This window comes from Varroa jacobsoni, unplaced genomic scaffold (genome assembly GCF_002532875.2).
Source record: "Varroa jacobsoni isolate VJ856 unplaced genomic scaffold, vjacob_1.0 scaffold_1351, whole genome shotgun sequence".
NCBI lineage: Eukaryota > Metazoa > Arthropoda > Arachnida > Mesostigmata > Varroidae > Varroa > Varroa jacobsoni.
Genome location: NW_019214253.1, coordinates 1 through 72,089, shown reverse-complemented (window position 1 = coordinate 72,089; position 72,089 = coordinate 1). Strand labels below are relative to the sequence as shown.

The window sequence follows — 72,089 nt, the reverse complement described above, 5'->3', positions numbered from 1 at the left end:
TACCCACTTTCTTTTTTCTCTCTGCCAGCTAAGAGTTGAATCTGAATGGAACGTCAATAATAATTATAAGTTACGCAGATGCCCTAAGTGTCTCTTGACATCCTGTGGACGCGGGTCCGTTCTGCCATCTATAGGAACCAATACCTCGAGTATGACCAAAGCGGATATCGAAGATCCTGCCCGGATGACACAGAATGCTATTAACTATGTTTGTCATATAGAGAGAACGATGTGGAGAAGTAACACTTTTATGTGCAAAGGTTTGCACATAAAAATGTAACGCGAATTATTTAGGTCGGGATTAACCCCTCAAAGGAATTTGCTAAACACAAAGAAACTTACTTTAAGGAAATTTATATCGCAAAAAAATAGGCTGAAGAAAATTTGTACAGAAGTACAAATGCCAATAAAGAGAAAATACTTTGTGACGATTTGGTCCTCACATGGTACTGTTTGACATCGCTGTCATTCTTGGCAACTGTTTCGTGATACATGCGCGCGTTACGATAAGGAACTTAGCCGATCGTCTTAAGAAAACTCATTGCGATTGTGAAGTTAGTAAATTAAAATTACCACATATACGATGTCTGACCAGAAAAGACCAGTCGAAAACTCAACTTTCTTATCACATCGTCGTCATACCGCTGTTGGAGGCGGATACATAATGAACAGAGAATCATTTGTATCTATCGAAGGGATATCAATGGTTCACATGTAATACGAATAGCAGGTCCTCACAAAATTTCATTGTTTAAAAGTCTCTTGTTTGCCGTTTGTGATTTTATAGTGATGCGGTCATAACAGGTGTACACGTCTGTACTTAATTTAGATTAGCTATGATGATAGCTAATCTACATTAAGTCTAGAGAAAAAAAACTAGATGAAAGTTCTTTTCTTCTTCCCCACATACAACTTCTAATTCGATATTTAACTGTGTAACCTCGAATATGGTCATAGTTTTACGTGGAACTTCGTTATTTACTTTATATTCAGAAACCGTTGGATAGCCTTATACCTATTTTCCAAATAACCATAAAAGTTGAAAAACCAACCCATAAAAAAGCCAAAGTTACACTGGTGATTTGAAGACACGTTTTATGTAAGTAGCATGGTTATCTTATAGCGGATCCTACAAACCACTCAACATGAGTTCAACTGAAGGCTAGGAAGTTTTAGAACGCTATCAATAGGGTAAAACACAGCAAGCGTTCTTTAATGTATAAAGTTTTATTGTCAATGTCGATCGTTACTTGGGGTTCTATGGGACGCTTGACAAGTAGAAGCATAGTCTGTCGCATACCATTGTGGCTATGGCTAGAAGGGACCTTACTATGCCCATATCAAGCGGAGAGAGGTATGAAAGCGATGCCCACGGTATAAAAACAACAATCGGATCATGGGACAGAGAAGCGCAGATGTTGCGGGAACACGCAGTTTATCCAAGCACTACACCCGCACTGAACCTGTGTTGTTTTGATGATACCTTGCCAAGAATGCTAGCCAGAGAGCTAAAAACTTCTATGGCAACATGATTTTCAAATAAAGACATTTAGATGTACGAAAATGGCATTATTTTTCGGTCTATTTGTTTAACTTTATTATGCAATTAAGTTATTCGGGAAAGTGGGCACTCAGGAAGGGAGGCGTATGTTCCTATGTAACTGAACCCAGAAAGTACATTGGGTTGCTTTTTCTGGGCGATCGTTGACTTTTTTATAGATAAGCGTTTAATAGAAGAAGTTGTTTCCCCTTGTAAAGCGAAGCAATGTTACAGTATTCAAAAACTATTTCTCAAGACTAAAGGATTTCTTTACTGCCTGAAACGCGTCCTATGCTTTAGTAACAACATAAGAAACATTTTTTATGTGTACATGGATACTTTAGCAGAGCGCTAAATTAGCTATCCAGTGCTTAATAACAATCAACGAAGGTTTTGCATATACATCATGGCTGGTGGGATCCATTCTTGTCGATTATTCTAGTTCGACTAAACTGCGACATTTCCACACCTATTTAACTAACTTGAGAATAAACCCGTTGGCGCATTGGCCAATAACTTACTCGCTATACAGTGTTTCAGACTTATAACCATGCACTGAGATTTTTGAAAAGCCTCGGCGACCATGTGCGCGTAAAAACGTTCAAAGAAAAATTGATCAAAAAAGTTAGTTATTTTTATAATTCTCTAAGGTCAGAGGAACTTTCGGCTCTATCGCTTGCTTGAGCCTATCTAGCATGAACTCTTTATTACATACGCTTCCGGGGTTCAGGCAACGCCGGAAGTCATCAAGTGGCTTCGACCAAACGCGCGGGGAATTTTATTACTTGCGTCACTGCCAGGACGGAAGTATCGACCAGCATTGAACGCCAACCATTGGTTAGTTGTTTAATTTTTTTCTACATATCATAACTCCGGCGTCATTATTGTGAAGGTTTGGAGGTCTACCAGCGAATGTTCAAAAGAATAGAGAGTTATATATAAGTAAAGTTCTGCCATAACAGGGCCGCGGATCATTGATAACTCGGATTTGCCAGTAGATATGGCATTGCCCTTTTTCTCTAAGTATATTCATTGTAATTTATTTTCGTGCTTATCACACAGACGTATAACAAAGCCGTAGAGTTTCACATGTTATAAATTCATAGCTGATCACTATGTCGAACGGTAAGTTGTATGGAAGTTCAGCCATTTCATTGTGCGCCTACAATTAAGGCACTGCTCTACAGAGCTATTCAATAATGTTCATGTTCACATTAATATACACTCTTTATTAATCTACCTAGGTGCTGATAAACAAATCTACCGCTCTTTAGGGTACGAATCCTTCTAACCGATATAGACGACAATATGGTTTACGAGGAGGCACTGTGATGGAGGTGACCATCACAGCGGTTGCTTCTGTTTGATCGTTCCGTCTGTTAGCATTCACTTGAACTCGAAAAATGATGACTTGTGGAACATTATGACACCTATTTTAGGAGTTCGTTAGAGGCCAATACTTGCCGCTTTTGTTAATCCCGAAACGTCTTTGCTCTTTCATTTCCTTACCTTTTAACACATTATTATCGGTGCATCGTTCCACAAATAGATGTAGCAACATCACTCATAGCAATGGTAACTACCTATGCCAGGCACAGTATCGCTGTCCTCTGTTTCTTTATTATTTATGCTCTTTCATACCCCGCTTCACGTTGCGCAACGAACATCGAGGAAATTGCAAACAAAATCCTCAGCCTTACCACCACTCTCACAGAAAGTAGTCAATAAACACACTAGCAACATACTGATAACTCAAATACAATGGACAAGACCGGTGGCGATCTGCTAAAAACGAGCCTATGAATTCGTCGGGCCGCGTGCCTGCCGTTAGCAATGTACTTCTTATCAATCAATATTCTTTTGTTGCGACCTCATTGTATGTTTTTATTCCTTCAATTCTCTTACCTTCCCTTGATACGTTGATTGCAGAGACTCAATGCTGGCGCCTAGCGCCAGGGGCCGCCACCATCGCGGATGCCGCGAATTGTGCAGACGGAGGGCGCTGTTAGCGGTAGCAGCACGATTCTGGGCAACGCTTGCAGGGGCAGTATGTATCTCACAGAGAGGCCGCGCCCTGCGCTCGTTGTCAGGTGAAACAGATTTTTGTTCTGACTATTCGAGGACATACTTGAACCGCGCGACGGTGAATGTACAAATAGAAAGACGCCATTTCCCCCTTTCTCTGTTTCTTTCTCCTTTCTGTCTTTGTCTTAATACTGGCTGGGCACTAGATGAGGTTTGTCGCAGCCTTAGTTAGCATGCGGGAGGTTGATAGCGGCATTTCCATAATCTCTACCACCATGGGCCACCGCTAGCTATTGTAGTCATGCTCTATCAGCGTCACAGCCTTTTCCAGCCTTTTCGTTCAACTCCTTAAACTTAACCTCCATTCTGACGGTGGGGTACTGCGAGATCTGGTTGTCTCTCTACCGGCCCTGGAATTCGGGGCTGCAATGGAAGTGGCAGCAATGTCTATGCAAATAGGCATCACGCCGACAGACAAACGAAGAATCTAAGACAGCGTAATTGCCTTACCTCTCCCAAAAGTTATCCTGCAGTTGAAGGCAGACGCGAGTCGGCCGCGAGTGTCGGCTGGAACAGCAAAAGATGTTGGACTGTGGGACAACGAGAAAAAGAATTGACTCAAGGGTTTACAAGGCGCATGGAGAACGTGCCCCAAGTCACTCTCGGAATGTTTTTCCGCTGCATACGGAATGTGCATACTGGCGAAGTCACGTAGGGCCGCGGACAGTAGCACGAACAGCGCCGACAGCGGAGATCCGAGTAGCTTCGCTTATTGTCCGCCCAATAGAAAAATGTGTAGCCGTATTTGAATGCGCAGTTGATTTCTGGTGATAGTTGAACGTTATTAGAGTGACAGTGGTAGGAGGCTACATATGAAAAGAACTGCACGCAGGACATAGCGATCGCTGCCAGCGCTTCGCGAGCAGACAGGACCGAAGTTGATGACAGAAAACTAAGCACAGTCACCAAGGCAGAGTTGCCCATCGAAAGCCCTGCTTTCGGAGATAGCCGTAACATATTTTTCGTCATTTCGTGCCACCGTCGACCAACCACCGCTCCTCTGAAACTAATTAGAATTCAATCTAGAATCAAGCTTTCTTGATTGTAGTCGTGTGAAGAAAGAAGGAACATCCCTAAGGAAAGACAAAAAAATGTCCGGGGTTATTCACTGATCGATAAGTCGATGAATTGCCCGTTCTTGTCTGAGGAACAGCGCGACACCAAAGCAGTTGTCCTCTATAACGGCTCTTAACTAAAAGATATTATTACGCTATATTTGCGGCTTTTAAAAAGTGTTTGTTGTTGCAATTGATTTGTTCCCAAAATAACAAAACGAATGCGAAAATGCAGACACGCATATTCTACGTTACATACGGTAGGGCAGACAACCTATCGTAAGTACAAAAGATTAGTTTTTAAGATATTGGAATTTAAACATACCCAAGCTTCTTCGTAAGAATGATCATCGTCATTTTGGAAGGGGCGTCTCAAAACACGAAAATACATGATTTCATTATTGCATTATGTCACATTTTATTGATTTACATGATTGAACACAGAGTATTGATCTCTTACTCGCAAAATTCGAGGATCATGGCAATATCCCCAGAAGTTATTCTTCAGAAGAGGACTGATACATGTCTTCAAAATGTAGAGGGTATTTAATCTAGGCACTCCAAATCGTCATATCTAGGACGCTAATTTTCGAACGATTTATTATTTTACCGATTTTATTTGCACGTAAAAGAAGATTATATAGCTAATTATTCAGTTTCAGATAAGTTACTATCAGTTGTTTTGAGTAGGAAAGAGATAAAAGCTCCATAGCGAAGACGGTATACGAATTTAAGAAGATAACCAAGTCATGTCGCTAGTTGTACCAACTAACGGATCATCCGATATTCGCATCAGTTTCAAATAGAGCCGCTGCTCAGATCTCTTTTTGCCGCTTTCTCCGAGGATCCAGCAAAGTGAACCCCTTCAAATCATATCGGACTATCGTTCCAGAATGAATGCAGTATAACGCCATTTTGTTCATCGGCACATATTGAAGTTTCAATCGTTTTGGATGAACTCGATCGTGGAAATGAGGCAAGAAAGTGCTATTTTCGTATGTTCATTTGTATAGGAGAAGCATTAGCATCCTTCGGGTAGTTTGCACTCAAGTCAAGTTTTTTCATATCCTTCAACTTTAACGATCAGTTTCCAGTTAATTACTACTCATATGTTACGAGCTTGACCGACGGTGTGTTACACATCATTGCTTATACTTCTCTCTCTAATTGTAACATCTGATGCAAAGATATCGGACTGCCTTTCACTTTGCAAATCTCACGAACTGGCTTCTCTTTTTCGCTCCCGCGGGCGTTTTTAAAAATCTGAAGCAAACGTGTTTACGTCACTTGCATTCTGATCAAGGCGAAAGCTTCAAATAGAAAGTCACTTGCATAGATATGGGCTCGCCAGCGAATGGAAGCTAGAGATTTTTGCTGGCGTACCTATAGCAGGAGCTAGCTCTCTTTAAGTTCTAAGAGGGCCAGTGCTTGATCGCGCTTACTTAGACGACCCCCAAAAGTTTTATGACGAGGTCTGCATAGCAAACAAGGCCGCAGAATCCTCTAGAGTCCTTTGCGAACGGTGGCATTTGTCAAGAAGTCAGCCGCTGGGTAATTGGCATGCCGACGCTCCGGAACTAGGAGAAATTCTAATAGGACACCTTGAAGCCCGTCGGTCTTCGAAGTGACCCGTATCTAAACCGGTGCAAATTCGCATTCCTCTACTCCCAGTAGTGGCACCAATTCTGCCGGATATCGCCCCACACCTTTAACGGAAGAAAGGAACGGCAAAGGCCACTCTGTGCCCATCTGTCGAACGGACAGCCAAGGGCGTGGCCAGGGGACAATCAAGGCCTAATCAGTGGTCAACGGTAGCAAACATTATATCTTTCGGCAGGGTAGGACTATAGATAGGAAAATCGACAAAAAGCCGTGACAGACTACTATGGAATATATGACGACACTTATGGTACGTTCTACCCCATCTAGGTGTGCATTTAAGATTTTTTCTTTTAACCGTGCACAGAACCTACTCTGTCTGTTGACAACGTTTATCGATAAGCAATTATATGGGGCATATAATAATATAAATGATAGTATAAAGGTAGAATAAAAAATGGCCTAAAGGAAGCGAGTTGCTTGAGGTAATAGGCGGCGTCGACCTGAGAATTCAGTCGTCGGTGAAAGAAGCCTATCCAGTCAATTAGGGGTAGTTGCAGAATGTGGTGCTATTTAGAGGATGAGAAAGGACCTGGTTTAGCTAAAAGATTGCGAATAATTAACATATTACGCGAGCGAAAAAATAACTGTGGAGTGATTGGTGATCTTAGCTTTCAGCGTGAATGTGTTTGTTATGATACGATGCACTGCTCACATGAGTTGACAATGCTGACAACTTCTACTACGCTTAGCGGCTACATCTATGTACCGGCTGCACACAGTCTCGTATACAACTAACTCAATCATATTATACCAACATAGCTAGATGAAGAACATGTATGTAATGAAAATCATGTGGCTTTGCTAATACTACTGCCTGTTTGATACGCGCAAGTAGTTCCGTTTAGCCGAGAACCGGCATCATTCACTGGCCAGTCTCGTAGAAAATTGTTTATTTTCCGCCGACTCGGAGCCAAAATATACCAGTTGCAGGAACTAACTAACAAGGACAATAAACAATAGAGCTATAATCATGACGTGCCACTATTTACTAATCTAATGATTAAGAATAGTTTATAAAACCATGTTATGTCAATTTCATCACAAATATATACTACTTTTAGCCGTAGCCCTAGGGAGGAACACTGGTAAACAGTAGCTAGACTACCCCATAGCTATTATTTGTGAGGCAAGACGATGCTACCGGCATCGCACCGTCATCTAACACTGTTACAGTAGACAAGAAGAATTAAATTAAGCAAAGGGAAACCAGCGCTGTTGTTTAACATCATTGGAACCTAGGCAACGCAGGCCCTCCACAGATTTCAACGACATCCTAGACGTGTAAGATAAAAATAATATACACTTTGCTTTATCACATCCAGATTCATTTTATCAGGATTTACAACGCCACGCACTACGATATTCTAGGCACACGTATAGACACTGACGATTTTATAGATCACTGAAGAGATGAAAGCTAATGCAAAGCCGGCGCGATGATTTCAGACAAGATCGTCACAGCACGAACATAAGCATAATCTGATTTATAATAGTCCATAATGCAACCGATGCTACAGTCATTCTCTCTGAGGACTTGACCCTATTACGAGAAATGCCATCTAAATTCGTTTTGTTTTTATAAATGTATACCTGAACATGCATCATCGACTTTCCCTGTCACCACCCCTCCCTACCACTGGCAGACCACATTCGCCACTCATGTTCTGTCTAATACTAAGGTCAGGAAAAATAGATAGGCACTAGGTGGTAAGCAGAGGTACATTACTTGGTCAGGCCCCACTGGCTGGGCTAAGTTATTGTACTTTACCCCTTTTAGGCCGCAAGCAGCCGACCTCTATGTCGGCGTACTTTCGGCGCCCAATCACTCTCACTTTGACTTCGGTGCAACGTAATCTGGTAGCGTAACGAGGCACCCTCACGCCATACATTTACCAGACCCATAACTGAGCCAAGGTAAGGTTTTTGACCGACATCAAAGATCACTGCTGCTGAGTTTCCGCTGACATTAAAGAACTGCTAAAAATCGTCGTATCAGGACGGCCTGCTGATTTGTTAACGGTATTGTAACAAGATGTATAACATGATTGTATACACCCCTAATAGTGCAATGTAAAAGTTTTTCTCAAGTAGCTTTATTCGTTTAAAGTATGCACCACAAGATGGGTTCTCAAACGCCAAGATCCGCGTTTCAGGAAACAAAATGGCAACATATACAGGGCCTCTATCTAATTCGAAACTAGAAGGGAAGCGGTAGACACTATGTTTACTCTATTTATTAAGCACGTTTAGTTTACAAAAAATTAACGACGAAAATACATTTCAAGCGTCTACAATGTACAAACACTTTAAGCTGTTGCCGGAGCCTACATAAGGCTAACAGGTATATATACACGAAGAAAATGTGAAATAATGTTCTTGAACCTAACGATGTTCTTTCCTCTGTTACATACGTGTGTATAATAATAATAATAATAATAATAAAAGACCAAATTGTAATGTGGAAGCGAAATTATAAATGCGCTCATCATTTTTTCTATCGAATTACCATTATCTTACTTCTGTTTCTTAGAAGCTTAATTATACCAGTTTCAGCTGTGTGCATCCTTCGTGAGCTTATGGAAGTTTATAAATTTGAAATAGGAATCGATGTTTTTTTCCTACAGATCATCAGGCCGCTAACTAAAATGGCTCCGCTACAACGATTTTCTCTACTATGTCGAACGGTGTTTTTCCTTTCTCGAAATCTTTAGGTAGTTATAATTTCATAGAGCTTATAAGCTATAAACACAATTTAAGAGAAAACGATAGTTGATTCTTACCAGCTGTTTCCTTCGAATGGCCAGCCGATTTGGAAAAACGTACATGCTTCCAGAAAGCGATACGTTGATTACTGGCTCATATTCTTTTCTATTATAAGGTCCCATGATTAAGTTAACCCTCCTCCAGATGACTGTGTTGAAGCAAGAATCTCAACATGGTTCAAACACCAGCGAGAAAAACTAGTTAGGAGCCAAATTGAGTAGTCCAGCTGTTTCCTAAGCACCTTTTTTCTTTTAAAGAGAATGAGGCTTTCCAGCCTCGCATCGGCGGCAATGTTCACCCCTTCTTCCTAGCCGATGAATGAATCGAAGACTTGAGTGCACCATAAAAGCTTCGGACAACAGTGAAGATACCGCTCCTGCCTCTTGCTAGCACAGTCGACTTTCGCTGTTCAATTGAGTCTGAGCCGATCCACTCTAGGCGCCGATATTCGGGAGGTAGGCAGCCGATAACGCCATTTCGGCGGAAGCCACCTTGGCCACCTGAGGCCACGCTGGGCGCCGTTGGATGCTGTAAACCGCTTGAGGTCACAGAGTCGCTAGCAAAGTCGACGGCCATCTAATAGGTACTCGATTGAAGTGGTAAAGTGGAAGCGCCGATGCTTGGCCTAAAGGCTGGGCATTGCTCCTTGTCACTGAATTGTCCTCACGACTATTACTGGTGTTAGCATGATGTGATGATGCTATGGTTAATGCCTGGCTGCGCTCCCCGTTTGCGCCTAGACTTAATTATACAGAAGGAGCCCAGCAATTTTCAGACCATTTTTATGGTTGAACATTGCTTGCAGTGATGAAAGAAAATGAGCTGGAAAATGACATCTTCACCAGGAAATATCCGGTCGCAGAATAACAATGGCATACTAAGTCCGTGTATTAATAAAATATATCGCGTCGTGAACTCTTGTAGATAGTTGAGAACTCATATCATCCTGAAATCTATTATGAGCTTTAAAATTTAAAGTGAAATTTCTTTGAATTTATTTATAACAAAACAGCATTGAAAATTGGTAACATTACCTGAATTTTTGAGATCCTAGAGCCCAGTCTAAACCAAGCAAATCCTGAGTACAATGCAAGAGCAGATTCTGTTTATAAGTAAGTAATTGGGCACGTTTGGAGCAATCTCAGTAATATTATCAAATATTTCGAAGTGTTTATCGTTCTTCATCAAACACAAGCTAGTTCATCTATGGAGGTACATGTATTTTTACCTCATGAAGAGGTACCCTTATCAAGACAACACTTTTAAAGTTTATACAACTGTATTAGCTTGCGTAATGCAGGATACAATCGCGTTACCTTTTCTCTTGGTATTCCTACTTGTAATACTTAAGTCTTGACCTTTCTAGGTTTTTTAGCAAAGAACGATACTTCTTTCCAATAAAGATACCCTGAGTTTCCATTGTGCTTTCTAACTCCTCTCAAACTTAGCGTCGTTCACGATCCTTCACTTGTCCTCCCTCCAAATTCCCGCCTTCGGTTTTGCTACTTCTCCTGTTTCCTCTATATCCTGTAAATCTCTTCCTTCCTGTCCATCGCATAATTCCTAGTTGCGTTAATCGTGTTAGCATGAATTATTTGCCACTTATTTTATGACGCGAACGGATTTTCATACAGCTTGGCCTAATATTCAGCTTAGCAGCTACTGTTTGCCTTCCTAATATAAATTTTTCGATTCTTTGTTTACCCTACTGCGCATTATCAATATAAAATAAACCAATTTTTTTTTAAAATTCGTCTATAGAAATGCTTTTGTTATTGGACTAGTTCATGATGGGCTTTTGTGCTTAAGATAAAGACTCTTTGAGGGTGGATGATCCGGTACTGCATCACAAAAAAATGACATCACGTTGTAATGTTGTAGAGTTCATTTTACTAATAATAATAATATTTATGTTCTGGATCATATGTACACGTATGTGTGTTTATGTACTCAAAGTTCGCCAATGACGTATGGTACAGGACAGGTATAAATACATATATATATATATATAACGAACCACTCTCAAGCTCCCAAATACATAATAACAAGTAACAACGTTGGACTACGCCCTTACAGGCATTTTTTTTATTGTTAACTAAGCAACACCCTGGAGCCTTACTTGAATACCGATACAGCGATCAACGGTAGGACATTATCATGGGACGTTGAAATAGAAAACTATCTATCGTAACCTTCACCTTATTCAGGCTATTTTGTTCCAATAGGAAACAATGATACCGATGTTAGAACCTCACTAAGTACAACCTGTCAGGTTCGAACTAGAATATGAGGCTTTCGAATGGAACTACACGTTTAGATGCACAGATTGAATTATTTGGCATAGCTAATTTATATATCATCTTCAAGTATCGGGTTTATCTGTGACTTATCCGTTTTAACTTCCCATATTTTTTCCTGTTAATTTGATTTTTGTCACAAAATAAACTAGTGCTTCCTAAGCATGTTGTGTGTTGTCGAAGGCACATCAAGAAAACAAGATACGTGGATCTTTATTATAATCGTCACATATTTATCACTGTCTACTTAGTTACTTTCATTGAACTTATGCATATTTATTTGTACGTATACAAATAAACGATTATTTAATTTATTTAACTGCAAACAACTATTGCTCTAACAATAAGCGTATGCTTATTTTCAGACGGATCATTCCGCTATTTGGTTCTTAAAATTGTTTTTCTACTCGTCGAAATTCGTCGCGGGAAATTACTCTGAGTAACGCACACGAACGTAAAGCTACAGACTCTGCTAAGCACGAACGACAAATGTCAGACGCCAAGGTACCATAGACATCCTTTGGAGAAGCATGCGGAAAGTAGTGGCGTGGACCACCCTCACAGACAAGCTGTGTCTGTACCAAGACGCAGCGCGACTAACATGCTCCAGGTGTCACGCGACCTCGGCTTGATTCCTTTAGCCTATCGGGAAACTGGCCAGACGAACGTAACCCAGCTAGGACTTTCACCTGTAGTATACTAGTGGAAAATGGTTTTGTCCTCCTCATCATGACGCCGTATGACTATCTAGGATAGCCTAAACCGGAACTTCAATTGTCATTGTTACACACAACTATATATGTATGTAATTATGTACACTTCTATTCCAGCATATCCGCTTTTTCGTTTATGGGCTAGATAAAGTGGCGGATGGCCAAGTGACTAATATTTTAAAGATGTTAAGCTAATCATTAGACCGAAAGCCATTATGATAACAATATTTCTTTCCCGACACGTCTTCCTCTGTAGGCGAATCTCATTTGAGAATATAGCCAGTTAGTAAGGTTAAATGCCCTTAACAGTCTCCCTCTTATTTTAAAAACATGTGATGTTATGAAGAGCAGAGGTGTGGGTGGTACTAGTTATAAAAGTTGACACATTTTAATTTCCTTCAAGATATTTTACACAGTGTCTTTAGCAATAACGTGAGGCTTTCGAGCCAAGCTATAGGCTAACTCTAAGTCCCATTAGTTCCGGGATTCGGCTCGATTGAGGTTAGACTTTTCAAAATCTTTTTTTAAAAAATTATCCTATTAACCAATGTGGATGGCAACGCTACCCTTCGAAGCTTTGTTGGCGAAAGTAAATATAGTATATATTATAAAGTCTCACCGCATATGAGGATATCGTAACAGAAAAGTCCAAGAAGAAGGTGAACTACAAGTAAGAATCAATAGATGACATAGTTGCCATCATATTCAATGCCATTAGAGAATATACAAACATTAAAAACAATGATACTAGGAAATCCCCAGAGGAAACACAACAATTTTTAGAATACTGACTCCGTATTAACCTTTTGTTGATATTGCACTAAATAGAGCACGGGCAATGTATGATTAACTGTGAACTCTTTCTTTTTATTAAAAGAAAATCATTGAATTCTACCCGTTTGGCCAGCTGAGTCATCAGGCTCGGCGCAATTCTAGTGCTAGTATGTCGCTAACAATGCAGATATTAAATTCGCAGAAACCTCCGTGCCACAGATGTGGCGCCAGTTACTACCTGCATAAAAATTAAATTTACTCAATCGAGTCCGTTTTTTGATAGCCAAAATAACATAAATCTAACGGACACATGTTCCTTTTTTGGTGTAATGGGGTAGCATATCGGTACGTTTACCGTTTCTGCCTGCCTCGTTGGCTGACACTTGTGCCACTCGTCAGATTGTTTCAAAACATACACATATCTTATTAACGCATAAACAATACTCGTCCGGCATCTACGATGCTGAATTTTCCATAACTCCATTATAAAAAGCCAAGTAATACTGAATATGGCAAAATTACGATTTAAAAAGAGTCACTTTAAAAAACGGATTTGGACGTCACCTGACGAAATCTTTGAACTGGTAAAACGTTACGCTGTAACAAGACATACCTCTTTATGCTGTATTTTATTTTTCGATGTTAGTGTTAAAGCTGTTATTGATTGATTACATGTTTTGAGTGTACGATTTCTTCACCAATTTCGACCACCTACATTTTCCGAGTCCGTCAGACAACCCAAAGTAAATGTTACTCCAATGACGTTTCCCGAGCTCTTTATTACAACGTATGGATTTTTTCTAATAGCTGCTGGAGATATATTTCACCTTTTTGCAGATTGGGCTCATCACTACCAAAGCAGTTCTCTTCTGCGAGTCGATCTTGTATGATTGTTTTCGTATGATTGCGCATACGCGCGTCCATGACCGCTCATCTGTGTCATCTGGCGTCATTACCTCGACTATTCAGTTTGTCTGGCCATGCCTCTGTGCATGTACTCTATATAGGACATACTGTAAGCAGCGCACCCATATCGTTCAACACATCAGAAACGTCGGGTCGCTTTCAGGGAACCTACTCGAGGAGGATTAACCCACAGCCTCGCTCCATCTCTGTATTCGATGAACGGCCATACTGTCAAGCTTAAGGTCACTACCGTCACCTAAGGAGCCTCCATCGAAGATACAGAAGACACTATAAATCATAAAGTCGCGTGCGAAATGCTTTTTCTGTTGGTGCTCACTATTGAGCACCTACATGTACTCACACGGCTAGATAGGTAGGAAATGAAACCGAACGAAAGACAAAAGGAGCGGACATCTCCCACGAGAGACGAAACACATGCACCAATGCAGGAACAGTAGTGGCTTGCGTGGGACCTGCCGATGCCTTAAACACAATACTCATGTCGCAGGTAGCGCAGCGGAGGGAGAAGCAGTGTCAGCATAGTCATTTGCCTGATTCGAACAGGGACATCTTTCGATTGCTATGGTATGATTACTATTATTATTATTATTATTATCTCTGGAGGAAGACAATATTATTGAAGCTATAGGATCGTTTCCATTTCCGAACGCTGGCACACGTGGCAGGATCAACAGGCAGTAGTGAAAGGAAAGCTTGGTCGAATCCACCAAACCAGGCTTTCATTTCACTACTAACCGAGCAATAAAAATAATAACAAGAGGAGTAATAACGCGTGCAGTATCAGTAGCCAAAGACCAGCAATGAAGATTGGGTGACAACTAAGGAATATTGCGTCCATACTCGTAACAGTGGCCTGTGTTTTGGCCGAAAATGGGCCAAAGGAAAATACTAACAACGAACATTTTTCGTTGCTCAGCTGAGTTGTCTGTGTTCCAGCTAAGCGGTTCCATCAAGCCATACAGTATTATTCCCTCAGGTCGCCATCGTTGTTTCTCCTGTTATTTATTACGTGATCTAGAAAGCATCTCGGGAGCGAGCTGCCAGAACGCTGATGTCCCGCCACGTTACTATATCTCAGCGACGTATTATATTTATATCAATTGGGAAGAAATGCTCAGGTGAGCCTGCGTGTGTGCGCCGAATGTGCAGATGGTCATCTTCTGTCAAAAGCATGTGCTTCCGTCTACCCAAGCAATAATACACGACGTATGTTTAGAGGAAAGCGCGACCTCGAAGATGAACGATGAATTTGGAGAGTAGTTTCATTGCCTACTATACAATTCAACTAAAACCCTAATAGGATCGAGGCCTATGGAAATGACAAGGCTGAACCTGTTACTTCCAACATTTTTCTCATTTAATTAAAGCCTTTAGAAATTGGAACATTTAGAGAAGTTTTAGGCGTTCCGTTTTCGTACAATAGATTATATAGTATAGTTATCAATGGTTGAGGTCTAAGGCTTCCTTTTAAATAGCAGTGAGTTATGATTTTATTTTAGCGAGAAGAGTTTTCGTCCAGTACAATTAATCATTATATTAAAATATCGTTGCTTATAAAAATCTTTCATTGTGTAAAAAAAAAAAATTAAATTGTAAATTTAGCCTTCGAAATTAGTCTATCATTTTTTCGGCAGTGATCGGCCGAAGAGAAAGTTTACGAGCTGAGCGCTTTCGTTTCGGCTGGCTACAGTGAACATAGCAAATCAATAAAAAACCTATTTTCGAAAATGTTTTCGGCATCGTTACGCATTAGGGGAGTCCGTTTATTTAACAATATATTATTATATGATACAGTTATAATTTCACGTTGCAAATGCACTTTAATACGCAGTATTTCAAATGGTGAGTAGCCCTGTGTAAATGGCCCGAACCCAACCTAGAACTTGAATCAGAGGTAGGTTTTAATCGTATGTTTCAAATTAGAATTGGATGTTCAGTGCTGACTGTAGAGTTAGGGCTGAGCCGCAGTCGGATCTGGTGGAAAATTCCATATAGATGAGCGTCGCCTTTGACAAAGAAGACGCTGTAAGCCGAAAGCTTCATTAAACTGTATTCTGACGACGGCAAACTGGTGTAACCTACCTTAACAGGATGACTAATCGTTTTCAAAGATTCTAAACGGTTCTATGTCCCGTGTCTACTCACTAGGCAGCACATATTCGAGACCTAAGAGCTACTTTACTACAATATTCTAGTATGTGTATTGTTTCTTCGAAAAGAATTGGCAATACTGTCGTTCAAGCACCATTGCGGATTCTTAAACGTCACAATAGATCTTTATGTTTTTTCCCCGCTAGGCATTCCATTAGACGGCTGGCTTCTGGCACGAAGCAAGATGTGTCTATGCCCGGCTTCGAATTTTGTACCACAACGGTTCCCAAGTGCAGTCTAAAATGAAAAAAAAAAAAAACTGATTCGACGACGGGCCAATTCACACTCGATAGACTAACGCCGATACAGAAAAGGCCACATTCGCACAGCTTATTCTTATACGTATGCGTAGTCCTTAAGAATAAGCCATGCAAAAAGCGAAACGAGCTTCATAGGTTTGCTTGGATATATACCAGTGTTTCACTTATCCTATTTTTTTATCGTTCAGGATAACACGTACACCATGAGGTAAATTTTGCATTATTATTGTCATGTATTTCCCGTCTAGCTTCTTTCTGCTCGTCTAAAAATAATAATAATATTTTGATTTCGCACGTGCTGTTCATTAGAGGGAGGCTACGCTATGCTTAAGTAGAAGGTGGATTCTATGCAGATAGTCGCCGACGCACATGAGAGGCTAAGCTTAACAAGATAAGACCGCTATTGAATTGTTGAAGAGATTGTTCGTTTCAAGTTTTGGCGCGTTTGTCTTCCTCTTTTGAGCGTTTCGTATCTATTTCATCTGCTGCAGCGGGAATCAAAGCTGGACACCGACGTTCCCAAGGGAAGAGCACTAGGGTACAGCGGTGGAAAGGGAAAAATCAGCTGGGAAATAGAGCTGACTATATTCCGGAGATATTTATTAATTAAGCCTTCGACTGCGCGTTAGGCACACAATTTCATCTGCTCAGATTGCGTTCGGTGATGAAGCTGAGCAAGGATATGTCTAGCAAAATGGAAGTCACAATCCCACCATTAACAAGGGCAAATAGAGCAGAGTTACGCAGGGTTACACCGTCGATACTGTTCCCCGCTGAAATTGCACGAAATCTAGATGATTTTTTTAGCCAGGATTTCTGTGCACACAAATAATAACTCCCACGAAATTGATTAATACAAAGAAATGGGCACGAAGTTCACATCACGTTTATTTGGGTTGCAAATATTGCATCCCATTGCTAGAGCGGACCATTTTCTGCAAATGTAATGACAGTGTCAGCTAATCGTAAGGTGTCCTGAAGTATTTCTATTTAAAAATTACACACAGTGTCCTTCTTGTTCAGAGTGCACATGTACACAACACGCGAGCTTCTCCGTTAGTAGTTAATAACCTACGTTGGTGCATTGGACATGCGTTAGGGCTCCCTCTGCTAGCCGCGGGTATCGAGTTATATAATATCACGCCACTCCACTCATATTGATTACACTCGATCGTCTGGAGCTCACCGGACGTATTTGGAACGTGAGCTTGAGCAGTGAGATAGCAATGTATAGCTGTCGGACTACGCGAGACATTAATGTTTTGTAAATAAATGCGTACAAATTTCTGTACAACTTCCTGTACCGTATCTAATCTATAATAAAGCACTTCAGATACTTTGCGGTTCCGTTTGTCATAACAATGGTTGAACAAACATCGATCGTGCTCCATTAAGTCATCGGATTCTCTATGAATGTTTCAAGTCTTACGTATGTAGCTAGCTGGATCATATAGCCTATTAGAACAAAACCCGTACACATGCAATATCATTTAATAACACAACATCTGTCCGGCACAACAGTGCCACGGTCTGTCTAGGTAACCAGACTTTCCAGTGTATATTGTTTTCGTTTCCCAACATTCCGCGTACTCTGTATGACTGTTTATAATTTAGATCTTCGTATCCAATTCAGTGTTTTCTTCTGTTTGACTATTTCTTCGGGCAGCTCCAGCTTTTGCGTGATAGCTAAATTACGAAGAAAGGACTCGCTTTGTTCACACAGATCGTATAGGATTAGGCCCAATTTTTAAAAAGGTGAAGGACAAAAAACCGATCGAGTGTGTGGTCTCTCCCTTTTGCCCCGTGTTTTTTTTGTAAGCAACAGCTAAGCGGACTTGCAACTTCGCAAAGACCTTTATCGAGAAGAGGAAATCGAGGAACGCCGTTATTAAAGCGTCTTGCTTGTTCGCCAACTCGTTAAAGCTCAACACGGTGGGGCAAGTATAAATTCTTTTCGCATATCTATTGTAATTCGTTAGCTGGATAGAGTGAACGCACCGAACCGGACGGTGAACGGACCGTCAGCGTATGGCAACACAGACACGCAACAATGAACGATAGATATTGGCTATTTTATAACTCTTGACAGAATCGGTATCTGAGATGGTGGTACACTTGACTTTGAATAATCTGCGTATGTATTTATCGTTCGAGCAAAAAGTGCTCGTTTTTTACGTGTGAATAACAGTCATTTAACAAAAACAATAGTTTATGCTCGTCATTTAATAGTGAGCTTGAAGTGCACCGCAATAAATAGTAGCAGCATCTCGGCAAAATGTTTTTGCCTATTTTTTTTTTTTTTTTTTTATTTAAGCGTCGCCCCACGAGACTGGTGATGTTCGATATTTTAGGAGATAATTTGCGTTTCACATAGACGCGCAAATCGATATTAGTTAGCGCAAGCTAAAATCATGTTCCTATGGAATAGTTAATATGTATGGGCAATCAAATCTTAGGGCCGTCGCAAGCCATGCTGTAAAAAATGATGTTTACATAATGCGTCGTTTTCTTACGTGATTTCATCTGTCCACTTCTCGATTTTCGACGATTGCTCCATAGAGATTAGCCCACGACACGACCAGAATGGCGCTGTTGTATCGTGTTACGCGTTCACGGCCGGTCGAACAATATCTGAAGGGCTTTTAGAAATGCAACCAAGTTTATGTCATATGTGTGAAGGCTTGTCAGATAGTTTTATGGCCTGTTTCTTGAAGGTTCACTTTTTTTAGATCCTAGATAAAAGGTTCCTTCACCAAACGCTTTTGTCGATTGGTTGCTGCTGAAGGAGGGTCTAGGGTACGCTAATTCGCTTAACTTCTAGAACTACCGATATCGATCGTTTCTATCTTGACATTACGGAGGGTCTACCAAAATGAACATCTTGCGCACAGGATACAAAGCCTTTTGTTTATATAGCTTTGTTTATCTAATCGTATCTTATAAAAAGTTCTGTTCTATGAATCATTTCTCCGTACTATGGCAGCATTTAACTAGTTCGATCGCATTAAATATTAAAGAACACCCATTTTCGACTACACAAATCTTCCCGGAGACGTTCATTTTTATTAGAACTTTAGGACTACACGTCATAGACGTAAGTGCATAGCACTAGCAGTTAGAAGCCGTCTTCAAAGCTGTCGACACAAACTGAATAATTCAATTGTTCCACGTAATAATTTTTTCTTAATCTAATGAATTAATTCATTTATATAGCAATTAATAAAAATTTAATTAGAAAAGATTTATTTAATTGTAAAAATCGTGCTTTTCGATTGGTATGGTAACTACTACTGTTAATGATGAAATGGAATATATTAGAATTCGCGGTCTCATTTGCTTCCATGGGCATTGTCCACAACTGTCTATCTGGAAATGCACATGAGTACAGTTATATGTTGTTTTCTAAAAAAATCTGTAAGTTTCAGGGTGAATTAGATTGACACTTGAACAACATACGTACAAATATATACAGTTCAGCGTTAGTCACAAAACTTGATTATCCCTATACCCTTACCAATGGGATAGTCAAGGGATAATATAATCTCTCTCAAAAATTCTTAACGTAACAACATTTTATGTTCTATACGTCAGCGATACAATTTCGAGACGCCCTACAAACAAAGCATTTGCACAACGGGTAAAGGGGAAAAAAACCAATGTGCCATGCAGTGCGTACTTAGAGTCCGACAATACTTTGTTTCATTCTCTGTTCGCGTCGATCTATAGCAACGATTGCCACTGCTGCCTTATAAAATCGTCTAAGTAAACCTTAAAGAAACACCTTCACATAGAGTCATTCTCCGTTATTTGACGCTGTTGGCCTTCCATAGAACTCTCCTTGTCCGATTCCTCATTTTCCTTAACTTTGAGATAGAAAAGGCTCGTTGGCAGGACAACATATCCGACCTCAAAAGATGAACGGTGCTTCTGCGGCGGCTTGGGATGGTGCCCCGCTAAAGGGACTCTTCTCAGTGTTGAGGCAAGAATATCCCGAAGGGAGCTGACATGTTTGCTTAGTGTACTGCGTGTTTTCGGCTGTTCGCCCATCGCTGCTATTGAGCTCTAGCGTTCTGTGAAAAAAAAAAACAATATAGTCAGAATTAGTCCGTAACTAGTTCGTGCTTGGTGGACAAATCAATTTATATATATATATATGTATTCCGTTAACATGCAATGTATCGCATACGATATTAGCTCTAACGTTCAATATTCAAATTAAGTTATTTGTGGACGATCTAGTTCTGAGAACAGGTTTATAGAGAATGATTGGCACTTATTGAGGCTTTTTTTTTTTTTTTTTTTTTACTATAAATGGGAAATTCCGTGGTAGAAAAAATCGTTTTCGATAACGCATATTGTGTGCGTGCGTGCGTGCGCATGTGCGTATGCACTAATATGAAAGAACTAGAGCAGGTATCTTTGACAGAGGCGATTGATCATACTAAATACAATGCGTTCAGCTGGGTATGTTCTATTTGAACTGTTAGCGCTTAACTGACAAAACTATAGGGACGTATATCGATTTTAGTACAAAGTTATCCGAAACCCATTCCGGCTTGTGCCGTGTCAACTTGCATGTCGTTTCCAAGAAAGCCAAAAGTTCCGTGCATCGATTTTGTCTGCCGCATTTGAAATATTACTCAGATTCACAATAACCCAGCAGTGTCGCTTGGAATCCGCTTTGGTCCCTACATGACGCGTCGTGGGTACGTTTTGCTGTGACACGCCTATGGTAGAAGTTAACTACGGGATACGAATCTGTAACTCGATCAAAATTAACATATTTCGATAAAATACGATCGTTTCTGCGAGAAGAGGCAGTACGACGACAATTTTCGGAAACGAGATCGCTGAATCATGACACCTATTCTAAATACTGCTGTCCCATAGCATTATTGGATATAAAATGATAGGTCAATTTTTGTCGACACTTCCGGAATCCATTATCTACGTGAACATGTAATGAATTATTACTGGTTGACTGAAGGAAATGTTTTTACATATTTTGCCTTTGGGCCTGCGATCATCTACAGGTTTCTTTAGTCAAGCGTAGAGGTGTATCAGTAAACCATACCAGACTAAGTTGACGAGTGAGTGTCAACAATGGGGCGAGGTCATAGACAGAAACGGGTACAACATCTATAATTAATAACATATAGACTCCGGACGAGACAGCTGTCAGCTCTGCGAATTCATTAACGATATGTCTTACTCTAGGTAGAAAAAAGTGAAACTGAATTGTTTTCATATAGGACCTACAAAATAGTGATCGAGAACCAGCTGACGACGCACGTTCATGCCAGGAACAGTTGCCTGAACAAATGCAAGGCCTTCGATCGCCACGTACGTGCGGGAAGATAAATATCAGTAGTGTTTTTTCAAAAACATGTGTCCTTCGATGTAGCATAATCTGCTTGGAGGTTGATGCAAACGTACGCGTTGACTTCCAGAGGCCACCTAAAAATTTCACTAGGAGACAATTTTTATTTTGTTAATGCATAGGTATTTTTAACTATTATTATTTCAAATTTTAGGCGGCTTCAGGACTAGCAGTGTCCTATAATTTGAAAAGTTCCAAGATTACCATAGGCTGATTCAGTTTATGCCACTCCCAAAACGTGTCCGAGCCATGATTTCCCTGTATTCATTAATTAGCTCCCTATTATCACTACTACAATCGGGCGACACCTGACATCAAGTAGCAGTAATATGTAACTGGTAGACAGATCTAAGTGATCCTATCACCAGATAATCCAAGTTATCCCAGAATATGAATCATTAGTGTCAATTTGACTTGCTACACAGTCAAAATGTCCTTGCGTGTTTAGGACATGGACATTGCTCAAAAGATTATCTATTTTTCAATGCTAATAGAGATTCGAAGCAATGCACAACCAATTTCAAATTCCAATTCATATATTTCAATTTCTTTATATGAATATCCTTGTGAAGAAGTTATTAAAAATAAACATTACCAGCAAGCGCTTTGGTTTTTCCCTTCTACGAAAATATGTACTAACGTACGGCTTAGAATATTCCTTGCAAAACAACACGGTCTGTCTGTATAGCAAAAATCAATTCAAGCACTACATTTTTTTCGAACCAAATGTTTCTATCCGTGTTTAATTTCCAATTCAGCGGTTCGTTATCTGCTATCACCGACAAACCGCTTTGAAGGTATACGTGAGTAAAACTCTACGATGCCTTCTGATCCTTAATCTATTAAGTTACGAACAGATGACCAGCAATTAATTGCGCCTTCAGATGACAACCTTTTACACTGTTCTCATCCAACATCCGCTGGACGTACATCACAATGACTGCTGATATGTCATGCTTCTAAGTTTAACCATCGGACGGTCGGTGTATAGACTCGGGGGTGTGCAAACCAGATACACCTGATGCATTTTACAGTACAGTTCGCGAACGGTATTGTAAATACATAGAATAAAAGTACTTGCCTTTAGATTGCGCCAGGAAAATCGTTTTGGATTTCACTATAATTTTCGACCCAGGCGACGGGAAACGGGGGCAGTGGTCGCGACTGATCAGCCCAGTTGCTTATAGTTGAAGGTGTCACAATCCAGAGTGGTATATTGTACATACGTCTCACGGTGTCATACTCTCCTAACAAGCAATAAATGAATGTAGCCTAGAGATTTGACGCTTTCACATAGAAAACACACGGCTACCTTTCCTTGCGATACACCAAACGGCTCGATCGCACTTGCAGCAGTCAAGATTTCAGTGTTCCGTTGCCGTTACGTGCTGTTATTTCGTTGCCATATCGCCTGCCGTTCGCTGCTGAAACAACTACCATAGCTGTTATTTAGCCTTTTCCGTCGGGCGTTCGAGCACAGCCAGCGGCTTAGATTAACTGTCGCGTTGTATCTGGCTGCTCGTCGAAAGAAAGCGGCAGTTATACGGAGCTGCGCTGACTTTAACAACTAAACAGATCCGCATTCTCGGGGCCATTGCGCGCAGCACGACGCCGCCGCCGCTTATGAGTGTTTGCGAAAAGCTGCTTTTGCAGCAACGGCGGCCGCCGCTGCTGGCGCCGTCAACGCTGTCTGTCTTTTGCTATAATAGAGGAGGCATTTACATGCCAGAAAGTTCCAAAACGGTGATGATGTGACGAAAGTGTCGTACGTTCATGTCGTTCGCTTATTCTGCGTATTATAGTGACGCGATAGAGAGAGTGGGAAGCTGATCGAGGAGCGGTGAGTAGGCCGCCGAATTTATCGGAATGTTTTTATTATTCAATCATTAATGAACCTTTCTCTGTTGCGCGTTACAAGCGCATATGGGACCGCGAACCCTTGTGGTTAAGCTATTCATGGCCGAATAGCTGTGTAACTTTTAATTAGTTCGATAACTTCATATAGGCCTATATATAGCTTCGTGAAAATTTCCCCTTGAAGCGACGGAAAAGTTAAGCAAGTAAGTTAAAGATGCAAGTTTTTCTGGGGACTGGGGACTATCTCTAACGCTGGGCGTATAGATACTTCGCTGGATGCAAGTTCAATATTTGCTAATGACGACAAGACGCCCAAACGTTTTTGATAGAATAACACAACCTATACTATTCGAGTTATAACTAGCTGGATTGGGTTACGGTCAATGAGAGCAGATCAGGTAAAACTTAACTATCAAGTCTGTGGTCGGACATGCAAATATTATCGAATAATTATAATTTATTCTTCTTCTTAATAAGTAGATGCAGAGGTCTCAGTTCAGAGGTACGCACAAGATTTGTCGTTGAATGTGGCTGCCATCCATGTTTACCGGCTGCGTTATTTCAGGACAGAATCGATACATCATTGAGACTATTTGGACTTCATCGGGGTAGGGTTAAACGACTTGGGTGCTAGTTGTTCTTTATTCAGGGGGTAGTTCAGAGACACCAAACGACTGATCTGACATGTATAAAATCACCTACAACGCTTACAGCGGCGACTGTCTTTAGACTCAAAGCTCAGCGTTTCCAAAAAGCGATATCAATGTCTTTCAGGGTCTATAAGATGGACGGCAAACTACGGAAGCAACATTTATTAGAAGCGCAAAGGTGCTATCGAAGTGATGCTATGGATCGTCTGCTAGTAAAAATGACATGAAGTGATGCCCATGAAAATTTTTCTTACAAAGTCGAATCGTTCCCTATGCAACATCTTTGCTTAATAATATGGTTGAGACTTACACGGCGTACAGCCGAGATAGGTAATAGCATTATAAAATGTTCTGTGCTTAAATATTTATATAATCTTGGTTATTCGTTCGCGGACCAGATGAAAGCGTTTAGATGAATGAATTAAAAACCAAAGTTTTTTTTGAACCAATTGAAATGTTTTATTTTTTAATTGTAGGCTATATTTTTTATTCTCAACACACTTAGTTAGATTATCTGATGTTTACAGTAGATATTTTTTGAGACAGACAGGAGTTTGACAATACCAGTGAGCTACAAGCGACGAACGCGCCGTTAGATCAGACTCATGGTTAACATACGCTTAATAGTAGACTCCCGCAGCGGCCTTTTTTGCTAGAAAAATAAAACTATCCAGTCGCAATTAAGGTCCAGCGTCGTGGTCCGTGGCTAAGCCTATTTAAACGATGAAGTCAAGTCCATTCTCTCAGGAATTGTGTTTAGTCGAACCTAATGCGTTCCTAGCAGTCTGCATAGCTTCATCTAACCTGCGAAAAATAATGGACAGCGCGAGAAAAACTGTCCCAGATTGCAAACATAGTTTTTTCCATTACTGGAAAATGAGAATATGCAAAATCGATTGAGTGTTTATGTGAGATTGTCGACGAGGTGTACGTTGTTAGATAACTTGAAATCACTGCCAATAGTGGAGATTCTGTGGACTTTGAACAATAATCATTGAAAAAAAGTCAGCACCGAATTACTGCTTGACAGTAAGCTTTATCGACCGGTACATTTTATTACCTCACTGTCCCGGAGGACCCGTTAAGTATCATCATAGCCGAAACAGCCATTGCAATTATAATGCGAGGCACAAAGTTAGGGAAGGCCTTGTCCGTTCTACACGAACATCTCCTCCCCCTAGGAACTGACGCTAGCACCTTTTCAGCTCATACAGTTTGGGCTACTGGTAAGTTGCATGCTTGCTTGAAGGGATGCCGCTAGCTCTTGTACCGCGCACATTTTCATCATCAGAGGCATCAACTAATCGTTTATTATGCTTGAATACTAAGATTAATAATAATAAGATTAATAATAAGATTACTTGTTGTTCAGAGGATGCTTTTATCTGGCTATAAGGTGATGAATAAAGGACGGGAAGATACTCAGGCTCTTGCCTTCTATCTATCTCTTTAGGGCGGTCTCGTTGTATAATACCTACTAGTGTAAGGTGGTGAAATGAAATTGTTTTATCGGCGATATCGGAGGCGAAGTAATTCATTGCCTACTGATGAAGTTTACAGAGACAAGAAAAAATGTATGATCCTTTAATTGCTAAAACTTGACGCTTTTGACTCCAAAGAGTTTCTATTAAATTCGAATCTTAAACTTCCCAATGCGATTCTTTTACATGAATGACTATATCGAGTTCGTAACCAAAACATAACGTAAACCAGAATGTTGTCCACTTTGGCAAATAGATACAGAATTTGGAAAACACTGCTATATCCTTCTGCTCCCTTTTTGGAGCTGGGGGGTGGGGGGAAGGGGGACACTTTAAAGCTAGAGAGACATGTTAGGACAACATGTTCCATTCGTCGTTAGGTCGTATCAGTAAATATAAAAACCAGTAGACTCGTGGTCTTTAATTAAAGTCATTCAAAACTTCCAATTTTTTAATATAGTATAAATTTTCTTTGAAGGGAAGTCAGACGGTCACCAACGTAAAAGGTCTAAACGCTCTGGGAAACAGAAGAAACGAATCGGGCGAGATTTCCTTCTCGTTTTCAATCTCGCCTTGTCTTGTAACTGCTACCGCTAATATATTGGCCGTTTAAACGTTGCGTGTAACATTTCAGCGCTAAAAGTGCGTGATTAATACAGAAGGTATGGCAAGCTATCGTACTGAGGCGGTTCGTCGGTGTAATGTAAAGAATAAACATATCCAGCCTGGTAGGCGAGTTCATATTGTTTTGCGGTTAAATCAGTAAATTAAGAGAGATGATTTTAGAACCTCTCATATGAAACTTGAAAGGTATATAAATGGTCAAAAAAGGAAACATTAACTTATTCTTTATATTCAGCCATTTGCGGCCAGTAAATCGGCGTTTTTGTCTTTTTTATCTTCGAAATTACATTATAGTAGCAACGAGGATCATTATTCGATTCCGCCTTTGGGGGCTCGTTTTTGGGGCTCAAGCGGGTGCACGGATGACTCACTTGCTCCAGTCAAGAGTTTGATCTAATTGGGATTCTATAGTCATTTAGCAGCCATACGCCTAATGGTGTGCAAACTTTTAGCCCTATGCGACCATCAAAGTCGAATGCCAAGGATAGATTAGGATATATATCGCATATACGTAAATAAGCAGAGTCGTGGTAGGAGAGTAGAGAGTTCATTTAGCTTTGTAAAGCAAGTACATAGGGTTCGTAGAAGTTTGAGGTTTACCAAAGCCGATAGATACCGAGCGCTGGTAATGATATTCGAATCATAATCTACAGTGTCTGTACACTGATAGATGCTTTCGAATGTTGCTTGGGACTCTCAGAAAGTAATGAATTATGTTTTCTTCTTGTAGCTGACAACGATATTTGGTGCCTTTCAAATTTACATTGAAAATTGCATTGTATTATCTTCATGCGTTTCTATATATATATACATATATATATATATCTGCTTTTAGATGTCGTTCTCTTCACTAAACGAAATGAGTATCGATAACGACATTCACTTAACTAGATGACATTTAAGCTAATCATAAAAGTAATTTCTTTTTATAATGGAATACAAGACCAGCAAAACGGGTTAGCTGACGACGGAAGCAACGGTCAGTCTACAGGGTACAGCTAGCTAGTTCTATTTGTAAATACCTTTTTATTTCCGACTCAGCACTATTTCGAAAATTTTGGACCTTCCACATTTACGTCGTCGGATACCGATTGCGGCTCAAAAATAACTTGATCTTCAAATGAGACAGGAATCCATGAGAGTTCATAATGTCACTGCAACGTTTAATTCAACAACTTCATTGGGCCTTGGCCGTAACAGTTAGAGAAAACTTACTGACCAATAACAACGCAGTTCAGATAGAAATCATTTACTGCTCCTGAATTGAAAAAAGCTAATGTTCTATGTGCAGTCTGCTAAGTTTTCTAATTTCGATTCAGTTTCTTGTCTAATCAAAGATGGAACTGCTTGGGATCATTTTAAGTACGAATACACACGTACACTGCGGTTTCATAATGTAGAAACACGAGGAAAAGCTGCAGCGATCTACAGTATAGTGCAGGCGACATCCGAAATATCTGAATAGTGCCACAGAACGAAAAACTAGTATTCTCTTGTGGTGAGTGGGTCTGACTGGTTAAATACTCCCTGAACACCCAGCACGCACTAGCCTATGGAGAAACGACTATCATCTCGTCATAACCACTGCGGCTCTATGCAACATCAGTGGACGGGTAAAGTGGGAAGAAACCCCCCCTAATGAAATCACAAAGTCAACGTTGGATTAGATAGGCAATGGACAGAAGCTGTATAGATCGTATCACTAGGTAATATGCATTTGTTGCAGTATTTGCTTGTAATATCTTTACCACTAGTGGTTTTATTGCGGTAGGGATGGAGAGTTACGTACTGTACCTTTAATTATCTGTCTGTCAATAACGGCGTGACAATAGTTTATGCACACTCGTTGTGTTGATTCTATATAGATATAGCATGATTGTTTTGCATAGAGAAATATTTTTTGAATGTGTCCTAGCTTTTCCGTTGGTGTATAACGGCTTTTGAACATTGTTAGTAATAGAAGTTATATTAATATAGGATACGCGAAATGAAGGGCTCGTTCCCATCGAATACGAGACGTTCTGCTTAGCACACGCTACTCTATATTCCTGAGTCCGTTACTTTATATTCTCATCGTCGTTTAGTTTCAGGTTAATTTTGTAGCAGTTACTTAACTGGATTTTGTTTGAAAGATTTTTGTTTACATTGGAAACTTGACATAATTTCCATTCAACCCAGAGCCACAGCTACCAAACTTTTATTATGTTAACCCCATTACGCGCCCCATCTTTTAGTTCTGACAAATTGCCTGTTAAACCAGCTTACACCGCGTTTTTTGTAGGTATTAGACAGGTTTTCCTGCCACGAAATTATGTTTTCGATTGCTTTAGCTAGGGGCTGCTTGTTAATTGCATTCCAAAGCATTCGACTGGCTTCTAGTATAGGGTCGTTATTAACTTAAGTAATAATTTTCCGTTATCTATAAGTTCTTAAGGCCAAACGATACTGCATACTAATGATTCAATGCAACGAACTTTCTTGCACGGCCTTCAGGTCTCGTTGTCTGTTCATTATCAAACGCTGCATCATATACCTCTATTGTGACTATAATCGTATAGGTCATTATCTAATCGAATAGGTACTATCGACGAAACGTATTGTTCTATTGTGAAGATTATAATCGACTTTTTTTTAGAAAATCTCTCCTTGGTGCTTGCAGAATCAAAAGTTTCAAAAGAAAATTCAAAAGTTAAAGGTAAACAAATGTTGTATTCGTTTATAAAAAAAATTTTAATGTAGTCCGTAATAACAATATTTAAATACGTCGTGTTTGTGTTCATCAATTGAAAAAATCCAGCAAATCGCGAAGTCACAAAGAGGAAATACCTACTGTGCTTATTAAGCATAGCTTAATGAAGCAAATGTACTACATTGTATTAAATTGTAACTTCTGATTCTGCTGGTATAATCACTTTTATGGCCAACCGCTTAGAAGGTTCAGATTTTATTATCGGCTTAATTATAATGACTAATTTTTATTCTCAAAGTATAATAGAAATTTTAAATGAATCAAATTGTTATATATTTATTACTATTTTATTGTTTTTAAGTGCTGTAAAAGAGCTCAAATACATTTTGCTTATTGATTACCCGCTGCTATAGCAGCTCCTACCCCGTTTCGGCTCTAGTCCACCCTTCAACTCTTGTTACAGCTGATATTTAATTACTGTTACTTTAACCATATTTTTTTTTATTTATTATCATTTACTATACAGCGTCAAAAACTAGTCTAGATTATATATATATATATAAAAGATAATATTAAGTTGTTTTGAAAGAACTGTGTCATAGTTCACTATCAGTGTGACCAAATAGTTGTCGCTTCCGTTCCATGACCCATTTTAGAATAGCCATCGGAAGCATTTAGTTAAAATGCAAATAATGGTTTATGCTTAGGACTTTTTGCCATAGTGAACTACACTCCAGCTAGCACAGACACTGCAAAATCACAAAGCTTGTTTATAGAAGGCACACAATACTAAATAATAGAAACGGCCAGCCATTTTGGGAACTTCAAAGAGCCATCTTCACTATAACAGGTTTGTGCTTGATCTATACTAGTATCAATATAAACCACCAAGTAAAGCAACTGTTTCGTCTTCGGCTTGCGCGGATTTGTCATTTGCTCATAATATCTGTCTATTTGAAAGGCTTGCCTAAAAACATCGGTGTTTTTCATAGCACGTTCAGTGCATTTTGTGTCAGTTATTTTTAACAACAGGACTAAAACCTATTAACTAGACAGCCGATAGAATACCACCCTAATTTGCCGTCAGTCGAAGTTGAGTGGCCTGAAATCATGGAAATGCCTTACAATTTTACAAAATAGTACCTAAATAGTGCACTTTTATTTTTAAGTGCTAATCGCCCTTCAGAGCTCATATTGTAGTCGAAGCACGCTTCGCAGATAAACCAATTTATGATGACCAATGTGTAATATTGAGCTGTGCTATGTTTTAGCATTGCCTGAAAACATATACGACTATAATGTAACGTGTACTCTCATACGTCAGAAGAATCATAGGGAAAACTTTGTAAATCTTCCGAAGTTTCAAACACTGAGAAATAATCATGGAGAGGATAAGATGAAATAGGTATCCACAGCTGGCATAAAAGAAATAGATACTGCATTCGTATACTTAGCAACCTCAAGTCATGCGCATATTAAAAAAGAAAATATAAGTGAATAAAAATATTATGGAAGCCGCTTTGTATTAAAGTAATGTCAATTTCAATAAACGTACGAGTCAACAATATCGTACCTCTGACCCTAACCTCTGACTTAAGTTATCATTGCGGTTTATACAGTGCTTTAAGAAATACATATTTTGAAAGGTAATACGGCCGACCTGGCTACGGAATTCTACCTAGTCTTTGTTCTTTTTGCCAGTGCTCTACAATGCAGACGTATGAATATTTGAATTTATGTGAAACACTCCACGGTCCCGTTCATAGCACTCGGATGAGGCTACTGACGAGGCCGCGGAATTATTTAGAAAATGCTGTATGTTGCGTTTTACTAGCAGCGTATAATACTGAGCGAGCGCGATGTTCACTATGAATTTACAGCCGGTCAGAAGAAATTCGTAGATTGGTCTGCAAAAATTTCGCAGGATACGAAAAGGGCTAGCGGACATTAAAAGGGTGGCACTTAAAATGTGCCATCATGGTTGATGTTATTCTTTTCATTTATATTGCATCTCTTTAGATTTAAAAGGTTTTGGTTATCTAGCAAAGGTGTCTCTCTAGCTTAGGTAAGCGCTCATTTTAAACAAAAATCTAATTAATCGATAACTAATTACAGGCAAAGAAAACCGCGCGTCCACGCTAAAAATGAAAGACAAACTGCGAGATAAAACGTCAAATAAAATATATGATACAGTATATCTTTATTTTACCAAATGCTCATCTCTACTATAATTCCCGATGAATCTATGACAGCTGTGCTTGGAGTCTGATTCCTGTGCATGACAATGGCACACGACTCAGCCAATCATGCGTAAGCATTCTATTGGGATAAATGCAATAAAATATAAGCGTAGAGGATCGTTTAATACTTGCGAGAGGCTTCAACGTAGAATAATTAATGAACTGACATATTTTGAGCACTGCTTTAGTTTGTCGGCCATAAGTGCAGGCCAACCTTTGTCCATAGTTCTGTACATATAAGTGTGTATTTTTTTTTGATACAAAATAAACAACTTATTAACACAAGCTAATGTAAGACTTATTGGTAAAATCTTTCACAACACTAAAGGCACTATTTTTAATTGCATTTATTCGCTTTGTGCACACACATGGTTGGGGAAGATAACCCTGAGTACGAATGGTTCATCTTTGTATTTCTCACACGTATTATAGGCCGAAAATTTTTTCAATCTACTGACGGATGACTCCCTCCTCGATAAGTCGGGTGGCTACGGCTGCCACTAACCCAGCGCCTTTTCCGCTACCGTCCTCTGCTAGCATCAACTTAAACTAAACAATATAAAAAACAAGGAAAAAAATGCAACTTTTTAGAGAAAGTGAAGCTCTTAGCTAGCATACGAAGACCCGTAAACGTATTTTGCATTAAAAAGTTTCGACCTGTATAATGGCGCCTATTTCTGTAAGGTACAATTGTGTAGCAGTACAGCCCTTCTTGACGTACGTGTCGCGGTACTGCAGAACATAGTTCTAAATCTAGACATCTGAGTCATCTGCGACTTGCGTCCCACGTGAGGCACTCACTACATATAAACAAATATGCTTTTAAAAGCATGTTGTGCATTACGTGTAAAATAACAAAAAAAAATCTTGCGAAAAAAAGTCGTTCTCAAGTTTAGCTTTAAGTCGTTGGAACTTAACGCAGGACAATTGTGCTCTTTTTGTAAAAAAATGTTTATCTACCTTTTGAAAAGGGCTACTATAGCTAAGCTTAATGTGTCTTCGTAAGACTTTGTGATGTGCGCGAGATGTTTCTGTTTTGGTATTATTTCATTCTATATCGAAACGGCAAAATATTTAGCCTTACGGTAAAATGTGATAAGTGAAACTGAATGTTCGATCGGACACACGATACGTACCCATGTAGCTCCGACAAACGTTCTGATGCGTTTTTAATTAATCCGTGCCTTTCAAGTTAATACGGTTGTGTACTTTAGTTCCAAAGATGTAAAATTATAAACAAAATCGCTTCCGTAGCATAGTAGAAACACTGACATAATGATAAATAGTAATCCTTGCAAAATATGGAATTCAGTGACAAACACAATGGCAGTACATCTGCGTATAGATCTTTATTAATAGAGTAAGTTAATTTAATCGAATGTGGTACCTTGCGATCTGGTGCCATAAAACGAAGAAACTCCTCCATCATTTTGTGAAATTCAGGATGGTATTTGAAGAGTGAGCCGTCAATCGCTACGGTGCAACTAGTACGGTTCATACGCTCAAGCAGAGTTGCAGTACCTACAAAATTAATGAGAACTAAGTAGTTGAACGAACGCTGATACTTTGAGAATATATTGTATATCCTGGCTTATATGAAATATCATGTACGAATTATGATCAGAATTTTACGCTTCCACGCAACTATTTTTATATTAAAAATTATAGTTCTCCCAACTACAATAATATCTATCTATCGCTCTCATACAAGGTATAGTCGTACGAATAACAGCTCACCTTAATTTAAAAAAAAAACGTTACATTCAACTGGTCAAGTCTACAAAAATTTTACTAAGCTGTATTCTCGGGAGTTTAGCCAAAAATAATTTTGATAACAGCGGAAAGTCTCCTTATTCGATTAAACCCGAGAAGTGAATCTCAAAAACTGGGTTTCTTTTCTTTTTGGTAATTGACTAAGTACTTGCTCAGTCCCAATTACATTCAACGCAAGCAATAGTTTAAATGAAAGGTGATGTTCGCACATATTAGACACATTTCCATATTAACGCACAAAAACGGTAGTCCCATTAACCTCATAGTCATACAGAACGCTTTAGGTATTAAAGATGAATAGTTTATGATTTTATAGTACCTACTATAATCCTGCTAGCCCCTAGCCAGTAAGCTCTCCGTTTTGTCTGACAGGTGAAGGGTGTACTCAAAATATAAATCTTCTAGAACTGTAACAACGAAACTAGTCATGACAATGACATTTGTCTTCTGACCGTTACAATAATGATCGGACGGCAAGACGGAGAGTTCGTACTTGATCAGCCCTGAAGATGCTTCATAGATAGTTTACTATGTTGGGGGGTTGGTATTTATACGATGAACTGTGCGGGCGAGTGAGAAGCGAAATTGATATTTCCATTTGGATGCTATCCAGGGGAAATGCGACTTACAGATGGAAACAAGCAAAGCTCCTCGAGTCGAGGCTACTCCACAGGCATAACGAATAATCTTCAGATCATCTTCGGTTGGGTGCGAATAGCCGAGTCTTTCCAAGACCTGTGCTTCCTGCTGGATGTTGTCCTCGCTGGTTATTCAAGGTAATCAGACAAAATCAGTTGTAATAGCGGCAATGAGAACATTCGTCGAACAGACCTTTCGATTCAGGGCATAGAGACTGCCCGACTACGCATTGAATACAGTGCGAAAAGACTTTGACTATTTGGGTTATTAGTGCACAAACAAACTCGAACCAAATTGAAAATTATACGTACGTTTCGAACGCGGAGACGTCGGCAGTGGTAAATGTCTGTTGTGTAAGCAGCGTCTCTGAGGCTCGTCCGTCAAACAGAAGTCCTTCCCGAATTAATTTTACCAACACGTTTCGCACCAGCTCTCCCAAAAACTTACCCGCAAACATCTTCTCAAAGCTAACGTACAGACAGCATGTCAATTATATGTTTACCGCTCAATTTGACAGTACAGAATAGAGATATGGAAAAATCTTTGCTAGCTTTAGTGTTAATATTATTTCATTGCTAATTATTTTCAGCCTATATATATATTCTTAATTATATAGCATTCGCCTGTTCGGTTCAGGCTTACAATGTATGACAACCGTCTGCAATGTTATGTCGTTTGGCGTCTGAGCCATTGAGGGTGCAAGAATCTTCAGCTTGCTTTATGCATTCACCTCAGAATAGTAGAAAAAAAAAACAACGTTGTTTTTTTTGTTTCTTATAAATGAATGTACTCTGTGTTGATGGATCTCTAGATAAGTGAGGCTTGCGTACGTAAAGGAGCCAACGAGTAGCGAGTTAGTGTCCACAGCGTTGTCGAACTCGGTCTTCATGAAGTTGAGTACGCCGTTATCTCCAAACGCTCCCCATTCCACGTCTACGACGACCTCAGTGATTTGGCCCGCTGGGTCTTTGAATTTCGGCATATTTGCTACCTGAAAACAGTGAGAACATTTTTTTTTATTTCTTAACCATATTGGTATTAGAACCTTGCACGTTCAAAATTCTACGGTAAATACATATCCGCACAAAACATTTGCTGGATAGGAAAGATTGTATAATGATCGGGCCACTGTTGGAATAATGAGATAGAAAAAAGCCTGACCTTCTCCATGTAGCATGCGTTTGAGCCTGTCCCAAGAATCATGCCGATGTAGCAGTTATGATCGATGTACGCGCCTTTTACCAAAGTCCCGGTTGTATCATTTACCACGGCCACAACATTTACCGATGTTACCTGTAGCGGTTAACATTGCAACGAGGAGCACGTAAAGGCACAATGTCGTGTACATAAATAACAATTACTGTGTAAAAACAGTGATATTTACGTTACCCTTAGAGAACCCTAGAATGGCATTTTAGAATGCAAGCCTTTGCCTTGGGGGGTGGAACGATTCATTGATAATATCCGCACAACGAGCAATTACATCTATGACATCACTGAAGATTGCGTGTTATCTATTGAAGCTGGCATTTTTCATATGTCATAGATAGGCACACAATGCATTGCCGTTTTTTCTATTACTAATACGCAGCAGAAGCACGATTAGTGGCGAATATTTTTTTTTAAAAGTCATAAGAGGTAAACATAGCGGAATATCGTGTTAATAATTCATATTTTGTTATTTTCGACATATACGAATGTATATGTTATCGCCTAGGACTAAACGACAATAGTTAATCGTTTAACTCATTATAGTACCCCGAATGAAATAACACGACACATTCTCGGAGTAAAATTATTTTTATCAGGTCGAACTTATCTGTATAATGTCACCAAATCACGATAAAATTGTTAGATGATATAGGCAGGCCAACGTGGATTATAGAATCGCCAGGTTGTTTAGGTATATTAGGACATGACTATGCCCTGCGACAGCAGGTACAGGGCGCTCCGCTTTCCACACATGGTCAGCAGCTGCTTTGAGAGCTGGGGGCCATGTATAATGTACGATGCGATTAAGATGACAAAGATATGACTCTACTGATGCACCTCGTTGGAACCAGAGGCAAATTAAGGGTGTTAATCTATGTATGACTAATACCAAGTCAGCGAGTCTCATTTATAGCAAATGGTAACTGAATTACTGCTGGCATCCATGATATTGAGTTAAGGCTCTTTGAGAGACTAACAGGGCAGTGTTCCAGAAAAGCCCTTTATGGGACCTTTTGAGCTTTCGGTACTGCCGATCTTTCTCTCGAGATAGCGGAACTAAGATATCACCTCATCAATTATAGTACCACTTACCGTGTTTAGAACAGCGAAAACAAAAACAACGATTGTGAAGTAACCTGGACGACAAAATAATGATCATAGAAAAATCGTTGGCTAAAAAATGGTATGTAACGAATTTTACGATGATTTGTTCGAGGCTACGTTTATGTTCTTTGTGATTGGTACTACGTTTCTATTACTAGTAGCCTACGTTATGTAAAACAAAACTATGACAATACCTGATTTTGTCGAGCGGTATATGCCATGATGTAGTATAGAGCGATTCAAAAGTTGATATGTTTTTGACAAATAAACAGAAAATATATATATGTACTGGCTGATCAGTCCACGCGACTCTTTATATTTTTTTTCCAGTTCGTAGGGCGGTACGAATCCGATAAATTATAATTAACAAAGTGACGCAGATGACTGGATCGAAAGCAGACACAAGTTCGCTTGCCGAAAACCCATGAGCGTCTAATAACCCTGTACATATACAATACATAGATTTGTCAATTGCGCTTAATTAGAGATCTGAACAGTCAATTAAAGTTAACCGGCTAATTTGTTCGCCAAATGCTTTGCCAAGTATTAATAGTTTTTTGCCAAACTTTATACCTACCCCTTTACGGTTCAGGGCTTCCTTGAGCATCTGAACGGCGTCATTTCCAACTACGCCGGTGCAGTTAAAGCTTTTCGTCCATGAAACAAGAATGCCTTTGTTCAGCGCTTTTTGGGTCATTGGGAACGAAAAACAGAACCCGAGATTGAGCCTTTTTTCGCGAAGCTCCTTTTCGACCAAAAAATCATCGATACAGGACGCTAAAAAGTCAAACAGCTAAAAAATGGTTTTATTAATGATCAAATATTGACATTGACAGTTCTAGCTGACATACGTCTAAGCAAGATGAAACTAATGGTGATATTTCTACGTTTTGCCCTTATTACGCTCTTGAAGTACCACTTAAAGGTAATATCGGTTATTTATTGATCAAAGTCGTGTTTATTCATCGTGAGGCTATAACTTCCTCTAGTAGGTAAATGATTAATACTCGATATTTCTTATCCAACAAAACCTTAAGTATTTATATATGTATAGTTTACCTGTCATCCATACTTTTGTTTCGGTTAGTATAACTTTGTAAGTGTCCATTATAAGATAAGTATAGCATTTTCCTAACGAAAGCGATAGAGAGGGTACTTTCTCTTTTAATACAAATGGTAAACACACAAAAAATGATCTCATAATGAGAAAAGATGATCCTTTCGGCCTGTCGCTCGAGTTCATAACATAATAGCGGACGGCTCAAAATTTGGCTATATACAAAAACAACCATTGCTCCGCTGAATGAATTCTGTCATTAAGGAGACAATGCTTCCTTTAATGTTGGGAACACTACTTGCCATACAACCCAGAGCATTTTCAAAATCGCGCAGGTACTTACATGTTCACCTGGTCCCAGACGTGTACTCTCTGGTACAGAGTGGTACTTGATATGGTACTCGGGCGAACTGATGCTTGGGTTTATAACGACGTGAATTACGCGAAAATTGGTACCGCCTAGGTCTAGCGCTAGAAATTCACCATTCTCTGCCACCAGAACAAATTCAAGCAAAACTACAGTTAAATCTATAGACGCATCATTACAGAAACGTATCTCTTGCCTATCGTACGAGAGAAGTTGTAACATGCTACGTAAAAAACATCGATTGAAATATGGTTTGACAGATCTGAAGCGAAAGACGCCAGTTGTACAGGTCCGTGTTGCTTTTTGTAAACGAGAAAATGAGGAATGCGAAAAAGCTCAGAGAAAATGAAGAAGAAAACAGATTTCTTAATTAGAAATCACGATTAATGCAAAGAAGAAAAAGCATTCTCATGAAAACGTCACAATATCGAATATTAGCAATTTTCGCACCACTCCCGTTTGGAAGTCCCGGCAGGAAGGTGTTCTCCATCTGAAGACTGCTTTGTCTTTTGGGATTTTCCTGTAGACCCAATTCAAGCTCATTGATAAAAACCTCCTTGATTTTGAAAACGCTGTAGCGGCCCAGCACCAACGGTCGAAGGACGTTCTCCACCTAAAAAAAAAAACAATCTAACTTTTATTGGTATTGCTTAAGATGCCTTTTGATATGTAGTATTATTTTTAAGTGCTGTAATTCTATCCCCAAAAAACTGGTACAACCCAATCTAAGATTAAACGTGCGGAAAAACTAACCTTTTTAAACAGGTATTGTTCCTACAGGTTTTTTTTTTATATGTTAATGGTTGAATCAGCACACGGTGTTTACCCTCTATTATTGGTCTGCAAGCATTATAAACGTAATGGTCCATGATGGCGAACCTTGCGACTAAATATCATATCTTATAAATTGATAATATAGATACCAATTTTAAAATGAGATAATAAGCAAGTTTTTCTTATTGTCTTTTTTACTCTCGGTTCCATTCGAAGGTATATATTGCAACGGTCATCTTCTTTACATACAAATGTCTCGGGCACCGTTCGAATAATGTTTATCATAACAAATGTTATTTTAACAAATAGACTACGGGTTTGATATCAAGAGTACGCCATGAAGCTTTAGGTTTTGCGTTTGGCTGGGGCGTTGCAAGAAGCGCTTAGTCCATCGTTTTGAAAACTTACAAAAAAAAAAAAAAAAAGAAACAGAAAACAAAAAATTAAGACCATTAATAGTTTTGGGCTCGAAATACTAAAGCAGATACAAATTCAGTCAAAAATAATATGGAAATCGGAAAAGCCTTATTTGAAAAGCGGCCCGTTTTGTCTTATACTATATGCTCGAACATACTTGTATGCAATAATCAATTTCGCGCTGCCGACCAGCGAAGAAGCGACGTATGCTTGAGCCTATAGGAATACCTAAAGATTCTTTAAATCCTCTTAAATGCCCTCGAATGTTCTGTGTAACGACTGCATGCACTCTTTTCGGTGTCACCGCCAATAAACTAGCTATTGTTGATGATGGAACGTAGTGACCTTGGTTGAAGGTCAAAGACTCTATCTGTACGAGTTTGTACAGTAACTTGAATCATAACTGTGAAATGTGTCCTGAGGCGAATCTAGTTTAAATTTACAAGGAAAAAGGGGTCACCTTCAGTGCCCACATTGCTGCAATATTATGAGGTACAGCTTAAATTTAGTAAAATTTTTGAAAAGAGCCGTAAGGTCTTTCATGGTGACTTCGACGTATTTTTTATTGCAGCATTTTTGTGCGTTACAGGTAGACCCGGCTAGCATACATATATTCCATAATATTAAAAGAATCCAGTCTTTGCTTGATGTTCCAAATGTTCAAGCTATCGATCTCAGTAGCCACTGGATACTACCACATCAAAGGATACAAGGATCGACCAAGCGTTAGCCCTCAAGATAACCGCGACCCTGAGCGGAATATCTATTGACACTGGCAATTATTATTCGATCATCCGTAAAGCATTTTGAAAAAGTGTTTTTGAAAAGAACTTTCATCAGATACCTTTACACATAAACAGATGTAAAAAAAAAAATAAAAATTCTGATAGAACACCTATCAGGCCATTTCAAAGGTTAATTAGATCAGGTCAGGGTCTTTACAATGTAATTAATGAGGACCTCGGACGACAAATATGAGAATGTATATAAGCTTTTTGATCAGTAGTAAAACCAACAACATGGACTAAATGCTGTTCCTGGTACAAATTAGAGTGGATAAAACGCATGAAAAATGCCAATACAGAAAGTAACATTCTAGCATTACTCTTTTACATCCCTAATATTTCTAAGCACGAATATCTGATTCAAACCCGTGGTTCCATTTTAATAGCTAGCGTAGAATTAATAGTGGCAGACTGATTTGAAATAGCTTTTGCGAAGGTAAGCCCTGGTACCCTAAAACTGCGGAGTGGTTACGACACAGAGCGACAGTATCAATGACTTATTATCTGAAAAGCTTTTTATCTAAACATAAGTTAAACGGACCGGCTCCCATTTACGAAACGATTCAAACTTGTTGATAAAAAATGATGGCTTTCGATAACTAACTCACATGTTCAAGTTTTTTTACTAAAAATATCAAAATAGAATAAGGCGAATGCATTGTCAGCGTAAGCTTTTCGCCGAAAGGTAGGAACAAACCTTAGACTGTTTAGATGGGTTTTCGAGGGTGAATTTCGGGTAAAGGAAGTCATATTCATCGGGAATTGTTGGCTGAGCTTCACTGCTGTATTTCCGGCGGACAGGCATCTAAAATTCATCCAAATATAACCAAAACAATTACCTAGTTGGTCCTACAACACGAACATAAAAAAACCTCTAACAATGTATGTGCCGAAAGCGTGCCCAGGAGAAAGTCAACTATATCTATTTCAGTTTTGGTTAAGGCCGGTGCTAAACTCAGAGACAGCAAAACAATTCTTTCGAGGTTAACTACTAGTTCGATCATGGAGCAAAATTCTATGTTTAGAAGTCCTATTTGAGACCAACGAATCCAATGTTCTACATGCTATTTAACGATCAACATACATTTTAATAAGAAAATTGGATTTCAATAGTATTTCTATTGGACACCATTCAATTAGGTCCATATTGTGCGTGGCAGATGCGTTTGGTCTTCTGTAAACCACCCATTTTTTGCGCATTCAAAGATATGCGAGCTTCTTTTGCTAAAGGCAGGCCGCTCATCCGAACATCCATATCTGCTTACGGTTGCTATTGGTAGATGCTATTTAATATAAGACAGTATGGTAAGAACCTCATAATGCATCGTCTCGCAGCACATTTTGCCCCTATTATCATCTCACAACACACACACACGTTCATTTACTCTTCTTACACGTGGACCCAGCCGCTCGCCTATGAAGCATACACATTTGTTTCCGGTCACAGCGCAAATCATTCATTCCCATTAGCTTTTCTATTTACAAAAAGCCGTTCATTATAAGAAACTTGGAACAAATGCGGCGACCCTTCATAAAACAAGTAGCAGTATAGGTTTTTCTCCTAAATCATATTCTGCTTAAACTGTTAACATAAGGCTTTGCTTACAGCATCCGTCTTGACTATGCCGTGTGGCCTCATAGATATTTTAGAGCTACAGGTGAACACGTGCGCAATTCATGTCAGGCAGCAGGCGCAGATAAAAGAAAAACTAACTTGTCACGGTAAAATTTTGAGGCTGGCCTAATCAAGATGCTGTGTAACAACGAGTGAGTACTGCTGTAAATTGGAGTTGCTTGTACCATCGTAGCAAATCGCCTAGGAACTATTTCCACAATGCCCTGTCACGCAGTTGTTTGAAATTGTTACCGAAATGCATTTGTAATAGTTAGGAAACGTAACGTTTGTATGGGGAAGAAGCTGAAATTTACAACAATATCGCATTTTTGAGCTTAATATTTACTTGTATGGGTAAAAAATAATCCATATCTATTTGTGTTTGGGTCTTACCGATGAATGCATTATGCTAACGCGGATAATATTCCTTTTCTGAAGATTTTAAATTTGCTGTAAAGGGATCAGCCGTTTAGTTTATCAACAAAGCCGATACTGGAAAATTTTTGGGAGTTTAATAAAGTTCTTCTTCTAATAAACATATCTTGTAACATCGGTAAAAAGATGGCGTTAATGTTGATCGCCTAAAGCGCGTCATAATAGGGTCAGACTGAAAACTGCTGCACTCTACTTTGAAAAATCCAAGAAATCGAAATTGTTGTATTATGACTGGTCGCTGTGAGTGACCGACGACAATGCTTGGATCAATCTCAGTCTCATAGATCAGACCCAAATTTGTTACAACTAAAACCGAGCAATGTATTTACTGAAAACTGTTGAAAAATCACTTCGAAAATTAAATTAACATTGTGATAAATACATAATTTAAAAAGAAGTACGAAAACCTCCGAGGATTCCTTCAAAAGTTTCATCTTGGATTTTATGCGACACTCGGAATTTACCGCATCGCTTATCCAAGCAAAAACCATATATCGAATAAAAATAAATTGGTAATCGATAGATGCCATTTAGCTCAAGCCAGCAGAAACAACATCGAGATAGGTGGGTAATCTTACTTTGGATACGTCGAAAAAGTCAACGTCTACGTTGCTCTACAGCAAAATCAGACTAATGTACTGCTAATTATATAGTATTAGTCGCCCCGAATTCACGAAATTTCAAATAATTAGTAATATCCGTAAAGATTACCGCCACGTTTGATTCCAGCTGATTCTTACGCAACTCCCCTTTTTGATTCCTCAAGACAAAAGGGGGCGAAAATAAAATGCCATTTTTTCTCTAGTAACATAAGTTCTGCGCGTGTCGATTTATCCTTAGAAAACACAGAAGCAGACACAATTACTCGCTTGAAATAAAGGGTCATTTTAATCTATGTTCTTTGTAGCGGCATTCGCGTCTCTAAAAAGCGCACGCTTTATTGGGGAAGATGCGGATAAGAAATTCGCCCGATGGGCCTCTGACGCTGATAACGTGACAAATAATAGAAGAATACCGTTATCAGGTGTCGAATTCCATTTTAGGAAAGATGTTTTTAACATTGGGGACCAGCATCCGCAACGACAACGAACGCCAAGGAGCTACTCAATTTTTCAAATAATATTGCAGTATGGTTGCTTTATTCGCGCACTCAAGAAGCAAGTATCACCATCTATTGGGCACTAACAGCCATCACATGTCTTTAGAGCAAGGCTTTATGCTCATTTGTAGAAAAAAAGAAGCAAGTTTTGGTTGAATACGATTGTCACGAACAGCTAACCTTCAATCACTTTTCAGGTACAGAAGTAAGTTACTGACCGTTTTGTTTCGGTTGATGAGTAGGTACTTTAGTTTATAGGTTATACTTAACGAGCAAGCGAAGGCAGAGTCACGAAATCCGAAAGTTCAAGGTTGGAAGGCTGTGTCTGTGACAGTTCAGTGCAACTCTTGTATGAGTATATAATATAGGTGAATGACTCTTCAAAAGTCAGGTGGCGTTAAAAGACACAACGGTGAGACGGACGCGCACTCACGAGGCAACGTTTTGCTGGATGCAGTGGAGAGCTAAGACCGACTGACAATGGCGCGACGACGAGTGTGAAGCTAAGTGATGATGGCGCGTTGTGGATGAGGGGGAAAAACGCTTGCCAAACAGGAGGGTCCGTGTTCGTTGTATTATTCGCACAAACCTTCCCTTCGAACTAGCTAAAAAGCCAATTGGGTTGTGCACTTGACGACTCGAAAGGAAGACCGTTCCGGACAGCGTGATGAAGTTCTCTTTCTTGCGCCACTCCACACTATAGCAATGGAGGCTCTGTTTCCTAAAACGTTGCTCCTGAAGCTACCGGTGGCTGTTTGTGCGCCCTTAGCAGGAGCACCGGGACCAAAGGCAGTCGAACGAAACTGTCCGCGCCAATAGAAGAGGTCACATATTCAAACCACACTTGAACAAGACAGGGAGCAACAAACGATAGTCACTAGATAAAGTGAATGACATGATTTACGCAACTGTGGTATTTTAATGGTGGAAATCAGGTTTTTATTTTTTACTATCAATCAAGCGAAATATTCTCCACGTCACTTTGTGGGGGCCTTATTATCCCAATCTTTGTAATCGGGTCGCTAGGATGTTAACAGCTTTTGAATTAGATTTCATTAAATATTCTGTTAGGCCCAGTGCTCAGAACTTTCTATAATGTAAACTTGTATCAAAGTAATAATCTTATTCTGTTAGGTGCCTAAACACACTGAAATCTCTTCTGAACTAGTTCAATTCAGATGCGCCTAAACTAACCTAACATGAAACCTGTAGGCAACGCTCACCTCACTTAAACTCAGTTTTTTTTTTTTCGAAATAAACGCGTTGTTTGCCGCTCGAGTAGTCAGTCTTATAGATCTTGCTATCAAAGTTGAAGCTTTGCTGTTATAACGCTGAAGTACCACAGCTTAACTGCATGGTTCCTGAAAAGTGGTGCAGACCTATGAGCGTTTATACTATGGCACATACATATATATATATATACTATACTGATAAATCGCCGACCGGTGTTAGCGACTGACATACAGGTTCTTTTCACAAACGCATGGTCCGCCGTAGAAGAAAAAGCCCGGCCAGCTCATAATAGCTCTGCTTACCGGTCATGGGGAAAATGAATGATGCTGGCTAACCATACCTTTTCAGCCGTCCTAACATTGATCTTTGTCAGTTCTGCTGAATCGATATAGAAGTCGGATGGTCGGCACATGAAATCACGGATCGAAGGCAAAATTACGCGATTGCATTGCCTATTTCAATGAAGGTAACTTACGGATTATTATCCGTATAGAGGAGCAATAAGTCAACAGTAAACGAAATATATATTTATAGATTTTCCTTAAACATACCTCTCTGGTTGTTGGGGTTTTCAAGGAGGTACCAACAGAAACAGTATGTAGTTGTGGCCGAAAAAGGGCATTTTTCATTTAATGACAATCTAAAAATGCTGCAAGGGATGATTATTTAGTATCAGAAGTGAACTGATAAAGATAGACATCAACGACGGTTACTATTTAGAGACAGCGCTGAGCTACTGTATAAATCGTCTCGCAAGTTTTTTCATGTGCCGCTTTATTACGGGCATATTGCGCGGATGTTCGTATTTTAGGCTACCCAATAGAGAAGTTCCGGGGCAATAGAAAACATGTTTTTTCAAAGTAGCCAGTCGCCACGTGAACACGAAAGCAACTCAGTATTGTAGCAGTATAAACCAGATATCAGTTGTGACCTGTAATGAATGCAGATGGAAGAAAAAGAGCAGAACCTGCTCTAAATTTTACTAAAAAATAGTCAGCTTTTGCGCAAAGGTACGCAGTGACGTCTCCTTTAGAGTTCATGTGCTGCTACGTACGAATGAAGAAAGCCTTATTATTAAACTAAAACTAAGAGTGATTTTATGGATGATGTATCGCAACGTCTAATAGTAGTCTGTGACATAGAATACATAGATGGACGTCACATGAAATTTCAAGCAATGCGTGTTTACGTGACTAGCAATCTCGGCGGGATCAGATTTAGCCATCGAGTCTAAGCCTTTCATTCGGCTCACATAATATACATTTAATTTTCGCGATGCCTGGTTATACCGGGAAGTTTCAAAGAGAAAAAACTAAGCATAGAACCCGTTTTTTACATTTATTTGCCAGCAAAGTCAGTGCCAATTTACTGTTAGATTCTTCTAAGGGCTACCATTTTCATCATATTCGGTAGATCTTATAATTCTAAGCCAAACTTTTTTCTCTAAAGATAATATGTTGCGACAAATGTAGGGCAGTTTGATCACTGTCTGGACATTTGTGCGCCGTAGGATTCCCGCCAAAAGGAATAGCATAACGAGATGTTCACAAATTTAGTTGTATTATATTTTTTGTTGATTATTTTATATATACAATTGTATATTTTTATATAATATTTTCAGCCAAATTATTCCATTATTTTATATTACCAGTCCAAAAATTAATAAGTTTTTACGTGTTAAAATTTCTATAAATAGTTTAGAAAAAATGAAAAATTTAAAAACTTGTTTTTTTTTCTTTCTTTCTTTCGTAAATTTTACGAATTAGATTGCGAAATGTATTAAGCATTTACTTAAAATCTAACAGGGGTCATTATAATATAGTTGTGCAGACACTTACAAACAGTGAATTATTAAAGGAACATTTCGTCATTACAGAGCTCAATTACAGAGACGAATGTTAAAGTATTTCGGTACGCAATTTTCGATCTAACATGAAAAAAGTGCTTTATGTTTAATTGTGTAATCGTACGATTCAGCAAACGTTCATTTGAGAACTGTATACATTGAAGTAATATTTGTTGTAAAGTAATCGAAGAATATTAATTTGAAAAAAAAACCTTTTTCCTTGAAAATTCATAGATTTATCGGTTAAAGTGTATTTCAGAAACACCTTCAACTAAAAAAAATGTAGAAATGTTGAAAATTACTACTGTACCAGCTAATGTGCCTTTTACTTTCTGTAAAATTATGTACAAACATTTTTCGGTAAATTCCATTGGAGAAAGCGAAAAAAATAATTGGGTAATCACTAAGATTATCAAAAAGCGGTGAAATAAATATTGTTAAAATGCCTGGCTTTTGTTAGCTAAATGTAATATCATAATCGGGCTTGTGGCGCTACCCTTGCTTGCCTTTCTGTTGTTCATGTTGTGATTTGCAATCGCATTTCCTTTTCCATAAAACAAAAACGGATTACTAAGAAATGTGCATCCCGTTCTGTGTTCACACCGAAATTGGGTGCGCATAGAAGATTTTTAAGTACTAGTCTATGAACCAACATCGAGTGTACAAGTATTGCAAAAGTTCTGGTGACGAACCTTATTTCGTACAATTTTTCACAGTTAGTACGAACAAAAACATAGAAAAAGTAAAAAGATTTATGGTGGACGGCCGCCGAACCGACAGAGCGGCTGCTCAGACAGCTCGCAAGAAGGTTAGACATCTTACGCGAGTCATATTAAGCTATTCTAAATAAAGAAATTGTAGACTCTTGCTCGTCGCTACTCGTCTCGCGGAAAATTTGGTGCTTCTTTTACCTCAACCTCCGTGTTTACAAGAGCTATCAGAGCGCCCTGTTTATTTTCTTCTTCCCAAAACTCAAAAAATATGGGCGGAACGACCTAGGGAATTCAAGAAGCGAGGACAGAGCTGAGACTATTCGCATTATTGTTTCTACCTTAACAAAAGGAAGAACAGGTAAAACTCGTGCATTCAATTTGGCTGCCATCACTCGTAAAACAATAATTGACGTTTGACCTACTATAGAACGTGCAGTCGATACTACTCCAATATCTCTACTATTTTGACAAGATTCTCTCTCTTTTTTTTTTTTTTAATACAGTAAGTGTTAGTTTGCCGACAATAATTAGATTGATCGTCTTTTACTTTGCGACCTGAATGCTTTACACGTACTTGAACGGGATTCGTTCAAAAACTGCACAGTAGGTGATCTGCCTTCCTCGAAGTCCGACGTTGTTACTTTGAACAACATGAATCTTCCTAGATATTGCCTAATGCACCTTTGGGGAGTTTTACCAAGTTTTATCTCAATAAATGTAACTTAGTCAACAAGTATTGTTTCTCTATGGTATGAACGAATATACTAAGTGATATTATAATTATAGATGTCATAGCAGAACCTTTGATAAGGTACAAACTTGAGAATGTACATCGCTTCTGAATTAATCTTGGAAACAAAATACCCCGCCACTTTACCAACGGGCTTTCAATGCCAATGACAGTAACAATCAAGGTTAACTTGTGCAATCTGCGAACTGTAAACCAGCGCTAATGCTATGTAATCTAATAGGTTTTCTAAGTATAGACAATAGCCATAGTTATCTTCAAAGATTTATTCAAATTTATTTGCTGAACAAAGTCACATTTTCAAATAATGTCTCATTTCATGAAAGTCTGGATATAGTCATTTAAAGAATGACGAAGTAATACTTATTGCGGCTTACATGCTTCTGGGTTTTGTTGAATTTTCGTTTTTTTAACGATGTGTACTTGTTGCCCACGAAGCTTTTGATCTTTAGATTTTCCTTTAGTGTCTTCTTCCACAGCTGTGCCCATCATAACACCAACCTCCTTGATATCAGCCTTTTGATCATCCGATAATGTACACTGGCTTGTAATATCGGCGCTGTCTTTTTTGTTATCACACGATACCATTCCGTCTTTCAAGCATTGTTCTGTCGGCTGCAATAAGCTCTGCTGGGTGGTCACGTGTTGATTAGGCATCCGCTCGATTGATGCAGTCTCAGAGAGGAGAGAGGCCTATATGCATTACATTGAAAATTAAGGTAGCGAGCAAATCCAGCTTGTTTCACACATGATCTGTCAATCGACTCTTAAATAAACTCAATAAATTTTGTGTGGAATAAATGAGGTACTTTCATAAACGAAATATTTTACTTATACAGGGAGAAGGGTTTAGCGTCCTTTACTAACTGCTTACTTGGCACAAAAAAAATGCTATTAATCTGATCTCTGCGAGACTCATGAAAGGAGCCCTAAATAGAGTTGTCTTGCCTATTAGTTTATGCACCTGGATAAACATGCGTAGAAATTTGTAAATGAATCTGTACAACCTCACTTGTGACATAATTTTATCAATGCATTAAACTTTCAGGAGGTACATAACAATCGACATAAAAGTGTCGATAAGATTTGAACTTTAATTAGCAACCCTCTATAGCCCTATTTTTTATAACTTTAACGCAGTACCATTGATGCTGTGTTTACTAACCTTAACCGTCACAATCAGATCTGAATCAGCATTGATTTTTTGCTCACTTTTACGTGTACACCGATTCTCCTCAACGACTTCGGTAAGAAGTTCTCGGAACACGGTGGGTGTCGATTGGTTCTCTTCGTCGCAAACTACCGAGGATGGGGAAGCAGTATTTTGGCCTAACTCTTCTGTTTTTTTCTCCTGCAATCGTAGCAGAAGAATATTGCGTTCTTTATTTAACTTTTCAGCAATTGCCTCAGATTTGCGCAGATCCGATGCAAGTCTGTGGAGAAATCAGTGGACAAAACACGCACGTTAGTCAAGTAATTCATTAGAGTAGCCTGATAAAGTCGTCGCAGCTCTATCCGCATACTGGACGGATATAATAATACGATTTTTTTCGTAACTGCTAAAACGAATGATTGGCTTCGGATCTTCGGAATTAGATAAGTTTCATCTTGTGTTTGTACTGTGAGGAGTTGATGCAGATGTACTTTACGGTTCTCGCTAAAATTTGCTTTAGAAACCTTCGAGTTAAACTCAAACGACAGCCTTTATTCGTATGAACTCGATAACATAATAGATGTTCAGAGGCTATCGTATCTAGAAGGTGACTCAACCAACTTGATAAGGTCGTAAGTCCTCTGATCTTCTTGAACGATCAGCTTTTCAATTCGTTTTTTCAAACTAGTTGTACACGACCGCTCAGAAACAAGGAGTCCTGAAATAAAATAATTGATCGCAAAACATTCAAGCCCAATTTTCATTAGGTGAATTTTGGTAAACAAATAATAATTACATCATCAATCAAGTAAAATCAATACAGCGCTTACGTTACCGAACTTATTTCTTTTATACTTTGTCTTAAACAATTATTGGTTCGAAATAATCGAAGACGATATTTTTAGCACCTTCTTTAGTGATTATATTAAACCCTTACTATACTGAACGACTCTGGTTCTTATTGATCCAAGGCCACCAATTAAAGTCATACCCGCTAGTGGATTGTTCTGCAAATCTCTTTCAGTAAATGTCTCGTCCTTTACGTTACTACCAAACTGAGCTGAGCACGCAAAGACCTGGTTCCGCAATCTCATTACCTCCTTTTCTAGCGAGGTAACATAACTGTAAAACGAATCCATGAAAAAGGTTTGGTTTATTAAATCAAGTAGCAAGCCTTATCCGATTTTTGCAATAGCTGTTATTTTTTCCAAAGTTGTTGTTGTTACCGTTATTATTATTGTTAGATAGCTGTTATCATTGCCTTGTAATGTAACGACATGGACAATCATTGTTACAAAGTGATAAGTGTTTTACTCGTTTGAACCAAAATATCCTTGCAAAACAAAAAAAACGGGTTCCAAATTCTAAAATCATGAAGGTAGAAGTTGAAACAATAGATTTTACATGATATGAAATATATTAGAAAGCACTATTACTATTTACCAAATGCCACGGAAAATAGCAATTAAAAAAGATCAATGTATAAGGCTGGCGAACGTCAGTATGAACACGAAATAAAACTAGATAAATCTTTCATCCTAAAAGCCAAAGGTTTGGATAGGCGAAAAGAGCATCTCTACGAAATTTGAATATTGCACATGAATACTGTGTAAATATTGAAGACTTCCACGCACGCTAAAAGTTAGTCTGACATGAAAAATAAAACTATTAAACTAAAAAAAGTTAAATAGAGTTGACAGGATATTTCTGTTAAACTACAAAGAGAGTGCACTACAGGCTGAGATGAGGCTCAAGGGGATTAAAAAATTTATATTTAACTAAAAATTTGAAAAACTGACTAATAAGCAAGTTTTATATTCCGCTATTTTTGCTCCTTTCTTAACTATCGTCCAAAACAATCCTGGTGCGTATTTTTCTAAAATATTCCACTTGATTACATACAAAAATCCGTATAAAAATAATTTTTTAACATATTTCCTGCTACAGAAAATTGCAAGGCAATTAGTAAGTGAATTTCTATATTCTTTGTACTTCTGATCTGCTTTGCTTGTGTATTTAGCCAAGAGTTGCATCGAAACGTAGCATTCGTTTAATTGACTCCGTAACCGCCGTTTAACCTCGTCGGCAACCCGAAGCCGCGCCGTTGCCTTCTCCAGCCTGGATTCGACTTCAAGTCGGCGGTCCTCAACTTCAGCAAAAATGGAATTACCCTGGCGACTTCGATAGGTTTGCGAATTATCCTGATAATTGAATAAACACATAAACGATGAAAAAATACATTTGCATGTAAATTCCGGCTATTCAAGATCGCCAAATGAACGAATTCAACGCTTAAGGAGAGAAGCTCGACATGCGCTGTCGTTGTGCCGTGCACAATATACATGATCGAAAGAAAAAATTAAAACGAGGTCAAATTATATTTATGGATGATAGATAGCGCTAATAAGATGTCCTACTAACTCTACTAACTGTCAATTATCTTGCTTATTGCGATAAGGCGCTTAAAATATGCCCCTTTACCTGAGAAGCTTTCAGCGAGTCAATCTCCTGTTTGAGTTCAGTCATTTCCTGATTTTTCTCGCGAATTGCATCTATGTAATAAACGAGGTTGCTTTGCATAGACGCTTTGTCTTGCTGGGACTCTTCCAGTAATACCTGCGTACGACAAACAGTACATAGTGCACCTGAACTAAGAATAAATTCAAGTCGTATGATGTCTTTTTAACTGTGTCTTCACCGAGATTTAGCTGAAGTGAACAGATTTGTGAAACTCGAAATTAAACTATTAAAAGTATTGTTAATCCTCATTTTCTTTTGTTTTTATTTTTTTTTTTAATTTTTTTTAACTGTATTTCTGTCGATTTCATCTACACGCTTACTATGAGCTTATCAATTTACTTCCTCTTGCTGTTTCTAACATATGATGAAAGGACTTACTTTAATAAAAGTCTAACTACTAGGCTTGCATTCAACACATTTATAGCAATGTATATATAAGCTAATGTGTTTATCCTATCAAAGCATTTCTTTTAGACGGTGCGTGTTCAGAAAAGTAAAGTGCACCTTGTATTTATTGGACTCGGCTAAGAGAGATTCTCGTTGTTTTATGGCTTCGCTCAGCTGCTGTTTTATCTGATCGTTTTCCTCACGAGCCTCCGCTAATCGGATCGCCGCCTCAGCGGAATTGAATGGGTCCGATTCAAAGACGTCTTTTACTGGCGACATATCTTTCTTTGATGACTCTTTCTGTCTATACTTCATGATCTCAGTATGGGCTGCAAATGCAACAAAAAACAGTGGTAAATATTTTGCTGTACATGTTCATCAATACGTCGTCCGAACAAACCAGATTGGCACTTTCTTAACAATGCCATTAAATGTATTTATGTACCGATACCTATACGAGTTTTAGTGACTGGTATCACTAAATTTTAAGGGTGTTTACGATAATAGTGCCGAGTAATTGCCCGAGCATGGATAAAAACAATAAATACTTAGAATCAATACAGACTTGCAAGCGTGTATTTAGGTGACTCCTATCTTTAACTGTGTTAATTCAATTTACATATTCATAGTATTCGCAACAAGGGCTTGCTAGATGCACTAGTTGTTATTTCCATCATCTAAGATAATCGGGGCTAATATTTAAATATATGATCTATTCGATTTGCCTCTAACGATGGTATTTCTGTATAACACTTATCAGATACAGTCGGCGCGCTCTTCAAAGGCTCAGTGAATGATTTACCGATTGCCAACTGAGTTCGTATTGCCTTAAGTTCTTCCTCTAACTCAATGGAGTTTTGCATTCTTTGATCCTTTTCCAGAACCGAGCGCCGAAGCAGTTCTTCTAAATTTCGTTTTTCAGCGCACAAGCGGTCGTTTTCTTCTGCCACTGATTTGAGCATATCGATTTCCTGAAGAAAATTATAATATTACCTTAGTTTTCGAGATATTTTTCATTCGAGACACGATAATAATAAATCTTTTGGAATTAGGCACATGCAAATAAATCAGTTATGATAATAAGTACCTGTTTCGAGCTAAAATATTTTCCATAATATTGGCCAATAATATAATTGTCATATAACAGATGTGAAACGAAGAAGTCAGACACCATAGTAAGTCTGGGACAACTAGGACGCAGATTAATCAACTTTCCAACCTACCGCAAGTGCATTCTGTTCACGAGCGGTCGCAAGATCTGCCTGTCTCTCAGCGGCATGCCGTCGTTGTCTAAGATCCTCCAGCTCCACCTCGAGCGCGATACGATGCTCCACTAATTCGTCGCACTCTCTGATAGATAATTGTGAAAAGCAACAAACAGTAATGTATGAAAGATTATACATATACACATATATTGTCTACTAAAGACTACCTTGATAGAAGCTAACTTCTTCATAAGGTAGAACGAATTTTCTTACATACTGCATAGTACCACAGTATTTGAGCTCATTTTATTGCACTGAATAATATTCAATATTACTACAGTATCTGATGAGTGACAATCTAAAAGCAGAGATACTTTCCTTTTACACGGTATGTTTATGTGCGTAGACATTTCATTGCACACATTTGAACAAAATATATAGTATACAATATTACGGTTCAAACCGTTAAACACTCTCAAACCTTTCTACTAGAATTTTTAGAATCTGGATATCAATTTACCCCGTGAATCGATCTTCTACTGTTTGCAGTGAACACGACAAATTGATAAGAATATGACATTTTCGGAATCCTATTAACGTTCAGTGTACTTCCTTGAACTTTAATTTTCAGACCCTTATAAACAAGTTACATTTATCTTTAAGCGCTTCTATGATAGGTATTAGGCTCCCCACGTTGTCATTCTAAAAATGTAGATGATACAATAGTACGTTCTATTGAATTTTCCCCATTAATATCACTCACATTGATTTGTGATTAAGTTGGTCGAGAAGTTGCTGGCCGAGTAAGCCGGCTCTTTCCAAATACGACTCGAGATCGACAATTCGATGTTGTAGATGTTGGATTTGTCCAAACTGCTCAATATTATCCAGCTGTTGGCTGTCCGCTGTTGTTGCCATTTCGTATTCTCTACGACCCAACGGCTGCTGCTATAATAAGAAGCGGATCACCGCAAAGTTAGTCTTGTCAGATAGCACTGCTTGATGGCGTTAATATTTTTTTGCATTTTAACAGGCCAAACAACCCCATCATATATATGGATTAAATACAGTTTTACTAGTACTGTTCAGCTACAGCAATCGGTCAGTAAAGAATACAAATTTAACCAGCAAAAATTTATCGCTACGAGCAAAATGTTGCTTAGTTATATTCCAATTTACTTGACTGGACAATAAAGGTAGCCATAAAGTACATGTCCAGTTTCGATGCACGCTAACCATAAGATGAAATAAATTTTTTATTATTATTTTTTGGCGATTTATTACCATCTTCTCATAAAGATTTTAACACTGCTGATAAGACTGTAGTAATAATAATAACAATATATAACGATAACATGAAGAAATAAGCAACAAACAATAAACACCGAAAATGTTCTTGTTGTATTGATCGTTTACCTTCACTTTGATTTGATTATTACTGGAACTGATTATTTCTTTGCTAATTTATCAGTAGTTAACAACAATAAGCGTAACTGATGAGCTCGTATTTATTTATCTCACCTATTAGACTCAAATTCGAACAAATACAAATTCCAAAGTTCGTACGATATCTCCGTCACCAATGGCCATCTGCTGATTTTGTTTTGACAAAAACCTCGGCAGCACGTCGAATGCACGTTTTCGTCACGGCTATTTTAGATGGATAGGAAAGTTCTTTACGTTATTCAGTTTGTGTTGTTTGTTCGAGTGCCGGTTACGCATAGCACATTGGCGGTTCAACGATCAGCTGAAAATGTGCGATGGATGCATTTTCGATTATATTTTTCTCAGCGGGCGATGGACATAAAGGAAAGCTTCGGTCAATCCCAAATATTTCTACTTTACATAATCAGCCAAGAGAAAATGCTTAACACATACGTTATTTATTTGGTTACATTAATTAAGCCGATAACAATAATACTTTTCTATAGTTCGAGCTAGTTACCTCTCAGTGGATCTCTTACATACATACACTCTGTATTGATTGATCAGTCTCTTATGTACTAGATACTGATTGTCCAAAATTTGTTGCGTTCCTGAAGCTTTAATAATAAATAAATATAATAATAAATAATTATTATAATTTTATAATATAAATTTTCTCTAAATAATATTTCTATACTCAGATGCTATAGCTTGTGTTCAAATCTTACTATCGAGGTCCACTTACAGCTATATCTCGTGTTTACAAACGAGTAACATTAGAGAGCTTCGGTTATACTTACTTGGCTTTTAAAATGTAGACATGTTAGTAGAGGGTCGGTTCTTAAGTTAAGTTTAATATTCAAGTATAGCGAAAAGTTCTACTAATAATATGGGATCCTTGCACGAAGCGTAGACACTATAAAATATGTCATTTGAATTATTTTTACTAAGCTTCACTTCTCATTTATAAGTATATATCGCTAGCTAAATGTATATTAAAAACAAAGCAAAGTTTAACTTTGTAAATGTAATATTTTAAGTAACTTGTTATACAGGTACGCCCCTTATCTAAACGATAAGAACGCAGAGATATACTATGTTTTATATCCATAGCAAAGTGCATAAAGAAATGTCGTTGAAACGCGCCCAGCATGCATCTTCTGATCTACTTTCTCTCGAATGTTCAATTCCGTGCCGATTATCATTAACTTGGACTACTCACTAGAGTCTGATTAAGCGGCATGGCATTCTAAAACTACCACAGTTTGTTTGTATCGTCGTAAAATTAAAACTAGCCATCGCATCACATTTCAATTTTCAATTAGCTGGCGCCGGAAGAATCTGAAGTGGACTCATCAGCGCCGTACGAATTATCTTTGCCCAAAATGTACGTCTCTTCTCAAGAACAGTACAATGTTGCTAACAAATTCCCTACGGTAACGTCAATGATCAAGCGTGTATAATTGATGTGAGTTCTCATGTTGTAGCATTAGTGATATATGAAAACTTACATGGAATTGCAAAAAAAATTGATAACAAAAAAAAATTGTTTATCTAACCATAACATCTATTTACGTTTCCCTTTTATGTATCGCTCACACGGTGAAAAAGTTGAATTAGCACAAAAAATGGTGTAGGACCGTCGTAGACTTGTCTGTCCTTCATCGATAGGCAATTTGTCCTATATGCTACCTTTCCCGTGATCTTGATTGCGACACCTGTGTATTCAGTTGTTAAAAGAGTCGTTTGCAGTTGCGTTTCTAAGAGCTATGAAAGAGGACTAAGGACCCTGCCCGCTTTATCGAAAGCTCAATTCTATCTTGATATAAGACAGAACTGAGCTTTTAAAATCCCATTGATTCCTAAGCGACTGCCCCGCCTGGGCTCTGTATGCGTCAATCATTACCTCTCGAAGGGTAGTCGTTATAGCTGAATAATGTGAAATACTCTGTGAACAGGATTAAAGAAAAATGTGTCTTGAGGTACCGACAGCCACGGTTTTTCTGCTGGAACATTTTGGAATCATCAAGTATTCCTCAAGAGCTACGAACATGTTACCAAAGTAAATAATGATCGTCTATCAAACTCTAGGTATTATCTTGAACTATGACAACGTCTTATATTTTCATCTATGAAACAGTAAATCGCGCAAGTTTTTAGCCAATAATAGCTAAATATGAAAACAGTTTTAGAGATGAAGTGCTATTGAACAGACCGTAATTTAAGTTTTTATCTCAAATGTATCAAGCTAGCGCAGCATTGGCTGACAGGAGAAAGCCCTATATATTATCAATATTTATATATACTATATATACATATAGTAACATGTCGGTAAGCATGTTTGAGTATGGAAGATTTTTATATCACTAAGGGTTCGTTCAATGTGCGGGTAGTAGGGTAGGAGAAAAAATACGATAACTACGAAAATAGGTTGTTATGTAAAATATTTCCAGAACGTTTAGCTAGTAACCCTAAACTTTAAAAACAGTATAGTTTATGTGCACATACTTCACCATATGACGTTCATATGGTGAAGTATGTGCACATAAACTACCACACATAAACACCACCTGAAGCAATTTCACGTTAGCTTTTTCACTTTGGAAGACAAAAAAGCGACGCAAAGGTTTCACGAAGATTAGCGTTGCCAAATCAGGGCCGTACGATCCAAAGAGATTTACTAAAAAAATAATGTACCGGATTTGCTGAATATAGAAAAATGTTGTGTAAGACTTCTCCTATTGATCTCGCAACATTGTCACTTAGTGCTAGATTCCTTAAACCTCCAAGGTAGTAGTCTCTCGGATGCGGTAACTTTTTACACCAAAATACAGCTTAAATCAATAGTAAAACGGAATAAAATAATACCAAAGATTTACGATGAAATTCTAATTAGTATGTCGCTGTAATTCAAACAGGTTTGGTTATTAAAATCTGAAGAGGGCCTAAAACTGGGTCCCGTTCGACCCCAATGAGAGCATACTGAAGCGAAGCCACATTGCCTCTCACGTTGAAAAACAGTTAAAAATAAATGAAGTCCGTGCGCGTGAAACTTAATGCAATGATTTCAACTGGGAATGATGCAACATGATGAAGTTACTTGTGTATTTCGCCACTCATGCTATAGTTTACATTTGGTTGAATATACTATCAATCGAACCGGATGAATTATATCAAAGATACCGCACGGCCAGATGCTTCTATAAGCGCCAACTATTGATACTTGAAACAAAAGGCCAGAAATCTTGTTTTTTTTCTTGTTTTTTTTGTGGAAATTTACACGAAGTTAGCCACCATATTAGGCTGTGTTATCAATGACGCTCTCATCGTTGTACTACACACACAATCACTCTAGTACGTTCGTGATTTACACGTTATAGATTGCGTAACCAGGTATCTGTATGTTTATGCCGGGGCTTCATTCTGTACGTTTACGTGGGTGCAAAATCTACTAATCCGGCTAGTTATATCAACGGGCAAAATGAATCTGCCTCTCAATTCATAATTAACCACAACAATAAGAGAATTCTATGAATAGCAAGCAAGGACTTGCAAAATGGAACGAATCGAAGTGAAAATTAATACATTTATTTTCAGCTAGCAGAAGGAGTCTTGAAGAACGAACGTTGTATTGTATTGCGTTGTATACTGTGTTGACAGACGCAATTTCCAGGCTGGCTCGACTTTACTTGTAAATAAGGATACTTTTCTGTTAAAGTAGATTATACAATTAAGTTGTAAGTTAGTGCAGAATAGATTATCTGATATATATCGTTTTGCGTGTTATTTGTAATATTATATTCTGACAATATGGTCGCTAAATGCAAAGTTCCTTTCATAACTTTTTTCAGAAATAACTGTTGTGTATGCTTGACATTACGCTGTGCTGATTCGAATATCTTTATGACTTTACCGGTCTTTCATTGATCGGCTTTTGGTTTCATTTCGAGATGAAAACAAATTTGCCTACTTTGAATTTTTTCTGGGAAGTTTCGCTTTGGGCCTTTTCGGATTATTCTTGAAGCATCCACCTACGCTACTGCGTCTTTTCACCATTGATTATCACACCAGCTGCTTGCACTATGTAACCTTCAGTTACAAATCTGCTAAAATATGTGCATGTCCTCAGGATCCTTCCCGTTTGGACAAGTCTGGAAACTGGATTTCTCAATAAATGTCCTAAACTCGGAACCGATAAACGTAATTCGAGTCGGTCGTTTTTCAGGGTAATCAAACCTGGAAAATACTTCCGGAAGACACCTGGTAGCTTCAATTACGATGATTATCTGACTGGAAACACTTCTTATATATTATAGATATTATATATATTATTATATATATATTATAGATATTAATCTTTAATCAACCAATCGGTTAATGGGCGCCACATAATCTAGGTGGACTTTCTTCTACTAGCCAAAGACTTTGGTAAATATATCTGCTTCATAAGCCATCAACTGCGAATAATATGAAAACGATAGTTTGTTTACGTTCTAGTGTGAGTAGATAATTTTAAATTAAAGAATATATTCGCTATAATTTTATTCAATGTTTTCATTCTTACTATTACTATTATATATTCTGACATGCCTTATTGTATGGGTCGGCCATGCAGACGTACGTTCTAGATGAACCGCCATTTTAAATAGAGAAATACGACTTCTTTTTCGAGATGTTCAGGCCAAAGCGTCGCATGCCGCCTGATCATGTTCACCAAAGCCACCTTAAAATTGGTGTCGTCAGCAAGAACTCGCAGCATAGGTTGTATGTGCATACCTCACGGTCCACTATACAAATACGTATTTTCTAGCGACCATATAAGATTATCGTTAATATTCAGACTCTCCATATATATTTTATTTATAAATCATATACCGAAGTATTATTTAGCTTACTATCGTTATTATCACAAAATACAATAAAAAATGGGTATAATAGGAATGCTTATAGTTTGCTTAGAGAATGCTTGTACAATCTACGTGTTCCAATAAATAGTGATCCAGAACACGTTGCATTCAGTGAAAAATCTTTGTTGATGGATCTAAACACTGCATTCCCATTGTTCTTAAGTGCTCCCAAAGCCACGCTGAGATAACATCTCACCCACCACCATCATCAAAATAGAAAAGTACAAAATCGTTTTTAGTGTAACCTCCGCACTAAAAAATGGTTAATACGCCTCCTCCTAAAGCTACCTTAAATCTATTTGCTATGATCTGGAATGCGTTATACAATAAAGCTCGCCGTATTGTTGTTCGTATGTTGTCATTGCGTTGTGTGTAACTAATGTAGGCAATGTACCGTTTTGGTCACCGTATCACGCGTAGATGATACCAAAGTATACACCTTTGTAGCGGAGTAGTGTATCTCGGGAACGCTTAAAAATTTCCGCGTCCGAAAAGAATCTGATGAAAAACATGATTTTGAACGCACATGTCGACATTGCAGCCGTTAGGACTACAGACCTATTCGTTAGGCTGTCGTTAGGAGTGCGCCCGTCAAAAGCAAACAGTGTCAAGGTGAATGACGTCGCGTTTACCGCGAACATATTAGACCGCTAATTTCGTGGCTAATATATCCAACCATTCGTATCAAACAGAAAGTGTGAAGACCCAAGTAAAAATAACACTCATTGGAGTAGAAAGTAAAATGTCCTTATGAAGATGTGCTTTGAACAATCTTCAATCATTTTAGCCAAGCTCTAAAATGTTGTAAGATGTAAAATATAACGCGATGATGACGATCTAGATTCCGCCCTTCGATATGTGTTTCGGTGATGCTACCCTTTTCTTAGGTAAACGATGGATCGCGAGTGACAAAACATGAGCTGGTGGTTCATATAATTAAGCCAATGTAATCGAAGTTATTTTACATTTCTATTCTAGTTAATTGCTTAGCTTCAACAAACCTCTAAAAAATTATTAATTGAATATTTGTGAAATCGCTTCCCTAATACCTAGATTAATAAGGCCCCATCTAAGAGAGTGAATAATTATGTGCAGCACATTTTACCGTGATAATCATCATTATTTTTGTACAACTAAAAAAACGGAGGCAATCTCGGTTTGATAAAAACACAGGATGAGTCAAGGCCTGATCATTAATAATTCTTTGGTGCAGCTGACCCAATATCAGAAAAGAGCTTTACGTCAAGCACACTTGCTTCAGAAGAATTTATTTGCTCAGCCATGCATCGAAACCTGATGAGAAATGCGTGCAGTAGTTGCCATGTGATCACGCCCTAGTCACTAGCCATCTAGTTACTTAGTGAAACCTTCGAAAAATTATTAAATAGACGTTTCCCCGATCATCCGGGCTGAACCTCAATCAGTTTAAATAAAAGGTTTCAGCTTTCTTCACTAGAAAACTGCAAGCCATGTATCGAATTTTATGCAAAGGTTTGCCGTTTTAGAAAGGCGTTCGTGCTCGTTATTTGTTTGAAATCACCTGGACTTCGATATATTTGCACAGCGCTATAACTTTCGAGGAACAAAAACTTCACCGCTGCGCATCGATCTTTGTTGTTTTAGATCGCTGAACTGATTTTCCTGGAGCAAACTCAGCCGGTTTTCGTTCACAAGGTTCTAGGTAAACTGAGGTAATTACCATCTAAATTTCTTGTACTAACGACGTGTAATGCAAAAATGATTTAATCTCAAGATCCAGCGGATTTGTTTGTAACAGTCGATTAATATGCTAAACACCATAGAAGTAGGTCTATAAATCTTGTTTCAGAACGTACCATTGATATCAGGAGGTGTCTATGTCATGTTTGTCATCACTCTGAAAGTAAACTGAAAATAAACTTTTCGATTCATTAAGCTGTTAGTTCTCTCCTTTTGCGAATGTAAGTGCTACACCCATTTAATTTTATCATACTATATCATAATACGCAAGATTGTTTCCTTGTAGGAAGAGTAAAACGAAGTACGTCATATTGGGAATCCATTTAGATAAAATCATCGTACTCAGACATATTTATGACAGCAAAAAGTGATCTCATGAGTACTACGCTATTACAGTCGTGATGCCGTGTGGAACTAGAGTCACCTTTAAATTACCTAGGTAAGTAGGTAATTACCAGTAACAGCTTATCGTCGAGTGACTAATAAAGAACCTAAACTTAGCTGCCCAGCGTGTAAACAACATGCTGAATAATTCGTAATAAGACGTCTCAGTTGTAGCAGAACGTTCTATAACATCTGAATAAATTGAAGAAGCATTTGTAAGATCTGCCAAAAGTTTTCTTTTGTCGGTTTACGTTAGTTTAACGTTGACCGACATCTAATGAATCAGTCGTAATCGAATTTAACGAGAATGAGCTTAATAACATGAACACAACATACAGAGAGCCTACTCTTTGAAACAAAGCTAGGGCAGTACTGGACGAAACGACGAAAAGGCTGCCACACCATGTAGATCTCAGTCGTATTTATAGAATTTACAGCAGTGTAAAGTATTACACTGGCTAGAAAGTGCCCGTTGCAAAACCGGTTCTATGAAGAGAGGGCATGCAGTCTTTTTGGCTTCAACGGTGATCCCTCTATTTCATTTAAGAGAATCTGTAATCAAAAGATACAATTTATGCACACCGATCGCTGCTAGATCATGCGTTGTCCCTTACTCAAGCCGATACTTGCTAACATAAAATCGCAACAAAACTGACATGGACGTGAATGAAATGAACGACATGAACACACGGTGGAGGCACAATGAGAACACCAATCATACCCACTGAGCACTTGACTTGTTTCGTGTTTGTCTTTACCTTACTACCAGCAGAGAGAGAAAGAGGATAGAAGAAATCAAGACGTGTATCTATGTTATCCTTACAGATATTTTCATTATAAACAGTTAACATCTATCACAATATAGCCATATGCGGTTTCCATATGCAAGTCGTCGACATAAACAATATTTTTTGATAATCTTTTGTCTAGGGAGACAGCATGTAGCTATATCGTAATAGAGTAGACAATATTAATTGCAATTTTTTGTTCACTTTTTTCATTGCGTTGCTTTGCCGGAAAACGTTAATTTTTCCGATCTCATCTTACCATTCGGCAGATTAATGTTGCGTTGAATCGAAGCTACCGAGGACATATATTATAGAGCAGTAGAGCAGAAAAAGGCTGTTTCAAAAAAGCACGACGACCTATGGATATTCGAATTCTCAACTTGGGTCTTTCGAATTTTACGTCCAGCACCGCCATTAGGCCTTCCATGAGACGGCGGGCTCCCAACATGAAACGAAACGCATGTCTATGCCCGAATTCAAACCTCGACACCATGTATCTCTTATACTAGCAAGGAAGCACATAACTCCCTAAGCTATCATGAAAACTCACTCTCGACCTCCGTCCGATAGTCCGAGTGTCTGTTTTTTGTATTATGTGTACATGTATTATGTGCAGTATACTGCATGATAAAGAAAAATCGTAGGAAAACTATTCTACACTTACCAAGAAGTTTTTGAGAAAATTAGCTGTAGAATCTCGTAAGTATGCCAACGAATCAAGCGCTCGTATCAGGTGCAGCTATTTCACGTTCAAAAGTTAAGATCTACTTTATCAGGGATCTATAAATAGTCTTCGATATAAAAATCAAGCATTTGGTTGTTGCCTGACCATTGCTGATTCTGGAAGAGATCCGCCACCTCGATCTAAGTAGGCTAAAATCAATTGGTAACTTTAAATTACTAGTGGCCAACGCACTAACCAGATTCCACCCTGCTGGGTGCAGTCGGAAACCATAATGCGTTACACGGCTATCTAAGGTAAACAAAACAAGCTCGAATTACTAAGTGTAAGAAAATATTATTCGGACATGTGATAAATAAGATTGTTGAAATAATCCGCATTGTTACCATACAGGCTAAAGCTGCGGATTGTTAAACTACAGTCTAAACGGAGTCACCAATAAAACATTATCGAAATAGTAAGTTTATTATCAACAACAACAAAAACAATCGCGATCTGCGCTAGCTATTGTCAGTTGCTCCACTGCGACTATTACTGTACAATCTTGTAAACATCTAATTTTCAAAAAATGAGCAGTTCTTTAAATGCAACAATGTAACCGAGAAAATTTCGCTAAAATTCATTCATAGACGCAACTAAATTCGTAAGTAAGACAGCTAATGCTAACGATTAATTTTCGATTTGTCTTTCCGCTATTGGCGTTTCTATTTTAATTTATAGTAACAAACGGGTTGACAAAACTCGTCCTTTTGTTGCATTTCGTTTATTATCCTGGAAAAAATTTAATCTTCTCGCGACGAACAACTCGCCATGCCGTTTAACCGAGGGGACAAAAATACGTCAAAACCGGGAATAAATGTCAAGTGGAAGTCAAACGAACCGAGGAGCTAATCATGCTTCGATGGATGTTCTATGGTGAGTACTATTTTATATCACGATAAAGTAAATCATCAACAGTTCCGACTTTTAGCATTATTATTACTATTAGACCTAGAAGGAAATCAATTTTTTTTTGGTTTACAACGTTGACAGCATCCTGGTGTCGGTGCGATGGCCCGATGCTGTATACCAGCAACGGTTCCCATCGAAATTTATTTCGAGTAGCTCGCGTCTCATTTAATCTTGCTTCCGGTAACTAGGTTGCCACGCCCTACGGGATTTATAGGATTTCGTCATTTCATTATTCCTCCTGAACGCTGGTTAGACACAAATGCCTTTAACACAGTTGTAAATGTTGGCTGATGAGGACGTTACGTCCTGAATATGGGCTGAATTTACAAATCGAATCTTGGGGTGGTCTTATTTGCTGTCAGTTGCTGGGGTTATTCGGGAGTTGTTCTCAAATGTGGTACATTCAGGTCTCTTTAGTTTCCGCTTGTTAAGAAATTACGAAATATCTGTTTTTAACTCAGCTGAAATATGAGATTTATAGAAACACGTACGCGTAAACGTGTTTCAAAGTAACAGCAAACATTTATTTATTATATTTAACACAAGGCCAGCGGCGTCCCATTTTATTGACTAGATCAAGCGCACTATGTCCCTCCAATCAAAATAGCAGATGCTAACTGGATACGTTCCACTGTATATGTTCCATATATCAATTTGTGGTGAGTCTTTGTAAATTTGGCTGGGCCACAGTCAGAACTGTAGAATTGCCGCACTCCTGCTCGCGTTTTACTTATTACTCATTTACAGGTTCTCGCAATGGTATTACGACTATACTGATTGTCAACAGCTCTAAGGCGACAGGGCGTTCATAGCGAAGTCACGAACCAATTCCTTTAACGGGACAGTTCTTTTACTATTAGTTTCCCCTGTACGTTGGATATCCAGTGTTATAAGTTTAGTAGAACTAGCTCTGGCGAATAACTGCCCTTGCAATAGGCTACCTTGATTTGGCCTTTGCATACGTTGAATTTGCTCTTTTATGTGCTCTCACGTTAGCTGCTCAGTAGAAAATATCTTCAGCACCAATTTTAGCTGTGTATTTTCCATTTGCGCCTAATAGTAGAGGGATGGCCGAGAGATGCATATTTATTTCATAGAGTGCCAACGCAATTTGGTTGGCGAGGGTTTTTGCCTTGATTTTCTCTTCACAGCTACCAGCCAAGGGAGAGCTTCTCGTCAAAAACAGGGATACGACGTCCCTCGCCTTTGTTTCGTCCGCAACGAAGCATTTTAGCGTTGCTTACTTATCGCACCGCTTAATATAATGCATTTCGCGACACGTCATTGTTTGGGCCCATTAATTACAATAGAATAACGTACGTGAATATAAAGGTAAAATCCGGGTAAATGCTTTTGGCTTGTTGATAAACTCTATAGCTGAACATGCACGGGCCAGTGTGTCTGATCCAGTTTAGAAAATAGGATTTCCTTGAAGTAATTTCATCATATCTGCTCCCAAAATAAATATAGCCAGGTAGTCGTAGAAAAAGGTCTGTACGTGGGAAATAGAATATCGAAATTTCTTGTCTCTAAGTTGATATCCAATAATTAATTTACCTGTCACCAACCTGTGGGCTTAGTTTTTCGATTCCGTAAATTCGTTTAGCTCTTCTGCATAATTCTTACATACTTTTTATGGATGTAGGTTAATAACTTTGTATGTAAAACCGCGCATAATTGGAATCAATTGAACCCGAACTTCAAAAATGGTTCAGCTATAACCTTTAAAGACACGTTGAATAGGCCTCCTTCACATTAATGGGTAGCAAAATGTTACTTACTAGCGGTGCTAAAACAAAGATAACCGCACCCAAAAGAAAAGGTTTTTTTTTAAATAAGCCAGAGTACCAGACCTACTCTGTCCTACCAAGGATGAGCGCAAAATGTACAAGATAAAAAGCTGACTCTCAAAAAACTGACAGAATGGTAATTATCACGTGAACTGGAAGTCGTAGCACCAGAATGTTGATCGTATGTGAAGTAGGGACGAAAACTTCATAGCGGCCCCATCAAATACAACAATACGGTTCGTTTTTCTCTACTCACAGAAATTTCAAATCGTTTGCCCTTTACAGTAAGATTCTATGGAGTAGGTCAGAAGAGCATACGGACAAAATGGAGATCTCGTTCCATCTTTATATAATCTGAATGATGATCTGTAGATAATGAAGGTACCTCTTCGGGAGCTCTTGTGTAATATACGACAAAACTTAAAGGCTTCATATAGACTTTAGAAAATTAAATTAGGTGATTAAATTAATTCAAGCTTGAATCGCACTAGTCGCATCTACTTAGACCTGAGAGAGGACAAGTTTCAAAACTATACAGATGAGAACCACTGTCGTTCAGCTATATTTTTCTATAGTTTTTACAAGACTTCTTTTTTGTTGTATGGATAAAGAATTAACAAAATAGCAAGGTGTGTGACAGAATGGACAGATTTCACAGCCTATGTTTAAGCCTTGACCTATTGATATAATCAGGAGCAAACATTTTGTAAAATATAACATATTTTGCTTGGTTAGCAATTTCTATCGATAGAATCGATCCTTGATTCATACCTTATTTCTGTCTCCATATGCATCACTTCAGAACGTTGCAAAATTCAAGCATAACGACCGTGTCTGATACCAGTATTTCAAGTTGCGAGCTCTACCCTCTCCGTGCCCTATAATGCAATAATCGCTCGTCACTCGGCGGTTTTGATGAACCATAGGTCCTGTTGAAGACAGCGAACTCAATCAAAGCATCAGCCAGCAGCCAGTTGTCATTTGCGCACGTGAACTTATTGTAATTGTCCGCAACTTTCTTCTTAAGTACGTAAACTTAAAAAGACATTTGATTGTATAATTTCTTTTTTAGTTCTTAGAGCGTATAGACGACAGCGGAGAAATCGTCTACATATTTTGAATCTATTGCAACGAATTCATCATATCTGAAACACAACATACACACTATCATTGATGTTTATGTTTAGTTATGTATCATTTCCCGAAAGCCACATTTACAAGGCAAGACGCCGTTTAGAAAACCATACAAAAGATATAACTTGCAAGTACAAAGCGTGCGTCTACCTCGGGTCTTAATCAAATATATAAACTCAAATTAATTAAGAAAAAGTAATTGCACTTATTTTCAGTTTTACTTTGCTTCTTTGAGTTGCTGAAAAAATGTTAGCTCCATAGAAAAATGAGAAATGTTAAATTCTAAACATAACTGGTGTTCATTCAATTAATGACATGTCGATTATTTATTCTTATCTTTTAGCTAAAAAAACATAACTCGAAACTTCTTAATGGATGGATCGTTAAAACTTTTTTAATTGAATAACTGCCATAATGATCCGACGTATTTAGCATGATGCTGATCAAATTAGCTGCATTACTCTGTTGGAATGATTGAAAATTCGGACGAATCTGACTGTGGCCGGAGAGAACGTAAACAGGATACAGCAAGCATTTTGGAGTTGTGATGGGAGATTGACTTGTTTTCATTCGATTTGTGGCGCAGTAATATCAAACACTGTTGTGGTGATCAAACGCCGAGAACAATGGCGGACCGGCTGACACAGCTGCAGGACTCCGTGAATTTGGTACGTATTCACTGACGGTTGAAGTTATATATTATTGCGTAAACACATTAAGTAAGTCTACTGTGTAAGTCTTAACTTGGCTGGATAAGGAAACTGCTCTATCCGAAAATTTTCAAGAATCATTCGTTCATTGTAAAGGTAGCCGAATGGCGGGGCAACCGGTGACAGGCGAAGCATTTGTTTATCCGCCAGAATGGGGAAAGGTAACAAACTTTTATATATATATGTTATATATAGATATATATAACTTCTGTATCTTATATATATATTACATTTGTAGACACCTTCGTTGATTTCGAGCTGTCGTCAATCGATGGTTTTATTAATTTATTTTAAATTAAATTTCTTAAAATAGGTGCCAGTGTCTTGACGGTAGCGAAATTGCATAGTTGACTAGGTCTAAGTAAATTTCAAGTACAGAAGCAAATGCTCAATATGTTAATGTTGATAAAAACACTTCACTATCATAGTGTTGTGTAACGAATTAGAGAAATTTCAATACTTCATCACTTCTCTGCACGCATGGTCTCGAACAGGTCAGCAACCATATTTAAGTATTTCTAAATATAAGAACTTCATCTAAGTAAACAAACATACGATGTTGTCTCAATTCGAAAAGCAAAAAACCGTCGGACTCGAAAAATCTGACTGCGTTAGGCCTAAACGGTTAAGTAGAACTAATCGATATTTAACTCAAGGACTGACAATACAGTTGCTATTGATCTGTTACCCAGGCGTTCGTTATCTGAAAATCTAATACAATGGAAAGCAACTAACGTGGTGCGTTTTTTTAATAGCAAGCGGAGAACTTCTGCAATAGCATTGGTGTCCTGCAGCAGCTAGCTCAGCCCTCGCCGTTCCCGGAACTTGAAAAAAGTTCTAAAATTGCTCCACAACCTCAAGAGGGTACGGATGGTGAAGCATGCGTCAATATTCTGTTTTTTATTCATTTCTGAAACGTACATTTCTTTAAGAAATGTATATATTTAGCTGTAAATATCTCTATTCGTAAATGGTCACTTACGCTGTTTTTTTTTTTAGTTTCTTTTTGTTGCAGAAACTTTAAGCAATTTTTTTTTGCTTTTGTTTGGTACTTAACTAACGAAATCCAGGAGTTTGCTATCAGTACTACGATGTCATACGGAGTGCATTTTTTTATGAATTTGGCCAGAATTTGTTGATCTTTCTGTTCTGTGAAAAGGAAAATCAGATACTTGCGAAATATTATTGGTACCAAAAAAAGCTTGTTCTTTCTAAAACAAAATAGCGAACTCATCAATAATATGCCAGTGGCTACTAATGCTTTCTGTAACGCTTTTAAATCAGTTTAAAACTTCATTGCCGCGCATGAAACAGCAAGTGGAAAGGTTGCATCTGTATCTAAAAGTTCTTTGGCTCACGATAAAGTTCTCACTTTAGAGAAAAATACAGTTAATTAAGGAATTAAGAAAGGAGTGAAAAGTCCGTATAATGGTCTATGGTTGAAAGATTTCACAACTGAAATTTTGGACATTTCCAATGACTCTGCTTTCCTGAGTCAATTAAGGAAAAAATTCGCAACACTGGACAGCTGGTAATCTGGGCCTTAACGAGGCACTTTATTAATAAAGGTTAAAGCAATTTCCGGAGTTACGGAGGGTTTGCTGACAGAGCAAACCCGGACGGATGAAAAAGATATGATTAAGACAGACTTTGTAATATAGTAGGATTTATTAGCAAATATTACACTCTCAAGATGATAACCAGAACTGTTAAATTGTAGTAAATAGCGAAGACCAAAGAGGTTGAAATATTAGGAAAGCGATGGTGCTGGAGCAAATTCTGTTTCAGTGATGTTGAATGAATTTCAGATATGTTAGGCTCAAAAAACGATAGGTACTTCATGTGAAGTCATTGGGCTTTTCCGATCGATTTGTGAATTTGATCGATATTGATTCCGTACTTTCAGACTATGCTGCTTTGTTTGCAACGATGATTGCTCGCACAGCAAAAGACATGGACGTGCTTATCGACTCCCTCCCAAGCGAAGAGGCCGCACCCGAATTACAAGTACGTAGCGCATCCCGAAAAAGTGTTTGGGCAACAATCACTATTATATGCCTAAGTTATTACTATATTACTTCTTTTTGTTGCTTCTATTATACCGTACATTTTGTTTGAGAATATCTGTAAAGGCTAGCATAATTCATGGTTGTCTAAATTATTTTTACCCATGTTAGTAAAGTCCAAACTAAACAATGAAATAATCAAATAAGATAATGCAAAGTACAATGTTGCTAGTCCTTTATGAGTAAATCGGCAATTAAATAATATCAGCTCCTTCAAAAACTCGTCTTTTTTAGATGAGAATATTTTTATAAATGCACACGTGTATATTCTCTGCAATTCTTCAGCAATTTCAAAAATAATTTTAGATAGACAAATCGTCGAATACTGCGTGCCAAATGGCCAATTATTAACGCATAATACAATCCGGTATTGTGCACTTAACATCATACGGTACACCTAACTTTCTATTATTTCAAACTAATTTTCATACTAATAGAAGTTTCAATAGTTTTTAGGCAAAATGGTCCTCGCCATCAACAAGCGATTATTATTAAAGGCAGCGCACAATAACATTCTACGACATTTTTTTAATAAACACATTTCTCACTTCCATTTTATAGGCGAACAACCTTGAACGGTTGGAAGTGGAAAATGCGGACGCGGCCCTTCGCTTGAAGGAAGTGGTGGCCCGTGGTGAGGGACTCCTCCGTCAGGTGCAGGGCGCGCTGTCTGAAATCGCCGGCCAACAGCTGAGTGCTAGACAGCCGCCTCCATTGCCAAATCGGGAACCTCCTAGAGGAGATCATCAATGATAATGAAATGACGATGACGAACGATAAATGCTCGGCACGTTTAATGTACATAAAATCCAGTTCCTTTACCCTGTGTATTTTGTGATCCTTTATGACCTTTTGGGATGGTTGCGGTGTAAAAAGCGCGAACAACTTAACGTGATTAGAAGTACGCCGCCGGACAGCTTCCGACGAGGTCTCTACAATGCCAAACCAATCTCGTAAAAAATAACCAAAGAATATATAGTGGAGTATTTGGGACCTGTGACAAAGGTAATCGAAATTAGAGATAGTCGACTTTCCCGAATAAATGGCTGATGTAATTTGTTGCAGGAGATAAAAGCGAATTGGTAGAATTGTACTTGTATTGTTTCGCACATAATAATGATTGGTGAATACCGAGTTGTTTGGCATACCTTTGGGAACTAACACCCACGATTGTGCGTCATATCTAACTGGTTAACCTTTAATATGCCGTGACAATAAAAAGTATTGATTTGTTTACAACAGTGGGTTGTCCCATCTATACACTAAAGTAGTTTGAACTGTGTGTTTCAAGGCAAGTCTAAATTTTTGATATATTTTAGACCAACCCTAATATCCACGCCAGAACTCTTCAGACATGTGTGCCCGTTAGTGCCATAAGAATGACAGAAGTGACCTTTTAAGTCATTCAATTAAGCTATCCGCGTAGAAATCGCAATATTGAACGCGTGTAACATAAATAATCAGATGACTGCTAACTTGTTCAATTAGCATATTCGGCTGCTTGAAATGGAAATTTTTAAAGAAGTTACTTCATAATCAATGAAGTAAATCGATACAATGTAAAATAGAACATCCCTAGCATGACCTTTCAGCTATTTCGTGCGGTTTGTCCTGCGCTTTGTTTTAAGGTAAATGGTACCTAAATAGCGACTAGGTATATCTCACATACGTAAGAGATTTGCACGTACCTCCTGAAGATATTTAGGCGGAAAAATAGCCATATTCATAATGATAAATAGCTAGATGTTTATACGAATAGTAGTATCATCCGCCGGGTTCAGTCGACGACGGATTTTTCGTTTCTGCCTGTTCCTAATCAAACGTGCAACACTATTTTTCGCAAAATAATATATATATATATATATATATATATATATATATATCGCTATTGTTTGTTCAAGTTTGCAAGTAGATTATATATTATAATTCTAATGGCATTTATTCTAATAATAATAATAATAATATATTTGCTACTTTACGTGCAGCTTTCGTTTTGTACACGCCCATAAATGCAATTCTGGCCTTTCAAAAAGTATCATTAGATAACATCGTTAACTTATATTCGCATAGTAATGCTTTCTGCGAGCAATTACTTATGTATTCGCATTGACCTGAAAGGTTACGGAGGATTTACTTAAGTGCAGTTTTTTCTGAAGTTATAGCGGAATATTTTACAAGTCAAGCATTCTTTTCAAGGACATATTGAGTATAGAATCCGATAGGTGGGTGGTATCGTGTTGTTGTTATGTCATATGGGTTCTCGATAGAAGTACCTATACTCCAAGATCGTTATTTATTCGACTTAGACTCAGTCAATCATAAAACTAGTACTGAATTATAAAGGTAACAAAGATCATATTAAAAAAGCTAAGCTAAATTACATGGGCACAAACATATGTTGAGCTTTTCTTTTTCACTACATTTTTTGGATAGGTTGTAAACACACTTAATGCGACGCTAGCATTTTTCTGCGATTGAGTTATTAGGATAGTAGCATGATGTCGTAAAGATCATAACAAGTATACCAATTTGAAACATTATCGTGCTTGCTTACAAAATTTTAATTATATTTTGAGCCAACAACTCGGTTCCTCGTTTCAATCCTTATATAACTGAAGCGTTTGTATAGGATCGCGTTTAATGTGCGGTCGGAGATAATGACGTAAATCGACATGGACATACAGATACGAGAATCCGACCTATTTTGCAAGAACTTGCTCTAATTTTTCAACTTGTTTGCAATGCCTTCAATGCGTAGGGTCGCAATATATATTACCAAAGATCCAAAAAAGGCAACACTTAGCGCAAACGTTCCTACGCTCCATAACAATAATCGAGCTGCTAAACTTCCGTCAACGACAGGCCGAAGCTTAACAAACGGCTGCATCAAGCCTGCTAATTATTCATTGATAACCATTTGCTTGAAGTTCAAGAATTTGTTTGGAATTTTCGGAAAAAACGAAATAGACAAGCTGCCAATAGTATAAGGTAAAACGGTGTGCAAGTTATTAATGATTTTGATAAATGGCTAGCCGTTCTATGTATTTGGCCATTCAATCAATACTTCGAAATATGTACGGTGCTATGTTTTCATTATAGGGTTTTCAATATTGTTTTCATAATATATATATATATAAATATATATATATATAAATAGGACAGCGGCTTCACCTGTCATCCCCTCAACAGAGCCACCGTATCTGAGAATAATTTCATTAGTCTCAAAACAGGATATATTCAGCAGAGTAATACAAACTGGAATGCATTTGTTTAGTATTTTCCTGCCTTTGAATTCGGTCAGTA

General features: G+C 38.3%; 3 protein-coding genes and 2 long non-coding RNA genes across 10 annotated transcripts; 2 read left to right on the top strand and 3 right to left on the bottom strand.

Annotated features, from left to right (window-relative positions):
* Positions 1-19,252: 19,252 nt before the first annotated feature.
* LOC111269073 (uncharacterized) lies at positions 19,253-23,213 on the bottom strand. 2 transcript variants are annotated; one of them, XR_015314461.1, is made up of 4 exons: positions 22,689-23,213; positions 21,487-21,684; positions 20,803-20,985; positions 19,253-20,297 (listed from the first exon to the last, which is right to left on the bottom strand). It is a non-coding gene; the product is annotated as an uncharacterized LOC111269073 (long non-coding RNA). The 2 variants fall into 2 exon arrangements; XR_015314460.1 differs by having other exon boundaries at positions 21,487-21,696; positions 22,689-23,212.
* A 97-nt stretch (positions 23,214-23,310) lies between these two features.
* LOC147752289 (uncharacterized) lies at positions 23,311-52,035 on the top strand. The gene is made up of 3 exons (XR_015314462.1): positions 23,311-23,447; positions 50,139-50,305; positions 51,907-52,035. It is a non-coding gene; the product is annotated as an uncharacterized LOC147752289 (long non-coding RNA).
* Positions 31,073-43,006, bottom strand: LOC111269070 (hexokinase-2). The gene is made up of 11 exons (XM_086971957.1): positions 42,859-43,006; positions 39,974-40,081; positions 37,751-37,913; positions 37,277-37,422; positions 36,454-36,669; positions 34,722-34,853; positions 34,391-34,551; positions 33,872-34,027; positions 33,551-33,684; positions 32,536-32,669; positions 31,073-31,697 (listed from the first exon to the last, which is right to left on the bottom strand). The coding sequence occupies exons 2-11, from the start codon at positions 40,079-40,081 to the stop codon at positions 31,599-31,601; spliced, it is 1,449 nt and encodes a 482-aa protein (XP_086828083.1). The 5' UTR covers positions 42,859-43,006; the 3' UTR covers positions 31,073-31,598.
* Positions 47,217-53,963, bottom strand: LOC111269069 (uncharacterized). Of its 4 annotated transcripts, none has more exons than XM_022848419.2 (11): positions 53,752-53,958; positions 52,994-53,178; positions 52,249-52,375; positions 51,828-51,996; positions 51,143-51,354; positions 50,600-50,734; positions 50,111-50,319; positions 49,110-49,240; positions 48,740-48,836; positions 48,131-48,398; positions 47,217-47,658 (listed from the first exon to the last, which is right to left on the bottom strand). In XM_022848419.2, the coding sequence occupies exons 2-11, from the start codon at positions 53,146-53,148 to the stop codon at positions 47,329-47,331; spliced, it is 1,833 nt and encodes a 610-aa protein (XP_022704154.1). In that variant the 5' UTR covers positions 53,149-53,178; positions 53,752-53,958; the 3' UTR covers positions 47,217-47,328. The 4 variants fall into 4 exon arrangements, with proteins under 4 accessions (XP_022704154.1, XP_022704155.1, XP_086828082.1 ...); XM_022848420.2 differs by having other exon boundaries at positions 52,994-53,175; XM_022848421.2 differs by having other exon boundaries at positions 47,587-47,658; positions 48,178-48,398; positions 53,752-53,963.
* Positions 53,964-65,690: 11,727 nt separating this feature from the next.
* Positions 65,691-70,027, top strand: MED21 (mediator complex subunit 21). Of its 2 annotated transcripts, none has more exons than XM_022848424.2 (5): positions 65,691-65,902; positions 66,597-66,678; positions 67,476-67,584; positions 68,627-68,727; positions 69,348-70,027. In XM_022848424.2, exons 2-5 carry the CDS (start codon positions 66,637-66,639, stop codon positions 69,537-69,539), a joined length of 444 nt encoding a protein of 147 aa, XP_022704159.1. In that variant the 5' UTR covers positions 65,691-65,902; positions 66,597-66,636; the 3' UTR covers positions 69,540-70,027. The 2 variants fall into 2 exon arrangements, with proteins under 2 accessions (XP_022704159.1, XP_022704158.1); XM_022848423.2 differs by lacking the exon at positions 65,691-65,902 and adding an exon at positions 66,817-66,881 and having other exon boundaries at positions 66,462-66,678.
* Positions 70,028-72,089: the final 2,062 nt, after the last annotated feature.

Bases quoted from the DNA above. Each gene is read 5' to 3' on its own strand.
- LOC111269070 (XM_086971957.1), bottom strand. From the start codon at position 40,081: ATGCCTGTCCGCCGGAAATACAGCAGTGAAGCTCAGCCAACAATTCCC. The intron at 37,423-37,750 runs GTGCGAAAATTG...TTCTGGTGGCAG, and splicing joins GGGACTTCCAAACGGGAGTG to AGAATGGTGAATTTCTAGCG. The intron at 34,028-34,390 runs GTACGCAAGCCT...TCTGTACGTTAG, and splicing joins CTACTCGTTGGCTCCTTTAC to CTTTGAGAAGATGTTTGCGG.
- LOC111269069 (XM_022848419.2), bottom strand. From the start codon at position 53,148: ATGGCAACAACAGCGGACAGCCAACAGCTGGATAATATTGAGCAGTTT. The intron at 51,997-52,248 runs GTAGGTTGGAAA...AATTTTCTTCAG, and splicing joins GTGAACAGAATGCACTTGCG to GAAATCGATATGCTCAAATC. The intron at 51,355-51,827 runs GTAAATCATTCA...TTGCATTTGCAG, and splicing joins ACGAACTCAGTTGGCAATCG to CCCATACTGAGATCATGAAG.
- MED21 (XM_022848423.2), top strand. From the start codon at position 66,825: ATGGCGGGGCAACCGGTGACAGGCGAAGCATTTGTTTATCCGCCAGAA. The intron at 67,585-68,626 runs GTACGGATGGTG...CCGTACTTTCAG, and splicing joins TGCTCCACAACCTCAAGAGG to ACTATGCTGCTTTGTTTGCA. The intron at 68,728-69,347 runs GTACGTAGCGCA...TCCATTTTATAG, and splicing joins AGGCCGCACCCGAATTACAA to GCGAACAACCTTGAACGGTT.